The sequence below is a fragment of the Amblyomma americanum genome, chromosome 1, assembly GCF_052857255.1.
Source record: "Amblyomma americanum isolate KBUSLIRL-KWMA chromosome 1, ASM5285725v1, whole genome shotgun sequence".
Taxonomy (NCBI): domain Eukaryota; kingdom Metazoa; phylum Arthropoda; class Arachnida; order Ixodida; family Ixodidae; genus Amblyomma; species Amblyomma americanum.
In genome coordinates this window covers 97,108,063-97,179,063 of record NC_135497.1, presented here as the reverse complement: position 1 = coordinate 97,179,063, position 71,001 = coordinate 97,108,063, and the positions used below count along the sequence as shown (strand labels likewise).

The following is a 71,001-nucleotide window of genomic DNA, read 5'->3' as shown; positions in this document are numbered from 1 at the left end:
CACCCCCTCGCCAAAAATATCCTATATAATGAGAAATTTATTTGTACACAACTGACGTCACCTATAGCAAAAAGCACTTAAATATATTCTGCAAAGCCACTCAGAAGTGCCGCAGAGTGCATTTAGGATCCCTAAACAAATTGATCACAACACAAAGCAAGAGATACATAAGGGTGGGGCGGGTGGAAGATCACCAATTTCCCCGGTCCCAATAACAGACCCTCAACCAGGGTGTACCAAACAACATCAAAAGGGGAACGCAAGGTGACAATTATACACACTAAAAAGGGGAGCTGGCATCTCCAGCCTTCCGTCGCGCACAACAAAGAAACGAGTATGCCAGCGCTGAGGAAACCGCGCTTCTACATCTTGATCTAAACGGCCAGACAGATAAGTCCACAGGTGAGGACGGAGGTTCTGCAGCGCTGGGTACATGGCTCGTGCCGGCTGCCTGCGAACTTCTGCAAGGCAACGACAGCACCACAATACAAAGAAAATGCATTGAATCACAGGGCCCGCAAAAAGGCCCCGCGGTCACCGGATGCCTTGTCCGTAATGCAATGAAAACATCCGGCGCACTAGCCGCCACGTCACGCGCGCAACTGGGCACTCAAACGAAAAGTGCTGTACAGTTTCCGCAGCACCACAGTTTGGGCACCTCTCATTGGGCACTACGCCCCAGGATGCGAACCGCTGACGTGTGGGTAAGACGCCCCAGCGGAGTCCCCATTCAAAGTCCCTGACCGCAGGCGGAAACCGACCCGTGGCCCAGGAGCACCACTTTCTCACTGCTGTGCGCCGTTGGTCGCCTGGGGATAGCCACGCACAGGCAATCAGCTGGCTAACATCAATGGGCGAGGCCTCGCTGATAGCAACATGAGGCAGATCGGCCTCCAACACGCGCTTCAAGCCCGCGGCTGCGCTATAAAACGGGAGCGGTCTTTCCGCCTGCGGTCCTACATGCCTACCCGGGGCGAAACCTCTACGTGCCGTGCTCAGCCAGTAGAGCAAAAGAGGTCGTCCCGGAGACGCGTCATCATCCAAAAGCTGGCATACCAGCTTAGTCATCAAAACGCGGGCCACCGTGGCAATGCACGGCAGTCCGAGTCCTCCTTGGCTGGTCGGGAGTTGTAGGAGGTGGCGCGCGACTGGCGCGGGACTCACCTCCCACAGAAAAACGCCCACGATTGACGCCAGGCGTGTGGCGGTACGGCGCGGTATGCACGCGACTCAGGCTACTTAATTCGTCACGGAGCACGCGCGGTTCTTCGCCGCAGCGATGTTAGCTTCCATGGACAGGTCGAACCGCGCCGCGTCTGCGAATGCGTTGGTCGTCCAATCGACTACATTGGTCCAAGCGCGCGGGGACACGCTACCCTCCTCGAACAGGACTCCCAACACACACACCGCATCCCCGAAAAGGACCGGCGCCGGAAGGGGGTCGCTAAAGTCACCAAAACGAAGCGCACGGCTCTTCTCCGCGTCCAGTCTGGCTTCGGAGAGCGCTACATACCTCTCGAAGGTGGCCAAAAAGGCCGCAAAACTGGCGCTGTCCCGCATGAACAGGGAGATATGTCATCGGCGTAGGCTGCAATACTGATCGTCTCCTGCCTCGTCATTTTGAAACCGCTTATGCGTTGGTTGGAGGCAACGCTCCGCAACAGCGGGAGCAAAGGAAGGGCGAAGAGTGCCGGAGACAGAGGACAACCCTTCCTCATGCCTCTTAAAACGGGGAAGCTTGGAAGAATAGCGCCGTTAAGTACCAGCTCACTCACGAGGCCTGTGTAAAGTGTCGCGATCCGGTCCACAAATTCCGAGGGAAAAGCCGAAACACCGCAGTACCGCAAAGAGGTAGCAGTGTTCTACTCGGTCAAACGCTTTTGCTTGGTCCAACGAGAGAAACGCCCCGCCAAGCCCCTCTGCACGCGCATGCCCAAAAACGCCCCGAGTCATGGTCCGTGACGCGAAGACGGAACAACCCGGCACGGCGCAGGACTGGAAGGGGCTAACGAGGCGTGTCAACAGGGGACGCAAGCGCCGAACGAGGATCGATGCGAACAATATATAGTCGGAGTTTAACAGCGTGATGGGCCTCCATGACTCGGGGTCCGAGGCGGACCTTCCTTCCTTTGGAATGAGGGCTATGCGTCCCGAGTTGAAAGACTGCGCTTTGTGCACGCTCGCAAGGAAAACGTTGTCCAACTGGGTCAGCGCCCCGCCCACAACCTCAAAGAAAGTGCTGTAATACCCGACGGACAGGCCATCTGGTCCCGGCGCGAACGATTGGTTCATTGCGCACAGGACGCTAAAAACCTTCCCGCGCGTGGCCGGAGCGCCGAGCACCGCGTCGGCTGAGCCCGGTGGGCTGGCCAAAGTCCCGCAAAGGTACGCTACGGCGACGTACAAGTCCTCAATCGCACCCGACCGCTGCGACGCAAAGAACGCCCGGAAGTGGCCGCGAAACACTCGTGGGATGTCTGCAGGATCGGCTGAGGTCGTGCCGTCCTCCAGCACCACTTGCTCTATACGACTAGGACGGTCACCTCAGGAGCGGAGGCCACACGGGTGCAACAAGCCTGCCGTGTCCTTTACAGGGAAGTGCACGTCTACCGCGACGCGCGAGGTTCGCGCCGTCTCCTCTAGGATGCGTTGTACCTGACCCGTAGCGTCTCCAAGTACTCGCGCATCGCGAAAGTTCTCCCGCTCCCTGGACAATGCGCATGCGGCGCAGCACGTCATTCAATGCGGCTGTATGGCGCTAATGCTTCTCTTTCCCGGCGCGTATCAGGATGGCGCCCCATTGCATTTTAAGTGCGTCTCATGATTCAGGGCTGAAGGCCACATCCAAAGCTCTAACGCCTATAACGAATTCAGCACATATCTTCATTACTGCGGGGATTGTACAGGAGTGATACGTCCATGCACCACGCGCTGGACACATTGGCGTGACCCGGTTCGACCCGTAAGGTGACCGAGAAAGGAACATGATCACTCAAAGCGCGCACGCCTGTCGGAAGAGGGAGCATCTCGCAGGATACTAAGCGTGGGCACTAGACCGGACGGAAGGTAAACCCGACCTATCCTGCTGGCGCTATGCCTCTCACACGGGTATACCCTCGAATCGATCGCCATGAAGCGCAACCCAAGCATCTGAGAGGGAGAGCTGGCGAATAAGTTTGCCCAATTCCATGTCGTAATTGATGCGCCCTGTCCTGGTCCCCGAATATCACGTGCCGAGTCAAGTACGCAGTTAAAGTCCCCGAGGAAAACGTGGAGCATCGGCTCGAGAAATTGGGAAGCCAGCGAGTGGAAGACGGGTGACCGGCGCGTGAACATTGACAAAACAGATCCGTCGCCCGCTGAGCAGATCAACCACAATCACTCGACCGTCATGCCCGAACGTGCAATGATCTCCTGCGCGAAAAGCAGAGTTCAAGAATGCAACACCCACGCCGCAACACCGCGAGTCCGTCAATGAAAAGAATGCCGCACAACGAAAACGCAAACGAAAAGAAATAACATCAGCAAGGGTGCGGAAATTGCACTCCTGGAGAAACAAAACATCAATGCGGAATGATCGTTCAAGGTGAAGCACCTCCGGTTGCTTATCTGGAGAGCGAAAACCCTGCGAGTTAAAGGAAGCGAAACGAAACACCGCTATCATGTACCGAAAGAGAAAAGCAATGCGACAAACTATAGACAACCAATCACGAGAACAAAACAAAACTGTTCCGTTGAGGGCACAGTCTGTGGGTGCACTGAAACATCGGCGGAGGGGTTGGACACTGGGGAGACGTCCTGGGTCGCCGCTGGCGTCTTGGCTGGCGGCCCCGCGGCGGCGGGACGTTGATGCCACGCTGTGCAAACGGCTGCGCGGTGAAAGGGTCCGGCCGATGCTCGCGGCTGCGGAAGAAACACACAATCACACGTGCACCGACACATTTCCCCGCACAAACACCGTCCATCGTTCATCAGCCGCGCCGACAGAGCCAGCGCGTCGATAAGATAATGGCGCCAGCTGAGCGCCGGAATGGCGGCGGCCAGGCCACCGCCGAGCGAGGGAGGAGGAAAAGGACCGATACGGCCCGAGGTCCTAATCGAAGGTGCCATGATGACGACTAGAAGACCTCTGAGACGTCCATGAGAGCGTTCTCCTCGTCCGACATCTTCAGCTCCTTCTTCGAGGCCGGATCGGCCGATGACGAAGCGCCCCCATCAGGCGACGAGTGCTGGCGCTTGGGCTCGTCCAGGTCCAGGACCTTGCCCATGCCAGCCCGGACCATCTTCGAGGCGCGCGGGGTGTGCGTGGGCAGCGCGATCGGGATGTGCGGGCGCGTCTCGGTCACGCTGTCGCTGCTCTCGCTGCCCGGGGACAAGCGTGTGCAGGGGAGCGTCGGGGAAAGACGTTGCTAGCGACATGGTGCCCGCCTCGGCCTGCTGCTGCTGCGCCGCTGTCGGCGCGTCGAACTCCTGGTTAGGTGGCTCCGCCAGGGGCGACTCGAGGAGCGACGCCTCCGAGTCCGGCGAGGCCAACTTCTCAGTGTCGGAGGCGCCCTCGGACTGCTCCTCCTCGATCTGGAGCGCCGAGGAGTCACTAAGCTCCTCTTCAGCGGAGCTCGCCGCAGCCTCTTCACGCTGAGCAGCAGGCTCGCCGTAGCTCGCAGGTGCCTCGCTTGCCGCCCAGCTGGAACCGGCGGCGGCTGCGGCGGCGTACGAGCGGGGCTGCACGCAGTCAGCGGTCGCGTGCTGTCCCCAGCAGCGCTTAGACGCTGCCTCGCAGGTCTCCGTCTCGTGGGCGTACGCGCCGCAACGACCGCACCGCGTGGCAGTGCAGGCGGCACCCAGGTGACCCTCTCCTCCGCCCCGCGACCACACCCGCTTTAAGCCACGATACTCCAGCATGGCGCGGTGGCCCGCGACGGTGAAGAAGTTCGGCGGCGCTCGCTACATCTCGAGCTTCACAGTGCGGCACCCGTTCCGGATGGAGCCGCGGCTCTCAAAGACGGGCTCCGACACCGCTCGCACCCTACCGTAGGCGTCCAGGCCAGCAGCCAGGGCGTCGTCCGTGACTGTTGGCCGTAGATGGCCGTCACGTACACCACTGGCACGGCCATATCTGCGTTAGCGGCACTTGCTTTCCAGCGACGAGGAAGCTCCCCGCCGCTACCATTTTCGTCGCCTGAGCCATAGAGATGACGGCACAAAGGAAGTTTGTTCCGCCTGGATAGCGTTGATGAAGTCGTCCGCCGGAACAGGCTCCGGCACGGAAAAGTATGAACATTGCGCCTTCGTGGTGCGCGTCGCAGGAGGGCCATGATCATCGAGCCCTGGACACCAAGGCAGCAGGCCTGGAGGAGGGGCAGGGACGGCTGGTCCACCGAGGTCGCTGCGGGGCAGGATCCGGGCGGGGATACGGGGGGGGGGGGGGGGGCGGCCAGCCGGGACCTTGAATGAACAAACTTCTGCGCACAGACGGGCAGAGTCCCTTTACGGGACCGCTGCATATACAAGGTGTCCAGGCTAACTTCAGCCAAAGGTTAAAAAATCAGATATTTGAGGTAAACCAGGGAAACTACTTACATACACCTACCAACCGGCTTGCGCATCGTGGGCAATTTTTGTTTTGCAATTAATTAATTAGCAATTCAGATTCTAAATGCGTAAATATTGACTTTAGACTGCAGATGTGAATAGCAAAGTTGGAGAGCACCTTCAGAAACCCCCATTCCATTTATTTGCGATAAAGAAAGCCTCACGTGTATCCTTTTTTCGAGCTCTAAAGAAAGCCCGGAAAATATAAAAAATCACGTGGCTAGCACAAACGCGTGCCTCGATTGTGCTGCTCTCAATCCTGGCTTGAGTGAACGAAATCACCTGCCGGCAAGGAGCGACGACCCCACTGCTCCGGCCGGCCGATATGTCGGCGGTGGTTGCGACGCCCGCGCAGACTGGCTCGCGCGGGCGTTTGAAAGCTCGACCCAGACGATAGGGAATGATTTTATGCTTCGGGAAATGTTCGGCGGTGTGATAAGACCGCGGCACGTTTTCAAGAAGGTGCAGAAAACTTTTTTGCTGTACGTGTACTTTTTGAAGGTTTTTCTGAGTTGTGGCACCCCAGACCAAGCCACAGTATCTTATTTTTACTTATTTTTCCTATATATATACATATATATATATATATATATATATATATATATATATATATATATATATATATATATATATATTGTTACGAGCATTTCCAAGGAGAACCTCCGGAGAAGAAGGAAGCAACGAAGGCCTCAGACGTTGCTGGAGGAGACGTAAAACTGCAGGCGCTTCTACTTCTACAGTGGCACGTATCACTGCCCCCTCTTTTGCAGCATCGCCACGATGCTGGAAATGTCCGCGAAAACACAGCTGCAGTGAACCGCTGTTCAGTCAGGTAGTCTGTCGTTGTTAGGCTTGGTGCGAACAATCTGCTCGACTTCAGTACGGTGCGTCCGGCGCGATGAGCAAGCCGCTTCGGCGGGAGCAACTGCATACGTCACATCAGTGATGCGGCGCGCTACTTCGTAAGGGCCGAAGTATCTCCGCAGCAAATTTTCAGAAAGGCAGCGGCGACGAACAGGTGTCCAAACCCACGAGAATTGTTGCCAGGCTCGTAACTGACGAAGCGGCGTCCGAGGTTGTACCTAGCGGCGTCAGTCTCCTGTTGACGGTTGATTCCAGGCGTGCCAATTGCCGCGCTTCCTCAGCACGCTGAACGAAGGTGTCTGCGTCGAGGTCAGCGTCAGAGTCGCATTAGGGGTCAACGGGCCACATAGCATAATCGGGTTGTCTCCTGCAGGGCGGTGTTGTACGCAAACGTTACGTACGGTAGAAAAGTGTCACAAGTTCGATGCTCGACGTCAAAATACATAGAAAGCATATCGGCTAGTGTGCGGTTGGGTCGCTCTACCAACCCGTTTGTGTGTGGGTGATAGGCCGTAGCACGTTGATGGCTGGTGTGCGTAAGAGTCATCACGGACTGGGTTAAGCGGGCTGTGAAAGCAGTTCCCCGGTCAGTAACAACAACGGCGGAGGCTCCATGACGCAGGAAAATGTGGACGAAGAACTGCGCCACTTCAGCAGCAGTGCCTTTGGCAAGAGACGTGGTCTCAGCGTACCGTGTCAGGTAGTCGGAGGCACCAACGATCCAACGCTTTCCAGAAAAAGACTTCGGAAATGGGCCAAGGAGGTCCATGCCCACTTGGTGAAAAGGGGTCTTCGGTGGACTGACGGGGTGAAGAAATCCGGTTGGTTTACACGAAGGAGACCTCCTACGTTGGCAATCACGGCATGTTTTTACGTATGCCTGTACCGATGGGAGTGACCTGGGTCAATAATACTTTTGTTTATCCGCGCGAGTGTACGACTTACTCCGAGATGGCCCGCGGAGGGTACATCATGACAGGCACTCAAAATCTCTGACCGCTACTGCGATGGTACGACAAGCAGGAACGCTTCTTTGTTGCTGGCAAAGTTGCGCTTGTAGGGAACACCAGATTTTAAATTGAAGGTGTGGAGCCCACGACGAGAAACACGCGCGATGCGAGCGTCGACGCCTTCGAGGTAACCGATGAGCGGCGCGAACTCCGAGTCCGCCCGCTGAAGCTGCGCCATTTGGGTGGTACTACCAGCGCCCAGGAAAGGAAAATCATCGGCGGGTTCTTCGGGACCGCTTGTGATAGACGCGCACGACAAGCAGTCCGCAATCTGGTGCTTACGGCCCGACTTTAAGACGACTGTTAAGTCGTATTCTTGCAAGCGTAAGCTCCATCCAGCCAAGCGTCCTGAGGGGTCTTTGGGGCTCGCCAGCCAGTATAAGGAGTGGTGGTCGCTTACCACACGGAAGGGCCATCCGTAGAGGTACGGTCTGAACTTGCTGATGGCCAATATCAGTGCAAGGCACTCTTTCTCTGTCGTAGTATAATTGGTCTCGGAGCGCATAAGTGTTCGGCTGGCATAACTGATGACTCGTTCGGCACCGTCTTGCCACTGGATCATTACCGCACTAAGGCCAACATTGCTGTCATCAGCGTGGATGTCCGTAGAAGCGTGTTCATCAAAATGGGCGAGTATCGGAGTACGTTGTAGACGGCTGCGAAGCTCGACAAAATCCGCCTCTTGGTCGCTTCCCCACACGAAGGGTGTGTCATCGCGAGTCAGTGAGTTTAACGGTTCGGCGATTCGCGGGAAATTTTGAACAAATCGCCGGTAATACGAGCACAGAACCAAAAACCGAAGAATGGCCTTTTTGTCAGTTGGGCGTAGAAAACCTGGGACGGCAGCGGTCTTGCCAGCATCCGGGCGAACACCTTGTGCGCTGAAAACGTGACCAAGAAAGCGAAGTTCCTCAAAGCCAAAATGGCATTTCTCGGCTTTAATGGTGAGTTGTGCGGATTTGAGTGCTTGTAGCACAATGCGCAGCCGCTCCAAGTATTGGTCGAACGTGGTCGAAAATATAACGACATCGTCCAGGTACACCAGGCACGACTGCCACTTCAAGCCTAAGAGAACGGTATCCATCATGCGTTGGAACGTGGCCGGTGCTGAGCACAGACCAAATGGGAGCACCTTAAACTCATAGAGGCCGTCGGGCGTCACGAAAGCCGTCTTCTCCCGGTCTCTCTCGTTCACTTCGATTTGCCAGTACCCGCTTTCAAGATCTAATGATAAGTATCGGGCGTCCCGCAATCGGTCGAGCGCGTCGTCTATCCTGGGCAGTGGGTAAACGTCCTTTTTGTGGTCACGTTATTAAGTTTTCTATAGTCAACACAGAAACGCTGACTTTTGTCTTTTTTTTTGACAAGAACCACAGGCGATGCCCATGGGTTGGTGGACAGCTGGTTGACATCGTCCGCAAGTATTTCGGCAACCTGATTCTGAATGGCTTCTCGCTCCATCGGGGAAACACGGTAGGGTCGCCTATTCTCATCAGTGATGATACGACGCTTGGTGAGTTGAGTGCGGCCGACCTTTGAGCAGGTAGTGAAACATTCCACAACGTCTGCCAAGAGGTCCGACAGAAGATCCTTCTGAACCGATGGCAAGGCTGGATTTATTTTGACTGACTGAAGAGCGTGGTGGGGGCGAGCATTGTCTGGAGTGGGTCCTCCCACGGTTCACAAACCAGGGACCTCAGCAACGTAGTGGAGGAAGGCAATAGCCGTGCCTTTGACAAGGTGCTGATATTCGTTCGAAACGTTGGTCAGGAGGACGTGGGTACGGCCGTCACGTAGTCGGACGAGACCTCGGGCAACGACAAAGCCCCGCTCAAGCAGCAGTAGAGTATGGCCGTCCGCCAGGCCCTCGTAGTCGTGAAATAGGTCGTTCCGCACGAGCTCCAGGACACTGCACCGCGGCGGCACCGTGACGACATTCTCGACAATGCGCAGCGCGTTGCTGCAAGGATCTCGGGAGCCAGAGCGGGCCACAGCCTGTTTGGTCGAGAACGCGACACGTGCGTCCTTATTGTCAACCACAGCGGCGTTCGTCTGCAGGAAGCCGGTCTCCAGAATCAAGTCTCTGGAACACTTGGATAGCATGACAAAATACCAACGCACGTTAAACCACGAATTCCAACTCTAGCCGTGCACTTGCCATCAAGAGAAATTAGGTGGCCACCAGCGGTGCGCATGTGGGTCCCCGTCCACGGCGTCAGAACTTTTTAAGGTCCCCAGCAAAGGCACGGCTCATAAAAAATTAATCAGCACCGGTGTCGAGCAGCGCGGTAATCTCGGTGCCATCAATTGTCACCCGCAAATCGGATGCAGCGTATCGGCTACTGTCGCTGCCGCTTTCTGTACAGGTATCATCGGCTCGTTGGTTTCGCGATGCAGCATCTTGACACGTCTCGAAGTCAGCGGCCTTGTCTGCAGAGGTCGCTGGTGCAGAACTCGCTGCAGAGGTCACTGGACTGGGCGAGCGACGGCCAGCAGAGCTACTCTGGCAGCCGGGGCTGGAAGCGCGATAGCGGAGAGGCTCAGCCGAACTGGACTCGCGCCTTCCAGAGTAAACACGGTTCTGGCGACTTCCGAGGACGTGGCTCAGCTGTAGCAAGTGCTGTTGCATAATATGGGGCGGTGCTACTGACGGGAGACGTTGAGGTCATACCGTAGCCAGGTGCGTTTGCGTGACATGTGCCGATACTGCTCATAGCAGGTGTCGGAGTAGCGGGACCGTAGCCAGCCGAGCGACGTACAACGGATGCATATGTGGGTCGGGCATCGAACTGGGGCGGCGCTTCGGAAACAGGAGGTGCCTGCCCAACCTGCCGCACTTCGTCTCTGACGACTTCTGTCAGCGCTGCCAGCGCCGCAGGCGCAACCTGGGGAAGACGGAACCGTTGGAGTTCCTCCCGGACAACTGACCGAATCAGTCCGCGCAAAGTGTCTGCACTGCCGCCGAGGCACGAAGAAAGGTTTCGGCCACAATGCTGTGGATGTGTCGATTGTATTGGCGGGCCCACTGCTGGAGCGTCGTCTCCACGGTGGTCGCCTCGGTAAGAAATTCCGCAACAGTGCGGGGTGGGCTGCGTACAAGGGCTGCGAAGAGCTCCTGCTTAACCCCTCGCATGAGATAGAGAAGCTTCTTCTCCGTCAATGTTGGCGTCGGCACGCTTGAATAGACGGGCCATGTCCTCGATGTACATGCGCACACTTTCGTTCGAGCGCTGATTTCGGGAGTGCAGCGCAGCTTCAGCCTTCTCCGGGAGGACGGCGTTGGGTAATGTAGCCAGGAGATTCCGGCAAAACGTCTCCCAGGTGGGAAGGGTAGTCTCGTGGTTTTCAAACCACGTCCGGAAAAACTCTTCCAGAGCAAAATATACATTGTGGAGCTTGCGCTCGTCGCTCCAGCCGTTGTAGCGGGCGACCCGCTCGACGGTCTCCAGCCAATCCTCAGTGTCTTCGAACACGTCACCGTGGAAGATGGCGGTGTTCGCGGTGGGTGGCAAAGGATCGGCGCCGGGGGCCGAGTGTCAGTGGCCATGGCAGTTGGACTCAACGGCCTAGGCTGGGTCGGCGCCGGGAACCTGGTGTCAGTGGCCATGTCAGTTAGACTCGGTGGCCGAGGCTGCGTCGTTCTTGTTGGCGGGGGAAGGGGCCCAAATTCGGGCAACTCTCCGCGGATACGGCGGCTGGGTCGCTGGTGGGCAGGTGTGAGGTCCGTAGTGCTGCTGTGGTGAGTGCGGTGGTTGGGAAGCGTACCCAGCACTGCTCCACCAAATGTTACGAGTAATTCGAAGGAGATCCTCGGGATAAGAGACGTAAAACTGCGGCGGTCCCTAAGTGGTCCGAGCGCGCGAGCGAGAGAGAACCATCTTTCTCTACGAATGCAGGCGCTTCTACTTCTACATTGGCACGTATCAATATATATATATATATATATATATATATATATATATATATATATATATATATATATATATATATATATATGCAGTGCAGTGCAGGGCAGTGCAGTGTAGCGTGGACCGACGGGAGTATTGACCTCCTCGTGCCTCCTTGCATGGGCGCGTTCCCTGAACCTCTTGCCACACTGGCCGCACTCGTAGGGCTTGTCACGAGTGTGGATTATCATGTGAACCTTGGGATTGTCAGGCCGGAAGAACCTCTTCTGGCACGAATTGCACACGGAGTTTCGCTTGTCAACGTGGGTATGCTCGTGCCTGATGATATCAGCCCTGCGTACATGAGGGTAAGGATAAGCAGAATTACCACACGACTAAGAAAATGCGCTCCGGATGCCTCCGTTAGTAGGCCCCTTTAACATATCATGTATCATGTTATCGTAGCCGGTTTCGTACCGTAGTACCGGGAGCCCGCGCCGCCAACGCACATTCGCACATCACCCTGACGGTGCCAGATGGCACCAGGTACCCGGCAGCTGCGCGTGCGCATGCAGCATCGGGACCAATCAGCGCGCGCTCATCAGCAGTGGGTGGTCTTCCGGTACTTCGGTAACGGTAACGCGGTAGAAGGTAGGCTAAAGGTCTCTAGTTATGTCAGAACATCTCTTTCAAGGTTACAATTTCGCCAATGACGTTCGCAACTTCCACCAATATCACTGCCGCTGGTGTCCGGCGCATCTTTGCCTGCTTCTGACGCAGCTCTTCCACATGAGCCAACGTCTCACGCTTACTCTCTTTCCGCTCCTGTTGACGTTTTCTTCCTATGTCTTCGCTAAGCGAACCTTGGTGGACCCGTACTTCAGTTGTAATGTGAGCGACTCAGCAGTAATGATAATTAGTCTTATTGAGGAGCGTCTGAGGCACCACAGCTCAGTTAAGCTCTGCAAGTACTGAAACACACGCACGCGCAATGTCTAACTCAATTCTATAGATAGATAGATAGATAGATAGATAGATAGATAGATAGATAGATAGATAGATAGATAGATAGATAGATAGATAGATAGATAGATAGATAGATAGATAGATAGATAGATAGATAGATAGATAGATAGATAGATAGATAGATAGATAGATAGATAGATAGATAGATAGATAGATAGATAGATAGATAGATAGATAGATAGATAGATAGATAGGTAGATAGATAGATAGATAGATAGATAGATAGATAGATAGATAGATAGATAGATAGATAGATAGATAGATAGATAGATAGATAGATAGATAGATAGATAGATAGATAGATAGATAGATAGATAGATAGATAGATAGATAGATAGATAGATAGATAGATAGATAGATAGATAGATAGATAGATAGATATTTAGATAGATAGATAGATAGATAGATAAAGAGGAGGAGGGAAAGGTAGGGATGATAACCAGAAAGGGGTTCCGGTTGGATTCTATAGCGTCCAATAAAGGTCAGCGCGTAAGATGGGCTGGGCACGAGGCAACCAGATTTCGCGGGCGGCTCGTACATGTGCGCCAGTCCTAGAGAGAGGCCGCTACCAAGAGCACCAGCCGGGACGGGAGATTCGCTCAATTCTGACACCGCAGCAGTGGCTTCAGACCACCAATTTCTATGCAGGGGAGACAGCAAATAACGGCCGCGGTTATAACGAACACTCGCTTATTACGAATGAAGGTGACGCTGCCGTAAAAATGTTTATAAGAGGAATGGCACCGCGTCTCAGATATAACGAACGACTGCGGCCGTGCAACTCGGTTAGGACGAACAAGGAGGCGCCGTGAACTCGACCCCGCTGTCTAGAAACTCGCGCTTCCTGTGACTGCGGATGGCCAACAGTGCCACCCAGCCCCGGTGGCATCGTTCTGAAGAGAACTTCGAGACCCCAAAAAAGCAACAGAAGGCAGTATTAAAACTACGAAAACTCGCCTTTGAAGCGCGCGCCGACGGGTTAAAGCATACAACGCCCATCACTGCGTAAGGGTGTGCCGGCTGGGCAAGGAATCGAAAGTGCAAATGAGATTAGAGCTGGGTCGGCGATCAACCAATGGTAGCGATTAGAGAAGTTTGAATAGCAGTCACGTGGCATGCCTGGCTTGCCCAGCCGATCACGTGGCAAGCGTCACCAGCCCAGTCTGCTCTCCACATTCTGCGCCGCCACCGTGAGTAGACAACGCCCAGACAGTCTGTGCTGTTCATGCGGTCTGCGCGTATTTGCGCCAGCTTCACGGCCGCATGGACCCAGGCATGGCAGATAACGGTGACGCACGTGGTGTTTGTGGCAACGTGTCGTTCTGCCCAGCTGGCCGGCACGGGTGACTCCGTTAACGCCGCCATCACTGAGCCACGAACTGAGGAAGCATTGTACGCAAAGTACGAGCACTCCCAGACTGCCAGCAACATTATGAAGACCACGACGAGGAGGCGTACCTACTGCCACCTGCCTTGAAGGTTTCAACCGTAATTAGTTGTGTTGCATCCCTAAAGTAGCTTGTTGGCGGCAAGGTTCTCGGCGGGGAGCACATGACCACCGTGGAAAGCTGATAATGCACTTTGATAGGGCTTGCTTTCAAGTATCAGACGCACATAACTTACAAACTAACTTTTTAAAATATATCTCTTGTTGTTCTTATTTTATAATTCGGTGTAATATTAGAAGTTCACTTACTACGAACTTCGGATACAGCGAACGCAATCAGGGCGACCGTCAGGCTCATTCGGACTGTAATTGTTAGCTTATTGGAAAAAAGCGGGCAGTGTTTCTTGATGGAAAATGAACACAAAGCGCGCACAACAAGCGCGAAGGGGCACTTTCAAGTGCGCCACTGCTACTAGTCATGCTGATGACTGCGTTGTGTTGTGTCCGAAAATAGTGGAATTCAAGCATTAATCGTGTATTTGTACGGTGACTTGACGATTTGTGCTTCTTTAAGATATTTTCGGCTTCAAAAAGTTGGCTCGTCATCAGAAAGGACATCTCTCCAGTTTACTAGCCACGATGGCGTGAAGCAAAGAATGGTGCTATAAAACGGTTTGAGGCCTACTTGCGACTGCTCGTGAAGGTGCAGTACGTGCAGTGGCGGATTCCCTGCGTGCTATGCCAGTGTTTCCGCCGGGCATGCATTTCCATCTTGTACTGCGTAGTGAAGAGGTCGCCGCACTTCCCACAGGCGAGAAACAGGCTGTGCCAGGGAACGATACTGACGTCCCCTGAAAAAGAACCGAGCAGAGCGGGAACGAATGAGCACATGTAGAGTGAAGAACTGAATTCAGTGTTTCTTAATGTGCACCGTGGCAGAGAGGAAAAGGCCAGCAGCAGTACTTTTTCACGTCAGTTCCTTAGTATCAATTAGGTGCATGATAGTTTCTTTAAGATAGTAATAGAATAGTAGATTGTATTTAAATATTTGGCTATTTGCGATGCAAAGGTAGCGCAACGGTGCTAACCCGCACAAATCAGTGAATAGGTAATGTAAACAATAAAGAGAAAATGACAGTGCCTTTTCTGGAAGCGCTATCGACCAGCTTCGCATTGGTGCACACGCGTCAAATGAGGAGTTCTTTCACAATGTTGAGGTCGTTTTCATGCACTAAGGATATATACATAAAAAGCAAGCACACATTCTCCATTATCCACAGTTTAATCTTCATGCTTATTAGGCAGTGTGTCACTAATCCTTCAACTGTCGCCCAGATGTCCTTGCACAGAAAGGTCCGCCGTCCTTGCTGACATTCAAAGTGTTCATAATCAGGCATAATCGAATTAGCTTACACTTCAAGGGAGAACGGACCAAGCTAGTGAAGAGGAAGTTCATTAACAAGTTAGCAGTAAGAGGGAAAATAGAGGAATTCAGGATATCGCTGCGGAACAGATGCTCACATTTAACTGATGAAGCCAATCTTAATGTACATACAGTGAACGATAATCTGAAAGCTGTCATTACGGAGTGCGCATTAGAAGTAGGCGGTAGTACAGTTCGACAGGATATCGGGAAGCTATCTCAGGAGACAAAAGATCAGATTAAGAAACGCCAAATCATGCGGGCGCCTTACCCTACCGGCAGAATAGAACTAGCAGAGCTATCGAAGTTAAAAAATGAGCGCAAGGGGGGGGGTAGCCGCCATACGGAAGTTTAATATGGAGAGAATCGAGCATGCTCTCAAAAACGGAGGCAGCCTAAACGCGGTGAAGAGGAAACTAGGCATGTGCAAAAATCAGATGTATGCGTTAAAAGACAAGGAGGGCAATGACATTAGAACATGGATAAGATAGTTAATGTAGCCGAAGAGTCCTGTACAAATCTATACAGTAGCCAATGTAATCACAACGTTAATGATAGAGACAGTAGCCCGCACCAATGAGTCATACCGCCAATAACGAAAGAGAAAGTAAAGAAAGCCTTAGGAAGCAATGCAAAAGGGAAACGAAACTGGTGAGGATCACGTCACTGCAGATCTGCTGAAAGACGGAAGGGAGATTGTGCTAGAAAACCAACCACCCTGTATACGCAATGCCTTATGACCTCGACCGTACCAGAATCTTGGAAGAACGCAAATATTATCTTAATTCATAAGAAAGGACACGCCAAGGACTTGAAAAATTACAGGCCGATCAGCTGACTCTCCGCTGCCTACAAGGTATTTACTAAGGTACTTACCTCAATTTACCAAATGATCAAGCAGGCATTCGGAAATGATACTCCACAATAGATCATATCCACAATACTAATCGTGTGATAGAAAAATGCGCAAAATATAACCTACCAATATATATAGCCTTCATTGATTAGGAGAAAGCGTTTGACTCGGTGTAAATCTCAGCAGTCATACAGGCATTGCGGAATCAGGGTGTAGAAGAGCCTTATATAAAAAAAACTGGAAGCTATATATAGCATCTGCACAGCTACCATAGTCCTCCACAAAGTCAGCGGGAAAATTCCAATAATCAGGGGCGTCATGGAAGGAGACACACCCGCCAATACTATTTACCGCCTGTTTGCAGGAGGTATTGCGAGGCATGAATTGGGAACAGTTGGGGATAAGGGTTCATTGAGAATACCTATATAATATCTAATTCGCTGATGACATTGCCTTGCTGAGTCACCCAGGAGGTGAACTGCAAATCATGATCAATGAGTTAGACAGGCAGAGCAGAACTCTGGGTTTAAAAACTAACATGCAGAAAACGTAAGTAATGCTCAACAGTCTAGCAAGGAAACATCAGTTCACAATTGGCAGCGAGGGGCTGGAAGTGGTAAAGGAATACTTAGGACCGCCAGTGACAGCTGATCCGGATCATGAGAGGGAAATAACTAGGAGGATAAGAATGGGGTGGAGCGCATATGGCAGGTTCTTTCAGATCAGGAATGGCAGTTTACCAATATCCCTCAAGAGGAAAGTGTACAACAGCTGTATCTTCCCGGTACTGACCTACGGGGCAGAAACGCGGAGGCTAACGAAAAGGGTTCAGCTTAATTTAGGGACAATGCAGCGAGCCATGGAAAGAAAAATGGTAGGTGTCACGTTAAGAGACCGCAAGCGGGCAGTATATTTGTGCCTTCATCCTCTTGTGCTGACGCGTTCGTTAAAGGAAACATAGCCTTAAAAAAGTTGGAAGCTTGGACAGACAGTAATCAACTGAATATTAATACAAAAAAAACAAAAGCAGTAATTTTTCACCCTAAGGGTAAGCAGCTATCTACCGATTACGATCTTCTGTTTAGAGGTACAAGGATTGAGGTCGTCGAAATAATAAAGGTATTGGGCGTTTTCTTTTCCAAGACGTTGCAATGGGATGACCACGTAAACCATATTTTGCAGAAATTATGTTTCATAACAGGTATACTCAGTCGAAATCGTTATGTCTTTTCAATGTCTGCAAAACTAGCCATTTATTATGCCTTATTTTCTTCTTACATGAACTATTCTCATTTAGTCTGGGGCACAACGACCGACAAAAACCTTAGTAGTCTTTTAAGGATGCAAAAAAAGGTTTTACGGATCATTAATAATTTGCCTAAGTTTTACTCAAGTAAATTTATCTTCAGAAATCTTAAGGTCATTCCAATAACTAAAATGTATCATTATAAACTCCTACGCGAATATAAACTCAGCATCAAGGAAAATCAAAGGCTGTTTTTGGACATATCGAACTTAGAATTAATAGGCAACGCGGCCTACAATACGAGGACAACAGACCGTTGGAAAGTGCCAAAATGCCGTACGAACTATGGGTTTCAGAGTCTTAGGAATAACCTGCCTCGATTACTAAATGAACATATTAAAGCGGGAACAGATATTTTAGGACTAAATTTCCGGAACCCGAAGGCGTTGTTTTATTAATTTGCATGTCCCTAATACACACCACACATTTCATAAACAAAACACCTTGTACAGATATTTAGCCACTGTTTCATTATGACTGCATGTCTTTATTTCCCGACCGTTCCATGAGCTTGTCGCCATACCTTTCATAAAAATGCCAAGTTATAATTTTGTTTGTCTCTGTATATTTCTGTATATTTTTTTCTGTACATTTGTTTCTGGATTGTGTTGGTTCGTTGCCATCAATGCCAGGGGGGACCAAGATTTTTTTTTTCAAGCCGTAAAGGAACGGCTTTTCTTCTTGGCCCCTTTCACAATGTGTACGTCATGTTGTGAAGAACAAATAAAAATGAATGAACGAATGAATGTTAATGACGTCTTAGTCGAAATCAAGAGGAAGAAAAGGGCTTTGGCAGGGCATGTAATGCGAAGCCAATATAACCGCTGGTGATTAAGGCTAACGGAGTGGATTCCAAGAGAAGGCAAGCCTAGCAGGGGGCTGCCGAAGGTTAGGTGGGCGGATGAGATTAAGAAGTTGGCAGGCATAGAGTGAGCGCAGCTGTAAAGGATATGGTTAATTGGAGAGGCATGGGTGAGGCCTTTCCTCTGGAGTGGGTGTAGTCAGGCTGATGATGATGATGAATCAGGCACGTTCGCAACTTGCATACGCTATCAACCGAATATTATCTAAAAGCTAAGGAGTGCAGGACAATCTTCTCCTCACCTTCTTTCAACGCCCCTCGTCTTGTTGTGTTCCCGAGCAAACTCTTGGTGAACGAGGTTGAATATCAAACAATTGCAGTTCTTCGGGGTCGACGTTCCTTAGTGTGCGGTAGTAGATGTCTCCGTTGACGTGCAAGGCCACGAGGTTTTGTCTGCGCTTGCGGGGCGTGCAGGTCACGTCGTGCATCCAGTGGTTGCGCTCTTGCGGGCGGCCGTCTACCACGAAGAACTGTCCACATCGGCGCACCTGCGGAACGCAGCGGTTCAACAGTATAATTTTTCAAAGATCGTACTAACTTGAAGCAACAGACGAAAAAAAACGCGGCGGAAATATTAAGTGTCCGGGAACGGGCCAGTATTTCGTGTTCTAATCTTATACCTCTGTCACACGGGCATTTAGAAGGCCGTCGAACCGACCAGTCAATCCACTGTAAGGCCACTGAGCACTGTTACACGGATGGTTTCTGTTGCCATCGAGACACCGTTAGCGTACTACTGAAGTACCAGAAGCCCACCCACCGCCTGCGAGCACGCATGATTGGCCCGGATGCTGCCGACACGCGTGTAGCCTGCCTGGTACCTGGCGCCATCTGGCGCCGCCAGAGAGGTTTTGGAAATATGGAACTAAAGAATATACAACTTATTTTGATGATGATGATGACTACGACGATGATTTTAAATTTTTATGGCGCAAGGGCTTCTGATGCCAAAGAGAACCATGGAACAAGGTATTTTGGTCTACTGACAACTTATTTGGCGGTAAAAAAAAAACAGGACAGCCCGGGCTACCAAACACTGGGGTCCGTGTAGTGCCATTGTCAGCGATATAAAACAACCAACATCAGCTTCCTTAAAGGTGCATGAATTCTACTGCATTCAGCTTGTCCGAAATATTGGAGATCATTTCAAGAGTAATTAATATTCTTCTTGAAATGAATAAATTTTAACACCTTTTAGCTTAGCCTTCAGCTTACGCTAAAGCTTCCAGCTTGGCTTGTGAGTGCGACTCTTGTACTGTGAGCGGGACGGTTTAGCGCGCACCAGCTCTGGTAGCCATACCTGAGATTTCGCGAAATTTTTGCAGGAAAATAATAAGGCCCCTAATGGTGGATATGGTGACTCAGCGATGTCCCATGGTTATATCTCTCTTTTTGCGTGCCAACGAAGTTTGGAAAAATGGTGGGGCACTGAAAACCATAGGGGAACATCGTTATGCAGTTTTTCTTCTGTTTTTCCTCTAACATTATAATAACGCAGAATGCCAGTGCCACTGTACAGTAAAATACAATGACGTTTGAAAGTGCGCATGCTCGTTGAACCCTAGATATGCGGTTTGCAACTGTAATCATCCGCTGCAATCTTTACCTGTCACACAACAATGGAACGCATTCCGGCATAATCTGTCCCAAAGAAAAAACTCACCTCGAATGCACTTGCAAGTCCGGGACAGAGTAACAATACGAGTAGCGTAGTCCAATTATAGCCCAGGCGTTTCGCACGTTGTCTATAAGAGCCTTTGCAACCTGTGTCTGAGTGTTCTACGGATTGGCCGGGCAAGCTTACCGGCCAGGTGCAGCCGCCATTTTCGATGCCGTCTAACTTGACTCCGTGATACGGGCCGAAGTGCAGTCCCTTGGGCAGCGCCTTCAACGTGAACACTCCCACCGGGACACCCTTGACTGTGGACTTGCCCGAGGTCAGGAACTCTAGCATGCTCTTACCGACGAGACTGGCGTCTTCCGATTTCACCTGCGTATATTATTCCACCGTGTTCTCCAGCCGCTCGACTGCAAACTGGGGGCTCAGGCATACAGGTTAAATTTTACAGCGCTGGCTGTTAAAGCTAGGATTGAAGTGTTTCCAGCCGTAATCGCTACGTTTTTGAAATATACTTGAGATTTTTTTCAAGACTGATCCGATTTACAGCGTGCATATCCCGAGAAAGCAATCAAAAAACAGTCGAACCTCCTTATAACGAAACTGCTTATAACGAATCAACGGATATAACCAAGTAATGACGATTCCCGTTGGAACTTCGGTCAACACGGGCTATATAGAAACTATGGCTACAACGAAGTAACCGCCGAGCCCGTTAACTTAGCTACAACGAGGTTCAGCTGTATGCCTTAAGAAAAACTCTTCCTACCGTGGGGAAAGGAGGCAGCGGCGGCCGCGACAGCCATCTCCCGATTCTCACCGTTTTAATGGTGCCGAAAGGAAAAATTGTGCTGCGCTTGCTAGTGCGGAATTTCATGCAATCAAGCAGAATGAGGACGCATCCGCAATAGAGCATCATCGAATCCTGCGAGGAGAGCTATATTTGGTATAGGCAAAGACAGTCTTCCGAGTTAGGATAGGGAAAGAATGACACAATAGGGACGCTTAGGCCACCTTTAAAGCTGTAAAGCGAAAGCTTATACTGCAACTTCTTCGCGGGTTTTCGTCAGTTTCTTTGAAATTGTCAGTCCATCAACCGCTGTATTCGGACTGCTTGCTGCGAATAGCTGTGCTCACAACGTGGTGGGCACGTTGCGATAACGTCACAAGGTCGCGTCACCATTCTCAGCCAACCAACGAATTTTTTTACATCTGCCGTGGATTGCACTCTTTACGTAAACAATAATGCTCTCGCATTTAAATTTGGCCGCATATATGCTTCGCTTAACGAATACCGCCAAGCGCCGTATGGTGCCAGTGCTTTACTGCTTGGTTAGTTCGCTCTGGGTCGCGACTGCACCTTTTAGAAATACACAGCACCTGTCAAAACACTCCAAGAAAAGTATTGTAAACGTCCGTGTATGCTTCACTGACCTCCCTCTCCACGTCGGCCAATGCTGTGTCGCTGGTGCAGTCAGCACGCGCAACCACCCCGCTTCCTTCGTAAGCTGGAAGACAGGATTTGAGGCATGTTTTTAGATGGTTAAGGATCGCAAGCCCAGCAGCTTTGTTGCTAAATATCTTATCGTGGCACTAAAAAGGCCAGATTCTAAAAAATACTTTTAAAATCACACTATATTGCATTACTGAAGCGGCGGCAAATAAATATGCACCTCTAAAATCCTAACATTCAATATAGACAGCGAAATTTTAAAGGATGCGGGTCTGAAGACAACAATACATTGGTGAGGGCGCGTGACCTAAACACATGACTGAAGTTGCAGGGAAACGTATATACTGCCGGCCTCAAAAGTTTTCTGCATGCATGCGTGTGCGTGTTCTCGAAAAAAAATTACTGCTGCGCCACCTCAAACCCGCCGCGGTGGCTCAGTGGTTAGGGCGCTCGACTACTGATCCGGAGTTCCCGGGTTCGAACCCGACCGCGGCGGCTGCGTTTTTATGGAGGAAAAACGCTAAGGCGCCCGTGTGCTGTGCGATGTCAGTGCACGTTAAAGATCCCCAGGTGGTCGAAATTAATCCGGAGCTCTCCACTACGGCACCTATTTCTTCCTTTATTCTTTCACTCCCTCCCTTATCCCTTCCCATACGGCGCGGTTCAGGTGTCCAACGATATGAGACAGATACTGCGCCATTTCCTTTCCCCAAAAAAACCAATTATTATTATTGCGCCACCTCACGATCCAGCCACCCAGTATCAGCTAATGACACGTGATCGTTTCCACACACTTTCAGACATTTCACGGGATTAGAGTACGGCGCTAGATCCAAATAAAATTTTCCAGCAGAGCCGCAACCGGTAACCTGCAACCTTTTGTGGCCGATAGTACATGCTCCATCCGCTGATACAAGCCGAATGAGTGACAAGGCATACTATAAAAAGTGTTTTTTTCTTCGAACAGGTGCGTGCCCCCCGTAAGCGTCTGCCGCCGATAGCAAAATGTTCTAGCCACGTACCAGAAACATTCTTCATACTGAAATCAGCCTTCCGTCGCTTTGCAGAGAAAAACGACCATCTGGCCCCCGACCCCGTCCACACCACCAAAGTGTGTTGAGGAACGTCGGTCACGTGATGGGCGGTCGCCGCTACATAGGGAAGGAATTCCCTCCGCGATGTGAGTACGTCACAAGGGACATCCTTCATCACTTCATGAGCAACGGCTTGCGCGAAAAGAATGAATAGTGGTTTCTCATTATGTATCGTAAATTATCGAAGCAAGCAGCTAGAGGCGTTGCATATTCTTTATTCTAAATACTGCGGTATCAATAACTATATGCACTCCTCCACGCAGGGCTCTGTTCCAGTCTCGTGTCAATCCCGAATCGTAAACTTACATTTTTCGTCGTGCTGCTCTTCCCGGGAAGATGGTTCTTCGGGCAGGTCCCGACCGCTGCTCGCAGGAGCCGCCCAGTGGTCTGGAAGCGCACCGCCGGAACTCGAAGGCGGGATTTCTCTGTGAGTCTCCCAATCGGCCTCGAATGCCTACGTTAGGCGCGCATGCAAGAACTAATGTTTGCTTTCAAGAGACCAGGAATGGCGATCGCTGGCAGTTGTAGGCAGTTGTAGTGGTTTCTCATTATGTATCGTAAATTATCGAAGCAAGCAGCTAGAGGCGTTGCATATTCTTTATTCTAAATACTGCGGTATCAATAACTATATGCACTCCTCCACGCAGGGCTCTGTTCCAGTCTCGTGTCAATCCCGAATCGTAAACTTACATTTTTCGTCGTGCTGCTCTTCCCGGGAAGATGGTTCTTCGGGCAGGTCCCGACCGCTGCTTGCAGGAGCCGCCCAGTGGTCTGGAAGCGCACCGCCGGAACTCGAAGGCGGGATTTCTCTGTGAGTCTCCCAATCGGCCTCGAATGCCTACGTTAGGCGCGCATGCAAGAACTAATGTTTGCTTTCAAGAGACCAGGAATGGCGATCGCTGGCAGTTGTAGGTTTAAGGGGCAGCGAGGTTTAAATGTTGCTGTTATACATGATGTTGGCTGGTCGTTTCATAGTGACTGCCAAAAAGAACTCCACGAAAACGATGGGACTAGGAGAGACAGGTGCCCCGTCGTCTTCGCGCAGCTTTTTGGCAAAGTTGCAGCCTCTGCATGAAGGTGAATCAAGTTCCAAGAGGTTAAATGGCTTGCCCTGCTTCAGAAACCACTTCGTTCATGTAGCATGAAACCCTGAGGTTCTAAGGGAGACTTAGAACGGTGATGATTCGGGCTAGTGGGTAATTCACATGCGGTTCCTTAGCGCAAGAAACATGAAGGAGCAAGACACAAGCATTTGTGTCCCCTCCCTTAGTTCTTTTGCGATGTCAGCCATCTCCCAGCCATCTCTCGATTCTCACCGTTTTAAAGGTGCCGAAAGGAAACATTTCGCTGCGCTTGTTAGTGGTGAATTTCATGCACTCAAGCATAGTAAGGACGAATCCGGAATACAGCATCATCGAATTCTGCGAGGAGACCTATATGTAGTAAATGGAAAGACAGTCTTTCCATTTAGAATACGGAAAGGATGAAACTCTGGCGATGCTTAAGCCACCTTTAAAGTGGAATGGGATAGCATTAGATCACATCTGCTGCAGTTTCTGCTGCAACTTTTGTGCGTGTTTGCGTCATTTTCTTTGAAATTGTCGGTGCACCAACCGCCATATTCGGACTGCTAGCTGCAGAAAGCTGTGGTCAAAACTTGGTAGGCACGTTGCGATGACGTCACAAGGTCACGTAACCACTCTCGGCTGATCAGCAAATTTTTGACATCTATGGCGGATTCTACTCCTTACGTAAACACTAATGCCATCGCATTGATATTTGACAGCATATACTCTTTTAATTAATGAATGCCGTCATCCGCCGTGCGGTGCCAGTGCTTTACTGCTTGGTTAGTTCATTCTGGGCCGCGATTGCACCTTTTAGAAATAGAGAGCACCTGCCAAAGCACACCAAGAAAGGTATTGTAAACGTCCGTGTATGCTCGATCGCTTACTTCCCTCTCCCCTTCGGCTAATGCGGTGTCATCACGGGCAACCATTCTGCTTCCATCGGAAGCTAAAAAAAGGATTTTAGGCATATTTTTAGATGGTTAAAGATCAAAAGCGTAGCAGCTTCGTTGGTAAACCACTTAACTAAAAAGGCGAGGTCTCTATGTAAAAATACAGTTCCTCTCTTTTATACTGCGGTATCAATAACTATATGCACTCCTCTACGCAGGCGTGTGTTCCAGTCTCGTGTCAATCGGGAATCGTAAACTTACGTTCTTCGTCACGCCGCTCTTCCCATGAGGCCGGCCCTTCGGGTTGATCCGGCCTTCCGCTTCCAGGAGCCTCCCAGTAGTCCGGAAGCATATATTCGGGCACAGGCGGGCATTCGCTCTGAGTTTCCTTCGGTCGGACGACCTGCGGATACATTGATTCTTATAGTGGTCTTACATTATGTAAAAAAAATGCGATCATAAACGGCTTTTCCCTCAAAAATGCTTTTGTCCAGAATTTCTGTGTATAAATGATTTGTTAAAAAACTGTCTTAGAAAAAAAGGTATCTACGGTGTCTCTGTTTGAACCTGCTGCCAAATATTCGAAAACTACTCGAATACCTAAGAGCGCAGTCGATTCTTTTGGAAGCATTTTGAACATGTACTACTTGATTCGCAAAGCGAAATGAATAAAGGGCATCTGATCAGCTGTCTAAAGATTTCGGATATTCGCCCACCTCTACTGATGAGAAATGTTCGATGCACTGAGACCGCACTAATCAATGCTTATTGTAGCTAACAACTACAGGGTAAACTTAAAAATAATGAGGTAATTTTAGAACATAACGGCAGTTGTTAATTTATCGCGCTCGTTTCATGACGTGCGCCAACGTAGCCGGCATGACCGCTTATTAGCGATAACTGCATCTGACAAAACCGTCTTTTTAAATCGCTTTCTTTACCCGCGAACTACGGGTAGTGAGCTCAGTCTCTTCTCTCGTCCGCAAGGCTGACTGGCACATTGAATTCGTGCACGAGTTTTCCGTTCTGCACAAATACGCAGGCCGGAACTCCGAATAGCCTGAAGGAAGTCGCTGCCACAACAGTCACACTGACTATCGAAAACAGTCTAAAGGCATTGAATATTAGCGTGCAGAATGTGCAGGTGCAGCAGCAAACACTTAGCGATGGGTATGCCGCTGCGACGCATTCGTTACGGTGGCAGAAGGCTGACGAAAGATCCCGGGATTGTGTCATGCCGCGCGTACCGACTTAAAGAAGCTGATGAAGTTCAAAACGCCCATCCACCGAAATTTTGGTGCAACACATTGAAGCCTGACTGTTCAACGTTAATCCAGAAGTTCAAACTGGACGCCATCAGACCTGATATCTGTATGACCCACACAATTTCCTAAGCGCGCCCCGCAATCGCTCTGTGGTTATGGCGCTCAGCTGCTGACCCGAAAGACGCGGGATGGATCCCGGACGCGGATGTTGAATTTCGATGGAGACGAAATTGTAGAGGCCCGTGTACTGTGTGTTAGAAGTGCATGTTAAAGAACCCCAGGCGGCCCAAATTTCTGGAGCCTTTCGCTACGGCGTCCCTCATATAGCCCTAGTCTATTTGGGACGTTAAACCCGAATAGAAACAAAACAAAACAAAATTTATTAAGCATTAAACACCAGCTCAGGCCATCAGGTTTGACTATACAATGCAGATCAGGGCAAAAAGGGCAGTTTGAAGATGGAATGCTGTCCTCACCTCATTGGGCTCGACAACCATAGGTTCCTCTTCTCCAGTGGGAACACCGTGGACGAAATGCATGAGGACATGAATAAGGTGTGGCAAAAACCGCAAGCGCCAATTCTAAATGTGGGATGCTTACACGAAGCCGCTTTGCACAAAACACACTCCGTGCATTTATCATCTATAATGAAAGAATTTGGTCCATCATGTTACACAGGCGTCAAGCGCACCACCAGCTCATATGGGGTCAAGGTCGTTGCAAGTTTACGGAGCCTGATCTGTCATTCCTATGCCGCGGACGTTGCAGCGGGATTAATTAGTTGCCTAAGCGTGCCTTCCTGGTGCAATTTTTAATGCAATAATATTAGAAGCCTAATCGGAAACAAAAATGCTTCGTCGGTCTTAAAATTCGCTGAATGTCTGGAGGAAAGTGATGTCACCGGGCCAGATATTGGCATTGGCTGGAGAGAACTGACGTTACCACACTCGAAAGTACGCCACTGCCAGCAAAGGCATCATTAGCGTCCTTCTAACGCTGTCTCAATACCAGCGCTATGTGATTAGATGTCGTTGTAAATTATTTCTTTACATAATGCTGCAGACATCTTAACCGCGTCCAGGAAGGGAGGGCACCGAACATAAGGAAATTGTTTATATCTGCCTTCACAGCAAGCATTTTATTAACAGTAAAAAGACCTGCTTACACAATGTAAAGGAGAAGGCGACGTTAAGACACGCACAAAAAATGAAACAAATATTTCCTTGATGGTATTCTGAAGAATCCTCTCATCCCTCAACTTTCAGAACGAAAATATTCCACTCCCTAAGCCTTCATGAAAAATAGCAAAATGAATGATTTTATTGGGCAAAATATGAAGCTATGCTGTAATTGACAGTAAAGCAGCTGAATGGGCTAGTTGGTTTTGCATCTTGGTGAAAAAAACAGCGCACAAGCAGACACAGACAGAAAGAAGGGGACAAGCGCTGTCTTTCTGTCTGTGTCTGCTTGTGCGCTGTTTTTTTCACCAAGCTGTAATTGAGCTGATGGCAAGCGCTGTGCGTTAGTAAAGACTCAATTAAGTGAGCGGGGGACCTTTGTAGTTTACCATTTATGAGCTGATAGCAGGCCAGCTTTACGTAAATCACTAATAGGTTTGAGTTTTTGACATTCATAAATTTTGGGAGCGAGCAAGTTTGTTACTATAAACCTTACATCTCTCGCTCGCTTACATCTCTTTCGCGCCATCTCTCGCTCGCAGCAAGCAAGCCGTGGGTCACGTGATTAGAGCTCTAACCAGGTTGAGCAGTAGTTAAAGGGACTACGCAATAAATTAATTGAGATTACGTAAATCAAACGAGAGATAGGCATTTCATCACTCGTCCCCCAACGCAAGAATTTTTAAGCTACCATCAATAACACCGAAGATATAGACGTTTTAAAATTACGCTCCTCATCTCCCCCCTCAACTCGTACACGCGGGCACCAGACAAAAATAAAGAAAACGGCTGTGGGACTGGGCCCGCCCATGAATACGTCATCCGCTGACGTTCCTTTTGCAACTTCCGGTTGTCGCTCCTAGCACCCCAGCAGCAGCGTCGGCGGCGTGATTGCGGCGTGCATCGGGTTTCTTTGCTTGTCGTCTGTTGTAGTTAGCAGTAATGAACCCAGACCTCGAGGCGCGACTGCTCGCTCTTACGGCCGCGATGGGCATCGAGCCCTATGCGCTCACGCCGTACCGGCTGAACGCCAGCGACGACAGTAGCGACTCAGCGAGCCACTGCGAGTGGCCCCGGAACTCCCGACAGAAGGAGGCGGCAGAGGAAAATTGAAACCATATGCGCGAAGGCAATGCCTTGGCTCCCGCTTGTCCGAGAGGGCCGCGCCGCGGCACGAGCAGACGATTTTCACGGCTACCGGAAGTGTGCCGGTGACGTCGTGGCTGCCGTGGCTGCAGCTAATGAGAGCATGTGGTGGCCTGGCGACGTCATGGGTGCAGTGACGCCTTTTTTCACGATTTTAGTTTCAAAATCGGTCACTACGAGCACACCATTCGGCCCGAGAATTAAAACAAAAAATGGTTTTTAAAAATTGATAATAAATTAACGGCTCAGTTCCGAAGACTGAAACTTGGTGTGAATGCTTCTTAGCATCATTTCTAAGCATCGAAAACAGAATTTTCCTGCAGCCTCCCCACAAATATTTCTACACAAAATATGCGGACGTGTTTTCCTAGGTTCGCACCGCTCAATTGAGCCAAACATTCCTGGCGACTATGCGCTTCTCTTTGCTACACAGAACGCTCATAAGTGCACTAATATTATAAAGAAATGCAGCACTTTTTGCTCTACTTCGTGAACGCTTGAGCGTAAGTTGCGAGAAGAATCTCTGTATTTCACAAGCTTCTTTTATCTTCAAATTAATATTTGCATATAATTGACCTTTATCGGAAAACAGCCAACATTGCAAGGAGAGCTTACAGAATCCCATTCCTACGTCGTAATTGAGAGAGCAGCCGCGGTGGCTCAGTGGTTAGGGCACTCGACTACTGATCCGGAGTTGCCGGGTTCGAACCCGACCGCGGCGGCTGCGTTTTTATGGAGGAAAAACGTTAAGGCGCCCGTGTGCTGTGCGATGTCAGTGCACGTTAAAGATCCCCAGGTGGTCGAAATTATTCCGGAGCCCTCCACTACGGCACCTCTCTCTTCCTTTCTTCTTTCACTCCCTCCTTTACCCTTCCCTTACGGCGCGGTTCAGGTGTCCAACGATATATGAGACAGATACTGCGCCATTTCCTCCCCCCCCAAACCAATTAAGTTATGTTATGAGAGCAGCCGCTCATTACTAAAGCATAATAATACAAATAATTGGTTTTTGGGGAAAGGAAATGGCGCAGTATCTGTTTCGTTCGACACCTGAACCGCGCCGTAAGGGAAGGGATAAGGGAGGGAGTGAAAGAAGAAAGGAAGAGAGAGGTGCCGCAGGGGAGGGTTCTGGAATAATTTCGACCACCTGGGGATCTTTAACGTGCACTGACAACGCACAGCACATGGGCGCCTTAGCGTTTTGCCTCTAAAGCAGGAAAATAGTAAATATTTGTGAAAAAAAGTTACGTGGATTAGCTCAGCTAATCCAGGATATACAAAGCGAAAGATGTCGGCGTTCACTGTGTCCATTGCCGTTGGCGTTGACAGTGTTCTAGAAGGCGATGGATTTGAGCAAAGGAAGGGCGCATAACTGGCTCCCTGATTATGCGGACGCCTCATTCGTGCTTTGATACATGTTGCGGTGGTTAGAGAGATGTGGCCTCAATTCATTGGCGCTGACAGCGTTGTGGCTGACATGCGGCACTGCAGCTGTAGCTAGGCCGCAGCGTTCATTTGGTGATCAATCTCTCGCGATCAACCATTAACTGCATGCCACCACAACGGGTGGCAGGGAGGGCGCGCTGCCTATCCAGTGTGCGGAACGCAATCAAAGCAGGCTTTTGCAGTTGGACACGAACGCCACGTACATGAAAGCGAAATTGAGGTCTCCGCTTATGCCCCGCCGCGGTGGCTCATTGGTTAGGGCGCTCGACTACTGATCCGGAGTTCCCGGGTTCGAACCCGACCGCGGCGGCTGCGTTTTTATGGAGGAAAAACGCTAAGGCGCCCGTGTGCTGTGCGATGTCAGTGCACGTTAAAGATCCCCAGGTGGTCGAAATTATGCCGGAGCCCTCCACTACAGCACCTATTCTTCCTTTCTTCTTTCACTCCCTCCTTTATCCCTTCCCTTACGGCGCGGTTCAGGTGTCCAAAGATATATGAGACAGATACTGCGCCATTTCCTTTCCCCAAAAAACCAATTAATATTATTACTCCACTTACCCGCGGAGCCGATTGTGCGCCTTTCCTTTCGTGAAAATGAACTGCCTTTGCAAAGTTGTCAACGCCAATGAACTCTATGAACGCCGTTGGCTCACTTGTTTTGTTCGGTTTTTGAGGAAATGAAATCGCACGGTAACCGTCTCACATATCTCGGTGGACGCCCGAACCACGCCGTAAATTAAGAGACAAAGGAGGGAGGGAAAGAAGAAAGAGCAAACTGATAATTGAAAGTATGATTTTTAGAAAAGGTGCTGCGCTGCGCAGCGGCGGTACACCTGTGGCTCGGTGCTACTAGTGGCGCATGCGCAGTAGTAACTAGGGAGCGAGAGAGAGACAGGCAGACAAAGAACTGTATTGATGGTCCTGAGGAACCGCGTTAGGGTACCTCCCTTTTCAGGGAGTCCCCGTAGCCGTCGCAGGCCGCACCCACGTGGTCCTCCGCCCTGTCGATTGTGGTCCTCCGCCCTGTCGCAGGCCCTCTGGACAGCCCGTAGTTGCTCTGTGAGGTCGCCGCTCTTAAGGGCTGCCTCCCAGTAGGATAGAGTGGTAAGCGATGAACTGCGTAACGCAGGGCATTGCCAGAGCATATGAGGTAAAGAGCAGTACGCCTCCCCACAGTCTGGACAGTGGGTTTCTACATTAGGTGCGAAGTGACTGAATCGGCCCCTGGAGGGGAACGACCCCGTTTGGAGCATGCGAAAGGCCGACGATTGTGGTCTAGTAAGTGCGGGATGCGGTAGCGGATAGGCCTGCCGAGCAAGTTGATAATGTTCCAAGATTTAATGGAACGTGAGAAGCAAATCCCTGTACAGTCCTAAGTGTCCGCCCGTGAGTCCACCGGAACCGCCGCGGTGTGTAAGACCTAGCACACAGTCATGGGCCAACTCATTGGCGTAAACCACTTCAGTGTGCACATTGATTCCCATATGGGCCGGGAACCATTTGATGATATGAAAACCAGCAGCCCCCTCGCTGCCGAGGATGGCCGCCACCTCCTTGAAAATCGAGCCGGAAGCGAACACTCGGACTGTAAACCTAGAGTCTGTAAAGATATTGGGGACGTAGAGGGTCCTCCAGTGCTAGAGCTATAGCAACCTGCTCGGCTACTGTTGCAGAAACCTTCCGCACGGATGCGGAGTTAATAAGAGCCATTGCAGTCAACTGCAACTACTGCACAGTGATCAGAGCGCCCGTACTGGGCGGCATCAAGGAAACATTCAAGATTCGGGGTGGCCCCAGTCATTTTTAACAGGGAACGAGCCCGGGCTACCCGGCGCCCTACACTGTATTGAGGGTGGACGTTACGTGGCAGGGGATCTACATGGAATGTATCTCGGACCATGGGTGATAGGGTCGCATTGCACTCCATGATTTCCTGGTGACCACATCCAACGGATTCGAGGATGTGTCTCCCCGCTCGCGAAGATGAGAGTCGTATTATTTGGGCCACTCGTTGGGCCTCGGTCACCTCTGACAGGGTGTTGTGCATGCCTAGTTGCATGAGACGCGCCGCGGTACTGGTAGTGAGGGGTAAACCCAGCACGCGCTTGATGCTTTTGCGCATGAGGGCGTCGATTTTGGCCTCATCCCGTTTAGACCAGCGCAACGCGGAGGCTACATAGTTAACGTGGCTCATAAGAAACGCGTGGTAGAGTCTGAGGAGATTGCTCTCACTTACGCTCCCCCCCCCCCCCCTCCTTGCGGTTCGAGACCCGGAGGATAAGCCGAAGCATATTCTCGGTCTTGGAGGTAATGTGGGCTATAGTCTGTGAGTTGCCCCCGCGAGATTCTAAAGCAAGAGTCCGAGGACCCTGATGGTATCCACTCTGGATTTGTTGTCCGTCCCTCGCATAGAGGGCTATGGGAATTTGATCTAAGGGTGTGGAATACCGAACCCACCGTCGGGTGGGCCTATAAAATAGTAGTTCGGACTTGGTTGTTGACAGACACAGGCCCGTGTCTAGCCGGAAGTGTTCTGTGACGTCGAGCGCACTCTCAACTGCAGCGTCTGGCCCTCCCATGCACCACATGGTAATATCATCCGCGTAGAGGGCGTGGCCCGTTCCTCTTACGGTGGCCAGTCTGTCCGAGAGGCACTTCATGGCGATGTTAAACAGTAGGGGAGAGAGGACCGCCCCTTGCGGAGTGCCTCTCGCTCCCTATGTAAATTCCTGGGATTTTACTTGGCCTATTTTGACAGTACCCTTGCGATCCCCGAGAGAAGAGCTAACGTACGCATGAAATCGTGGCCAAGGACCAGGTCCGAGATGGCGTCTAGCACGAACCGGTGCGAGATGTTATCAAACGCCTTGGCCGAGTCTAGGGCGAGGATGCCCCGAGTATCCCTAATATCGTCATCGATTATCTGTCTATAAGTAGCATGACGTCCTGTGTGGAGAGTGCCGGCTGAAAGCCAACCTTGTTGTGAGGGAATAGCTCATTGCTTTCTATGTGCCTAGATATGTGGTTGTGAATGGCACGTTCGGCCATCTTGCCCACGCAGGACGTGAGCGAGATGGGCCACATGTTCTCCGGTGCAAGAGGTTTGCCTGGCTTCGGGATGAGCACCACTGAGGCTGTCTTCCGGGAGTCGGGGACAAGGCCCGTTTCCCAGATTTTATTGACTTCCTCGGTGAGCAGCGCAGCCGAGTGTGCATCCAAGTTGCGGAGGAGCTTATTGGAGATGCCATCCGGGCCTGGAGCAGAGCGACCGTTGAGCGTCTGGAGCACCTCCCAGATTTCGGATACCGTGAAGGGGACGTCGAGCTCCCCCACCGCTCCTCCCACCCCACCCTCCCCCGGTAAGCAGGATAATACCCGTCAATAGAGGGGCCCAACGGGAGATACTTTTCGGCCAACTCTTGCAGGACAGGAGGACGTGTTCAGATACGCCCGCCACCTTTTGATTATGAACTATGCGATCAATGGCTAGACTCTGATTGCTTTTGCTTTGCGAATCGTCGAGTAAGTGTTTGAGCAGGTTCCATTTGCCCCCCACTCTCATCTGCCCATCAACCGAGGAACATACTTCGTTCCATTGCTGTTTGGACAGTTCAATGGAATGAGTTTCTATTGCACGATTGAGCTCTGCAATTTTCTTTCCGAGTCGACGGTGGAATCTGTGCGTTCTCCAGCCGCTCAAGATAGAGTTTTTGGCTTCTAGGAGGTGCGCCAGGCGCGCGTCCATTCGATCTACATTTAGGTCGGTTTTAACCACCTTGGTCACAGCTTGTACGTCCTGCTGTAGTCTTGTGAACAGACTATCGAGATTATCGTAGTCGGTCTGTATGGACTGTGTTCCGCATTTCCCGGAAGGCATCCCAGTCCGTCACTTTAAATTCCCTGGTAGGGGCTGTGCTAATTGTTAGGGTAATCTCTACAATGAAGTGGTCGCTACCCAGGTTCTCTTGCAAATTTCGCCATCCTGCTCCGGGGGCGTTCTTGACGAACTCCAGGTCCGGAGTGGTGTCTCGGACTACCAACGTGCCGGTTCGCTTGGGGTATTGAGTATACGTAATCAAATCCAGTGAGCAGTCAGAAACTGCCTGGAGATCGAGATTGCCCTTGGTGGACTGGCGGGGGTATCCCCAGGCGTTGTGGTGTGCATTGAAGTCACCCGCTATGACTATAGGGGCCCCCTTGGTCAGGGCCACCGCCTTTGTCATGATCGTAGCGAATGCGTACCATTGATCCTACGGCGAGCTGTACAAGTTTAAAAGGAAGACGCTGCTCTTAAGCCAACTGTTAGGAATAATTTCGACCATAGTGATCTCCGCCTTGGTTTTACCAAGTGGTAATTTGTGTACTTGAAAGGAGCACTTCCGTGCGACCAAGGTTGCTAAACGTCGCTTTCCCATCCTCCCGTATCGATACGACCCGGTATCCCGGGAAGGTGGGCGCGTCATCGAGAGTTTCTTGTAACAGAATTATGTGCGGTTTGACCGCCTGTGCCGGAATGAATTGCTGCAGCGGAGCTTTGCGCCGTTGGAAACTGGCACAGCTCCACTGCCAAACAACCAACTTATTGGGATTGACTGCCATGGCCCTATTGAAAAATCTCATATATATGTGTCTCATATATACGCAATTATTGGACATGTGTCCACATATAAGCCATACGTGCTCGTATGTCATGCGTGCTCGTATGTCATGCGTGCTCGTATGTTACTCTGTCCCTCGTATGCCAAAACACATATATACGGGACTCATATATACGCATTTGGTGGATATGTGTCAAATGTGTCACATATCCCATACGTGTCCCACGTACATACGTGGGCCTCCTATTCCACGTATAACATACGAGGGACTGGTCGTGGGGTTACGGTGGCTTTGGAGCTCATGCACTGGAAAGCAATTAAAGAGGAATGTCCAGCTAACAGCTGTGAACATGCAGGCTACATAAATGAACTTGCAACCCTTAGCAGAGCAAATGCTGCATCCCAGAAATAAATGGATGCTTGCATACGCCTGGTTGCAGGGAATGAAATACGACTCTTTTCTTTCACTGCCTTTATTTTTATATTGCAGGGACAGGTAAAGACTACTTAATGTCTCTCAACATATCTGCCAGGAAACGATTCATCTTCCCCCGCCGCGCTTTTTGATCCTCGGCAGTTGGATTGGCAATAATATAAGCATCAAATGCATCTGAAAGAGTAATATATTCATGACATAATTGGAAGACACACAGGTGCTGAAGAATAATGGGATTCAAATCATGTACATTTAAATAAAATGAACACTCAGGAAATTTAAACATAATGAGACTTACTGCCCACTGCTGCCAGCTTTTCTGGGGTCAGCCCAGGTTTCTGTGTGGCACCAGCTTTCAGAAATCGCCGGCATGCAGCGCCGGTGACACTTTTTCCCCGAAGATTTGAGACTCCCCACAAAAGTTTTGCAGTGTCCTTGCAAAACAGGGAGTCCCGACCTCGGGAAAGGAGCCAGCGCCACCGCTCCGCACTCACATACATCCCATTCCCGAGATGTACCTGAAGTAAATGAAGTAAAACAGCATGTTTTTATACTGTACAGTAACAAACTGAGAAGAGACATTATTTGCTACATTAAAACTACTAAAATCCCATTCTTAAGGGTTGCTATATGCAATATTACGAAAATATCAATTCTCCTTGCATATCCTAGTAATGACAAAACATAACACTCGGCCCTCTACTTTAGAGTTAGCAGCACATTGGGCCTCCTATAGTCACCTCTGTCCATAATTATATAAACCTACGTTAGACAACACAGGTCGGCTTCTCTTTGGATTCCTACAGGCTCCACTGCATGTTGGCAACACTACTGTTAATTGCCAGGCATTCAGAGGCACAGAACAGATAAAAGTTGAGGTATATTTAAAATGTAGCAACTAAAACGTAGCATCAGAGGCTGCACTATTAGAACATGAAACTTGGAGGTTGTGTTGATGGTTGCTATAAGCCATTGTTAAACAAAGCTACTCTGGTTTGGTTTATGGCGGTTTAACATCCAAAAGTAACTCAGGCTATGAGGGACGCTGTAGTGAAGGGCACCGGAAATTTCGACCACCTGGGGTTTTTTAACACGCACTGACATTGCACAATACAGAAACCTCTTGAATTGCGCCTCCATCAAAATTCTACCGCCGCAGCTGAAATCAAACCTGCGTCTTTCGCGTCAGCAGCAGAGCGCCATATCCACTGATCCACCGCGGCGGCTTCAAAGCTACTCTGAGCTGTCACTGCTGTGCAGGCAAAATTTTTTTTTCTGCTCCATATACCATGCATTCAGAAGGAAAATGTCACGCTTTCAAGAGGTGTGCACTGCTGTTCAGGCCCACACTTGCCAGTTTCTAGATTGCTTGTCTGCAACTACCAATTGGTATTAATTGAAGCTAAAAGCATTTCAAACTTTCAAAAACAGTTCTAAACATGAGAAGCCACAGTACCTGGCCACTGACTTCCACAAGAGCACCCGGATGATCCTGCAGTGGAGCAGGAGCCATGCTAGTGGAAGCCTGCAAAGTGAGAAAACCTCATTTGCCACAAAATAGTAATCTACATGGCACATAAAAGGGCAACCGCGGAGGATTTTTAACTTTGAGTTTACTATTGCATTACACTACTTCTTCAGAATAAAGAGAAATTGATTAATGAAAGGTCAACAAGTAAAAAACTGAAAACCAAAACTGTAATTTGACCAATAGATCAAAATAAGGTATTTTTAAAGGTTATGTCATAGAACCTCTTAATGGGGTTTGATTGGCAAAAGTTTGCCTGCAGTTACATGTAACATAACCTCTTATAATGGCATCATTGGGAGATGTTTGCCTGTAGTTAGCAAGAATGGAAGCAAAAAGCATTTCAAGCTCACAAAAATAGTTCTGAACATGAGAAGCCACCGTACCTGGCCACTGACACCAAGAACACCACCTGGGTGGTTCTGCAGAGGACCAGGAGCCATGCTAGTGGAAGCCTGCAAAGTGAGAAAACCTCATTTGCCACAAAATAGTAATCTACATGGCACATAAAAGGGCAACCGCGGAGGATTTTTAACTTTGAGTTTACTATTGCATTACACTACTTCTTCAGAATAAAGAGAAATTGATTAATGAAAGGTCAACAAGTAAAAAACTGAAAACCAAAACTGTAATTTGACCAATAGATCAAAATAAGGTATTTTTAAAGGTTATGTCATAGAACCTCTTAATGGGGTTTGATTGGCAAAAGTTTGCCTGCAGTTACCAAGAATGAGAATTAAAAGCATTTCAAATCACAGAAATAGTTCTAAATAAGAGAAGCCATCGCACCTGTCTACTGACTCCAGAAAGAATGCCCAGGTTCTGCGATGGAGCCAAAGCCATGCTACTGGAAGCCTGCAAAGTGTGAAAACTTCTCATTTAAAAAGAGTAATGTACAGTGGTCGTCAAAAGTTCGCAGGCCGCTCTGACCGAGCCAGGAGCGGCTGCTCTCCGCGCTCGCGGCGCTGCTATCGCTAGCGCGGCTCGGCGCGCGCCGGCTGCGAGGGTATGCGCTGAGAGGGTGTGCATTCCCCTCCCTTTGACTCTCGTTGATAACAAAGCCTGAAAAATGGTAGTGCGCCGCTCGCCTTCACTGTTCGCTCTTCACATTCCGCTGCGGCGCTTCGCGTGGCATTGCAGAGGAGAGTTTTCCACCAAGTGACGCGCCATACTAGCTGCCATATTCGGTTAGACTGTGTGTGCTTCCCATACTTTTCGGCGTCCTGCCGTACGAAATAACGCGTTTACCCACACATGAGCTGTGTTCCGGCTCTCTCAGCCATTTGCGTGATTTCCCACGTTGCATTTCGGCGCGGAGCCCTCATAAGTTCCGCGACACCCATCAAGAAACTTCTCCAATCCTGTTTGTGCCGCTATATGCCATGTCGTGTTTAAAAAAAGCTTAACACGTAGCAAGTAATCTTTAAAATCGACCCGGCCAAGCCCGAATCGACGGTGTGAAATACGTTGGCGACCTCCAATTTGGCATTTCTTCTTTCACACCCTCCTTCATCCCTTCCCTTACAGCATGGTTCGGGTGTCCGCCGATATATGCGAAACAGATAGTGTGCCATTTCCCTTCCTAGAAACCAATTTACTCACCTCCAATTTGGCACGGTTCACTTCCCAAAAAGTGGCCCGGGCCACCCCGAAAATTCACCTTTGCCAATTTTCACCGAAATCGATGTCCAAGCATAACTGAGTGCCCCAGACGTGATGGTAACCTCGAAATTTGGCACGGGTCATTTCGAAAAAAGTGGTCCGGGCCAACCTCGAAATTGACCTCTGCCAAATTGCATAAAAATCGATGTCCAAGCATAACTGAGTGCGCCAGACGTGATGGTAACCTCGAAATTTGGCACGGGTCATTTCCAAAAAGGGATCCGGGCCAACTCCGAAATTTGGCCTTTGCCGATTTGCACCAAAATCGATGTCCAAGCAATACTGAGTGTGCCAGACGTGATGGTAACATCGAAATTTGGCACTGGTCATTTGTCAAAAAGTGGCCCGGGCCACCCCAAAGTTTGACCTTGCCAATTTTCACGAAAATCGACGTATACAACTATAATTCACCATGCGCGGCATGGTGGCGACCTCCAAATTCGGCACAAGCCATTTCAAAAATTTGGTCCGGGCCACTCCCACAATTCTACCTCTGTCAATCCGTTCCAAAGCCGACGTCTATCTATAATCGATCGACAGAGGATTGACAGAGGCAGAATTGTAGGAGTGGCCCGGACCAAATTTTTGAAATGGCTTGTGCCGAATTTGGAGGTCGCCACCATGCCGCGCAAGGTGAATTATAGCTGTATACGTCGATTTTCGTGAAAATTGGCAAGGTCAAACTTTGGGGTGGCCCGGGCCACTTTTTGACAAATGACCAGTGCCAAATTTCGATGTTATCATCACGTCTGGCACACTCAGTATTGCTTGGACATCGATTTTGGTGCAAATCGGCAAAGGCCAAATTTCGGAGTTGGCCCGGATCCCTTTTTGGAAATGACCCGTGCCAAATTTCGAGGTTACCATCACGTCTGGCGCACTAAGTTATGCTTGGACATCGATTTTTATGCAATTTGGCAGAGGTCAATTTCGAGGTTGGCCCGGACCACTTTTTTCGAAATGACCCGTGCCAAATTTCGAGGTTACCATCACGTCTGGGGCACTCAGTTATGCTTGGACATCGATTTTTATGCAATTTGGCAGAGGTCAATTTCGAGGTTGGCCCGGACCACTTTTTTCGAAATGACCCGTGCCAAATTTCGAGGTTACCTTCACGTCTGGGGCACTCAGTTATGCTTGGACATCGATTTCGGTGAAAATTGGCAAAGGTGAATTTTCGGGGTGGCCCGGGCCACATTTTGGGAAGTGAACCGTGCCAAATTGGAGGTGAGTAAATTGGTTTCTCGGAAGGGAAATGGCGCACTATCTGTTTCGCATATATCGGCAGACACCCGAACCATGCTGTAAGGGAAGGGATGAAGGAGGGTGTGAAAGAAGAAATGCCAAATTGGAGGTCGCCAACGTATTTGACACCGTCGATTCGGGCTTGGCCGGGTCGATTTTAAAGATTACTTGCTACGTGTTAAGCTTTTTTTAAACACGACATGGCATATATCGGCACAAACAGGATTGGAGAAGTTTCTTGATGGGTGTCGCGGAACTTATGAGGGCTCCACGCCGAAATGCAACGTGGGAAATCACGCAAATGGCTGAGAGAGCCGGAACACATCTCATGTGTGGGTAAACGCGTTATTTCGTACGGCAGGACGCTGAAAAGTATGGGAAGCACACACAGTCTAACCGAATATGGCAGCTAGTATGGCGCGTCACTTGGTGGAAAACTCTCCTCTGCAATGCCACGCGAAGCGCCGCAGCGGAATGTGAAGAGCGAACAGTGAAGGCGAGCGGCGCACCACCATTTTTCAGGCTTTGTTATCAACGAGAGTCAAAGGGAGGGGAATGCACACCCTCTCAGCGCATACCCTCGCAGCCGGCGCGCGCCGAGCCGCGCTAGCGATAGCAGCGCCGCGAGAGGGGAGAGCAGCCGCTCCTGGCTCGGTCAGAGCGGCCTGCGAACTTTTGACGACCACTGTACATGGCATACTCAAGGGCAACCTCAGGGGATTTTCGAATATTTTCAGTTTGCTACCTCATAATAATTCTTCTAAATAATGAGAAATTAAATAATTAAATGTCAACAACTAGAACGCTGAAACCAAACTGGATTTCAACCAATAAATCAATATATATTTTTAAACATAATGTCACAGAACCTCTTAGCGGTTTGATTGGGAGAAATCGTTTGCCTGCAGTTACCAAGAATAAGAGCTAAAAGCACTCAAGCTCACAAAAATAGTTTTAAATGTGAGATCTGATCATTCGGACAGCCCATCCCGTCCCGTCAACCACAAATACTTTTCTATGGCATAAAACTCCCGTTAATTTGGACAAATTTGGCTACCCTTCGGTTAATTCAGACAGGCGGCAGAGCTTGCATGTGTACAAGGAGGCCATGAGTGCACCGGAGCTGAGATGATGAGGATAGAGGAAGCGGCGCTGGTGTTAAACCAAAGTATAAAGGCGCCACTGCATTGGTGTAAACATCAGCCAAGATGACAGAGGATGGGTTTTCTTGTTTTTTTTTTGTTGCCCTGCTGTGCCACATTTTTTTTTCCTTTGCGTATGCACCGTGGAGCAAGGTGTGCGCGTGCTGGGGTGGTGTGTGGACAGCGTTCTCAGCAACAATCCCGATAACGCTGCAATCTTCGACTCCTGCGATGGCTACCAAGGCCCTAATGAAGCAGCCGAATTATGTGGCGAAGGGCTTAATTAGCTCAGAAAGTAGAAATACTGAAGGCTGCCTAGGGAGCAGTTCCGCAACAGGCCATCATGACAAGATATAACGTGAAGAGGAACACGCTGACCTCGTACATTAAAAATGAAGCTCATATTTTGCAAGCTTACGATGGGCAACAGCTCTCCGACAAGCGGAAGACTCTGAACGGCAGCATATTCAAAGCAGAAAGAAGCACTGCTTCGATGGATTGCGAATGCGCAAAATTCACAGCTGCCCTTGAGCGGACCTCTCATCTGCGCACTAGCAGAAAAATACGCCCTAATGATGAACATCGGAGGTTTGAGTGCATCAGAAAGGTAGTCTGGCCGCTTCAAGAAGGGGCATAATTTGGTCTCTGAGTGCCTGCGGCGAGCAAGGTGCTGTGGATGCAAGCGTGGAGAAATGTGCTTCCGAGGCGCCCTGCTGTTATGAGCCCTGCAATGTATTTGTATTTAATGCCAATGAGATGGCACTTTTCTACAAGGCCCTGCCAGATAAGACCCTCGCTTTTAAAGGAGACCCTTGCTTCGGCGGCAAGCGAGGTAAGGACAGAGTGACAGTTTTGATTGCTGCGAATATGACCGGCATGAAGCGGCTGCCGCTGCTGGTTGTTGGAAAATCGCAGAAACTGCTGTGCTTCAAAAATATAAAACAGCCACCCGTAGACTGATCCAACAAAAGGCTTGGATGACATCCGAAATAAGCGTGTTCCGCAATTAAACGCGCACTTAGACTGCACCTCAGAGCTAAACTGGTAAATTGTTAGAGCTCAAATTTCGCACAGAAATGGAATTTGGCTGGCAGAATTGTTTTATACCACACTTTTTTGGGGTACTTGCCTGCATCAACAAGAAAGTTGGATAGTATTCGCATCGTCTGCAGCAACGATGAAACAAATTGGAGCGCTTTTTCAACGACTGCACCAGTGGTATCATCTTGTTTGTCAGCTGTGATGATTTGACAAAGGAGGTGGGGAAGTGTTTTGTGGGAGGTTTGAGGATGCTGTACCATGAAGTCTTCATACTTAGTGCAGCTTTGGCCATACAAAGCTTTTGTGATCATCGATAAAGCAGTTGCTAAAGAGTCTTCACACTTCGAACATCTCACACAAGGTTCTTGTAAACCAGCGCAACGGCTCAAAGCCAAACAATGAAGCGGCCAAACACAGCGCTGAACTAACAACAGAACGATTTTATTCAGGACACCAGGGCTTAAATACGTGCTGGTATCACAGAAAAACAGAAACATACAGAGAAAACATCAAGTTCTACAGGCTAATCATTGTGAGCAAGCGAAAGCTTTCGATGCACGTAATCTAGGACATCAAAAATTCGTGCTCTTTCTTCGAGATAGCAACAGAAGGGGTGCTTATGCATTCCATACCTATCCTCAATCTCTGATGCCTCAATTATCTCCCTGGTGAGCTGGCCTTTCCTTTTTGCTACAATTTTACTTTTCTCAAATATTGGTCAGCATGAACAATCACGGCAATGAATTCTGATACAGGAGCATTTTTCACATTATTCTTATGCTCCTTAAGTCTTTAGTTAAACAACGACCAGTTTGGCCAATGTACGATCCACCACATGACAAAGGAATGGAATACACCAAGTTGTCTCGGCACTGAACATATTTCTTCTCATGCGTCATGCACACAGGAACATCGTGACATGTTATTTCAGGCCGATTTACACGTGCGCATAAAGTTTTGGTTTTATGGGGGTTTAACGTCCCAAAGCAACTGAGGCTATGAGGGACGCTGTAGTGAAGGGCACCGGAAATTTCGACCACCTGGGGTTTTTTAACACGCACTGACATTGCACAATACAGAAACCTCTTGAATTACGCCTCCATCAAAATTCTACCGCCGCAGCTGAAATCAAACCTGCGTCTTTCGCGTCAGCAGCAGAGCGCCATATCCACTGATCCACCGCGGCGGCTTCAAAGCTACTCTGAGCTGTCACTGCTGTGCAGGCAAAATTTTTTTTTCTGCTCCATATACCATGCATTCAGAAGGAAAATGTCACGCTTTCAAGAGGTGTGCACTGCTGTTCAGGCCCACACTTGCCAGTTTCTAGATTGCTTGTCTGCAACTACCAATTGGTATTAATTGAAGCTAAAAGCATTTCAAACTTTCAAAAATAGTTCTGAACATGAGAAGCCACCGTACCTGGCCACTGACACCAAGAACACCACCTGGGTGGTTCTGCAGAGGACCAGGAGCCATGCTAGTGGAAGCCTGCAAAGTGAGAAAACCTCATTTGCCACAAAATAGTAATCTACATGGCACATAAAAGGGCAACCGCGGAGGATTTTTAACTTTGAGTTTACTATTGCATTACACTACTTCTTCAGAATAAAGAGAAATTGATTAATGAAAGGTCAACAAGTAAAAAACTGAAAACCAAAACTGTAATTTGACCAATAGATCAAAATAAGGTATTTTTAAAGGTTATGTCATAGAACCTCTTAATGGGGTTTGATTGACAAAAGTTTGCCTGCAGTTACATGTAACATAACCTCTTATAATGGCATCATTGGGAGATGTTTGCCTGTAGTTAGCAAGAATGGAAGCAAAAAGCATTTCGAGCTCACAAAAATAGTTCTGAACATGAGAAGCCACCGTACCTGGCCACTGACACCAAGAACACCACCTGGGTGGTTCTGCAGAGGACCAGGAGCCATGCTAGTGGAAGCCTGCAAAGTGAGAAAACCTCATTTGCCACAAAATAGTAATCTACATGGCACATAAAAGGGCAACCGCGGAGGATTTTTAACTTTGAGTTTACTATTGCATTACACTACTTCTTCAGAATAAAGAGAAATTGATTAATGAAAGGTCAACAAGTAAAAAACTGAAAACCAAAACTGTAATTTGACCAATAGATCAAAATAAGGTATTTTTAAAGGTTATGTCATAGAACCTCTTAATGGGGTTTGATTGGCAAAAGTTTGCCTGCAGTTACATGTAACATAACCTCTTATAATGGCATCATTGGGAGATGTTTGCCTGTAGTTAGCAAGAATGGAAGCAAAAAGCATTTCGAGCTCACAAAAATAGTTCTGAACATGAGAAGCCACCGTACCTGGCCACTGACACCAAGAACACCACCTGGGTGGTTCTGCAGAGGACCAGGAGCCATGCTAGTGGAAGCCTGCAAAGTGAGAAAACCTCATTTGCCACAAAATAGTAATCTACATGGCACATAAAAGGGCAACCGCGGAGGATTTTTAACTTTGAGTTTACTATTGCATTACACTACTTCTTCAGAATAAAGAGAAATTGATTAATGAAAGGTCAACAAGTAAAAAACTGAAAACCAAAACTGTAATTTGACCAATAGATCAAAATAAGGTATTTTTAAAGGTTATGTCATAGAACCTCTTAATGGGGTTTGATTGGCAAAAGTTTGCCTGCAGTTACATGTAACATAACCTCTTATAATGGCATCATTGGGAGATGTTTGCCTGTAGTTAGCAAGAATGGAAGCAAAAAGCATTTCAAGCTCACAAAAATAGTTCTGAACATGAGAAGCCACCGTACCTGGCCACTGACACCAAGAACACCACCTGGGTGGTTCTGCAGAGGACCAGGAGCCATGCTAGTGGAAGCCTGCAAAGTGAGAAAACCTCATTTGCCACAAAATAGTAATCTACATGGCACATAAAAGGGCAACCGCGGAGGATTTTTAACTTTGAGTTTACTATTGCATTACACTACTTCTTCAGAATAAAGAGAAATTGATTAATGAAAGGTCAACAAGTAAAAAACTGAAAACCAAAACTGTAATTTGACCAATAGATCAAAATAAGGTATTTTTAAAGGTTATGTCATAGAACCTCTTAATGGGGTTTGATTGGCAAAAGTTTGCCTGCAGTTACATGTAACATAACCTCTTATAATGGCATCATTGGGAGATGTTTGCCTGTAGTTAGCAAGAATGGAAGCAAAAAGCATTTCAAGCTCACAAAAATAGTTCTGAACATGAGAAGCCACCGTACCTGGCCACTGACACCAAGAACACCACCTGGGTGGTTCTGCAGAGGACCAGGAGCCATGCTAGTGGAAGCCTGCAAAGTTAGAAAACTTCTCATTTTCCACAAAGAGTAATGTATGTGGTACATTAAAGGGTAACTCCAGGAAATTTTCATACGTTTTGAGTTTACTATCACATTACACTTCTTGAACGTCTTTGTCTCAGTTCCAAAAAATATAGTTCTCCAAAATAATCATTAATTAAATAATGAACTGTCAACTACAAAACTGAAACCAAAACTGGAACTTGACCAATAGATCAAAATATGAGATTTCTAAAGATTATGTCACAGAACCTCTTATAGCGGTTTGATTGGCCGAGTTTGTTTGCCTGCAGTTACCACGAATGGGAGCTGAAATCATTTCAAGTTTACACACTGCTTCGAAAAAAAGAGGGCAATTAAATCACTGTACCTGACCACTACTCTCGGCAAGAGCACCCAAGTTTTGCGGCATAACCAGCCCGGTACTTTTGGAAGCCTGCAAATTGTGAAAAATGTTGACATTTGCCACAAAATGTTACTGCACTTCTCCACTTGGAATTTTACCAAAAATACTGGTACGCCATCTTAATATCAGCTGGCTGCATGGAATTGAGCCAAAATATTTTGTGAATCAAAACTGTGCAATTGTAATATGAAATGAGAATCTCTGCTTGCGAGGCGGCGACAAGATCAAGATACGATCACACACATGCATGTAAAACAAACAGCGAGAACTACCATAACAGGTGCCACTGCAGGCAACAATAATACATGCAATGAATACATGCGATGAAATTGATAAACTCAAGGTATAGCTCAATACCTCCATGTTTTTGAAATCCCCTAGTGGAGATGGCTGCAGAGTGGTAGCTGCTGCCAACGGAGCAGTGAGTTCACTATAAGGTAAACATTCTCGTACTTGCTGCAGTGGTGAGGCTCCGGAACGCTCTGTGCGGCAAGTACAACTGGAATGTTCCTGCATAGCATAGAGAACATTGCAAAAATATTAAGCATCATTAAATAGGCATAATTCTATACAGTAGGATTAACAAAGTACACTGAGGGGGCCAGTTCATCAGAAGAACGTAGTACAAAGACAGCACATAGAAAAGGTACTCAGTAGCCATTACCAGCAATGGCCCATTAGGTCTGTTCAATTTGGCTGCACTGGATGCACCAATTAAAAGAGTGCAGCACTTCCGTATTCATTTTTCAAAAGTGCCCACCTAGTGCAGCATGAATTTTTGACTGGCTTGTGCTGTCTGCGGTGTAAGTGTAGCTGTAGTGCAGAAAAATGGTGGCACCTAGCTGTGTAGGTTGGAAAAGATATGACCGCCATCCTAATGAAATGAAGGCAGTTTCTTCTTGAAAGGAAGAGACGGACAGCATTCGTGGTATAAGAATTGTAAACCTCAGCCCCCCAAAAAAAGAATTGTGAACTAGACAGACAGCATCTCAGCAGATAGGGATTCCTAAATCATATGTGTAATACCCATGAAACAAATTTGTCTGCAAAAAACAATTTCCTGGGTCTAGTTGATAGTGACATTTCATTACAATTAAATTGAAAATTCTTCATTGTTTGCGATGTTAGTGGGCGTTGATGCTAACACGTGCAGCTGGCAGCAACTCTGTGCTGACACCGAGGCAAGCAGATGCCCATGCCTGATGCCCCACACAAACTCACTAATCCGGCACTGCAGATATGTGACACAGCTACTTAAATTTTACAGAACTAATGCAATGAGTGCAGCCAAATCAAACTGACCTATTGAGCAGTGGGCTCGCTATAAGGTGAACATCTTGCTACTTGCTCCAGTGGTGAGAGCAACATAGTTTAACGCCACCCACAAACTTGACATGAATGCCTGAGCACATGGCTTGGACTGATAATAACACCAAGCAGTGTTGGCTGCTGAATGTGAGACCACATTAGGTGGCTGCACAGGACCTGCTATCAGCTTCTGCAAACACATCACGCAGCATGGTCTCCAACCCAGAAGGCAATGCTCCACAGCATTAAGGCAATCCTAGAAAACCAGTGGGTACTCATGCTAAGTTTGCAGATAGTGTTACAGCACATGATCACTAACGATGCCACCAACCGGTACCCTTAGTTTTTATTGTACTTTGATATAGGAAATCAACAAAACTGGCAGGGTGTCCTGAGGTGTAATGTGATGAGATTGTGAGCCAAATGTGAACCTCAAAATACAAAATGCACAGCCTTGACCTTAGCTCCTAGCAAGATACCTTATAGTCAGGTCAGTCCAAGCCCACAGAGATGGGATTTGAATGCGCAGGCTCCTTTGCCAAGCCATGTACCCTAGCAAGCCGAGCACCAGGCTGGGTCATAGCTCGTACCCATTTAGAGGAAACCGGTGGGTAAACGGCCGGCAGTGGGATTCGAACCCACCCACCTCCCGAAGCCGAGGCGGGTGCTCTACTACAAGGCCATGGCTGTGGTTTAAAGGACCACAAATGGGCTTCTACCGCACGAGGCAGATTTAACGTTGTTGACGGCGGAACTTATCGCTGATCTGTCAGAGCAACTGTGGTCAAGACCCTTTCCCAAGCATCTCACCCAGAAGAGCCGAGCACCAGGCCAGGGGAAATCTTGTACCCATTAAAAACCGATGGGTACCCGGTGGCACTGGGAATCGAACACAGCACCTCCCGAATGCGAGGTGGATGCTCTACCACAATGACATTCCTGATCTTTAGATCAGTTCAAAGTCTGCTGAAATCTCTAACTGAACTTGCCAAAATTGAAACCGCTGATACTTTTCAATTAACCTGCTTTCTTTAGCCCCGGCCCACCATCTCTTTGCTAATCTACATGCCAATCTACTTCACACTGTTGGAAGATCATCAGACCTTAGCTGGTTCAGATTTTGTCCTCTTCTCTAAAATTCACAGGCCTGGAAATGTGCAAATTGCAACATCTAGTCCTCACTCTGCACAAAAAGCAACTTTCTCAGTAAAACACCTTGTTTTATACACACCTTCAGGCAAAGATGGCAGCGTGCTGCGAGCCAGGATTCTAAATATGAAACACAACAGACACAACATTAGAAAAACACCTGGCTGGGTATTTCAGACTTCTTTCAACTGCTTTTTTTACGCCACCAGTAAGAAAAACAAAAGCATGTAAACCAAGCTACTAGGTTTGGTGACCTGAGCTGTTAATTTCAATAATGTGCTTAGCAATTATGCAGAAATTCACTTTGCTTAACACTTTCATTCTGCTTTTGAGTCAAAATTCTTAGCTGCTGCTGGCAGACACCGTTTAAAGGGTCCCGAATGCCTTCTGGCCAAAAATGTCCTCTACCCAGACGGTTGTGAGGCATTGTCCCCAAAACACATGGCCGCAAATAATCCTTTGACTCATTAAAGGGGCACTGCGATGTTTTCCTCGGTGCCATTCAATCTGATTAAAGGGATTCACCATGCACTCCAGAGACCAGTGCAAAAAAAAAGAATTTTCAAAATCTGAGCGTGTGTAGGTGCAAGTTATTCCATTTCAAAAATTCAAAATAAAAAGATCATATGAAAATGTATTTCACTCACCCAGTACTGAGACTGGCACTACCAATAAGAACTGCACCTAGGGCACTCATAGCGGAAGCTTGCATGCAATTTTTACCTTGCCCGCACTGCTCTTACCTTGCACTGGTAAGAATTTAACTTAATTGCTTAGATTTCATTTCCTTAAAATACAATTTAAAATTAGCCTTCAAATAGCATATATCAACACCAGACGCACCCAATCACACAATTGGTTGCACACTGTAATCAGCACAAGTTACCCACTTTTGAGACAGGCATACTGCTTATCACTCACCAAATTTGTTGAGGAAAATATCCTCAATTCGGTCATGGCGGGCCTGCAGTTCCGCCTTTTCTTTGCGCACTTGTTTCAGTCTCCGGAGGAGAGTCGCATTTTTTCGGCGCTCTTCCAACAGCTTCTTAGGAAGAACGTCATCGTCTGAGCTTGATCCATCCATTAATTCTTGCAGCTTCTGCCGCTTCGCTGTTTTGACATTGTTTGCTGCATCTTTTGCTGATACAGCCTGCAGTAAAATGCCCCATCCATGTGCTTACGATACAAGTTACAGCACGAAAACAGAGCCAAACATAAAAAACTGATTCTAGGGCAAGCTTGATGCCCGGAATTTTCTAACTAAACAATAATATGCATAGCTGTAAAGGAAGACTGAAAGATGATATTATTCGTCATGCATTTACTTCAAATTACTTAAAAATATCAGGCCATTTTCAATGCAATTTGCACAAGCCTTGATACTTTTACATCAAGAAAAGCATTTTCAAATAGGCCATTCGCACTTCCCTTGCTCTTGGGAAAGCTTGGAGCATTGCTGACATTACAGTGTCGGTCCAGATTGAAAGGCTAGACAAACCTAGTTCTTGATAAAGATTACACTGCTACCGTGGTAACTGTTCCCTTGCCACGCCTTAGGGCATTGGTCATATATGACCAACGTTAATAACCTGCTGCCGAAAATTCATGTCAGCGCTCCTGGACAGGCTGCACCGTATAGTTGGCTTCTATAACACTATCTCTTTGGTTTCATTCTAAAGCTAAAGCTTTACTACTGCCTTCTGCAGCTTGTTTGGCGTGTGTTTCATACGGCCTCGAACTAAGGAGAACCACGTGACGTCGCGGAGCAGCAGTTGTGCCGAAACAGATAAAGAGCGGGAGCTTCGAAAGCAAAGAAAAGGTGCATATAATTGGCCCCCTGGGACAGTGGAGTGAACGTCTCAGTCACGCTATAAGCTACATTGTAGTGACAGATGTGCACTGCATGCGTTGGCATTGACAACGTTGTGGCAGAACCACAGCACTGAAGCTACAGGCCATCAGCGTCCATTGGCATTGGCGTTGCCAACATTCTAGACTCCGATGATTGAGGAAAGGGAGGGCACATAACTGGCTCCCTGAGTCAGTGGACTCCTCAATCGCACTTTGAGGTACAACCTCTCATGATTAAGTATTAATTTATCATCCACCTCCCAGGGTGCCACGTCTAGTTGCCCAATACACCACATCTTTCACTCTAAAACCAGGTTCAGCAGTAGTTAAACAGCAGGTATTTTTTTTTTGTTCTTCATTTTCTGACGCAAGGAGGCAACATGAAAAATGAAATTTTGACCTGACACCAAGAACAACATATGAGAGAATGAAATCAGCACGATGCTCCTGCCCTCGTGTCCTTCGCAATCTTTCGCATAAGCAACATGTACTGCCAAGCTCAGTGCCAGTCTATACTGCAATTCAAGAATCCGCTGCAGAACTCTGTTGACGAAGGCTGCCTGGCTGCTTCCAGCAACAATAAATATTTGACATACAGAGAGAGACACCTGCCTGACTCTTCTCTTAGTACATACATTTTCCTGCGAAACTGTGGCTACTGGCTCGGACTCCTCGAAGTCGAAGTCCGGCACCGGAATTTTACGCCTGGCTAGGCGGCGTATGAGGTCTGCCTTTGTTACTGGAACAGAATACATGAGACAAAATAATAAAAGCGTCAGCAAACACAAGACAAGCTACAAAAATTTATGTTTTATGTAACTAGCAGATCTGAAAACAGCGGGCTTCTCCCTGCCTCGTGCAAATAGTTCAATTTAAGAAAGAAAAAAACACTTTAAAATAGCGTTCGCCGGACTAGCTGCTATGTGCACGGGGCGCACACACTGTTTAACAAAGTGGTAACGTATGCGTTCTGCACGCGTTCGCAACAGTAAATAAAGCACGTCTAAGGCTTCATGTAAACAATAGGGCGCTTTTTCATCCCGATAATCCATGACCACATACCTCATTTAAACGCCACCAAGCTTCGTTAAAACCGTATAGGTTGTAAATACATCACGTCAGTGTAAGCGTCACACTTCTGGCAGGCTTCTCAAATCTAAATGACCACGTGGTGAAGTAAATGCAAAACTCACCTCCAAGTTCCATTACTTGGGCGGAATAAAATCCCTCCTCCTCTTCTTTGCCGCCGCCCCAGTAAACGTCTTTTTTCTTTGCCAGGTCGCTTAGAGATGATGGCGTATACTCGCGTATTAAAGATAAATGAACTATAGCTTTTGCGCCGTCGAAATATTTTACATATGCGTAGCTAGGCGCACCTGAGGAACTCATCGTCGAACGACAATGCGGGGACAAAACACGCGTGTGACTACCGCTCACTTGCAACCTGCATGCAGCAACACAGAAAGGCGGAAAGGCTTACAAGGCTAACCAACTCGGATTGGCTTGGCGCCGCACAAGCCGCAAGCGCAAGGTACGGAAGCCGCTGATTACGATGATGATGATCGACTTACCAGCATTACCTTCTAGCCTTAATGAATACGTTTTATTCAGTCTGTTTTGTCTGTATAATTTCAGTGCCGGAACTTAGTCTTCGACGATGAACTCTATCCCCCTCCATGTCGGAGCATCATTGTGCAGCGCATGAGGCCATCCAGTTGACTGCATGTAGTAGCAGACGACGCGGAGCTTCTTATATTTGTCTTCAATAGTTCACATCATGAATTGCTTGAAATGTTACAAATATTGAGCTACATATATTGATTTAAGTATTGCTTTAAGGGGGAAATAGGGAATGAGAAAACAAAAAAGGAATATATGTGATTTAAGCAGCAAGTTTTGTGTGGCTTACGACAAGAAACATTACCTGAAACGTTCCAGTGTGCAGCACACACCTAAAAAATCTGGGCCCAGTTCTTGGACGGCGCTGAAACATTTTCGGGTCTGGTTTGAAGATATAAAGGTTCTGTTCCACGGCTCTTGATTTTGGTCTTTTGTCTGTGCTCTAAATAGCAACTTCTGGCAATCTGCAAAAATAAAACTTATTTTGGAACGTTCTTAAGTGCAGCAAGTGCTTGAAGAATCTAGAACTGTTGCAAAATAAGTATCTTCTGGCAAGGTGCGTGGTATCATATAGTATTGTCACTGACCAGCAGAGGAGGAAATACACATTGTTAAAGAATGCAGTGCGAAAAGACAAGGACAAACCAAGAAGTGTACAGGATTGCAGCGCCAGCCCTCTCCAGTTCTTCGTTTGTCCTTGTCTTTTCGCACTGCATTCTTTAACTATGATCACTGACTAACAAGCCCAAACAGCCACTTTATTTCATCCGAGGAAATATATAGATTGCTGGACATGTAAATATATGCACTGAAAGAATGTATGCTATAAAAACAAAAGAATGAAAGGTGCGAGCAGGAAGGGCTTGACTCTGAAAAAAAAAATGCAAATGTGCGGTACAACACGGAATGGCGCAAAATATGCAGAACCACGCCCTCGATCGAGGTGCTTTGAAGAGTTTTGTATAGTTTCGCATAATTGTTCTCTACCGCACCGATATATCGTGTCGAGGGTCATATCGGAAACGGGTAAGGGTTCGGGTCCTGCTCGAGACAATATAAAAGTAGCCGACATCAACTTTGATAGGCAGCCGGCCTGTGGGTAAACACCCCGCATACCATGGTCGGCCCGCACTGGAGAAGTTATCTCGCATATTATATATCTTTGTAACGCCCGAGGCGTTGTGAGAGATTTTCGATCGGGCGATCGAGTCACTCGGGCGGCGGAAGAATCTTTGAGGGCTGCCCATGGCGTATAGCATTGTTTTTCACGACTAGCTTTCGCTGAACTAGGAACTTTTTGGATTTCTTTCTTTGGCATATATGTGAGATAAAATCTTCATTTCTCCGAGGAAAAAAACACATGCATAGTGAATAATTAAGGTTTATGGTGTAGGGGGTTTAACGTCTCAAAGCGATCGCTCAGGCTACTGGGAACGTCGTAGTGAAGGCCTCCGGAAATTTCGACCACCTGGGGTTCCTTAACATGCACTGGCATCGCACATGCAGACTCTATAGCGTTTCGCCTCCGTCGGAATACCACCGTCGCGGGATCAAACTTGTACTTTCGGATAAGCAGTCGAGTACTATCCACTGAGTCGATCACCGCGGCAGCTTACAGTGAACAAGGCTCATGAAAACCCTCGCAGGCTCGACAGACAATTAGGTTCAGGGAATTAGGTTTAGGGAGATTTAACGTCCCAAAGCAACCGATGCTATGAGGGAGGCCGTAGTGAAGGACTCCGGAAATTTCGACCACCTGCAGGGGTTCTTTAACGTGCACTGACATCGGACAGTTCACCGTGTCTACAGAATTTCGCCTCCATCGAAATTGGATCGTCGCGGACGGGATCGAACCCGCGTCTTTGAGGTCAGCAGCTGAGCGCCATACTGGGCCACCGTGGTGGGCGACAGATTATTAAACTTTAAAAATGACGAAATCCCTCAATGAACGCGGCATATGAAACAACCACCGAATGAGAGGCACATATATGCGCGCGACAAGCGAATATAAGAAGTGGACTCGAAGGCACAGACATCGTATGTGAACACATTAAAGAAAAAAAAAAAGACTGCATTCGCAGATGGGATGCAGCCGGCGGAAAATTTGTATCACTGCAGCTCCAAGAAATTTCGCGCGAGCTACGTACGTTTCTTCTATATACTGAATACACAGCTGCGTTCATTTCCGTCTGTGTGGTTTGCTTGCAGTGCTTTCAAGAAAGTTTGTAAATTATCAGAAGGAGTGGTTCTAGCGCCAAGGCGTACAGTCGGTAAGAAAAGACTCTGGCCGGTCCACGCGTGTTCCTCAAACGAAGCCGATATCTCGACTATTAGCCGCGCCGGCTGGAGACCGCACTCATAGAGATGAAAGAACAAAATTCTAGCTTTCACCTCCACAAGTTTGGGCTCCAGCTGCCGGCTAACAGCAGAACTACCACCGCCTTCGTTTGAGGAACACGTGGTCCACAGACTACTGTACCCGACTGTACACACACAATAAAACTGAAGACAACACGGGGGCAGAAGCGCCATTCTTTCCTGTGTTCGTACGGCGCTAAAATCCTTTTATTATGTCTGACAAATCAACTATAGCTGACCAGCTAACTCTTTAAAAAAAAAAAAGTCCTTTCGCCCCTTTATCCTTGTTCTCAAAGGCCCGGACAAGGGAACGGTATATATTGACACATGTGTAGGAAGCATGCATGCACTACTTCTGAATAAGCTTGCTGTCTTGGAACACGATGCCACAAACTTCTCAAACACATGAATTGCGCTTGGCGGCTCCGGTGTCAGAAAAACAAAAACAAAACCTTGAAACCCTGTTTCTAGAGCTGCAGCCCGCCGAGATTACGTGAATGTAAGGACCGGCTTCTTGTTACGCTGACTTGAAATGAAGAATCGGAGCGTTGCAGCAGAGCATTTTCGCTTTCTAATCGTGACAAGTGCGATCCTCGATACGTCACAGATAACAGGCTTTCGCTAAACAAACCAAGGTAACGAACTCGAAAACAGTTCTCAGCGAGGCCTACTTTTGTTGCGACGACAGGCACAAAAATATTGTGTGTCGTCTGCTTGTGTGTCGTCCGTCTCAAAACAGAACCACCAAAACGCTGCCGCACGGCGGATGACGCTAGGTGATGTGAGCCGCCGTCCAATTTCAAGGGTTCAGTTATATTCTTCTATCTTATCCATCCATCATTTTTTTTACTCCACGTTTATTATCCTCCTGTGAATCGAGAGCGGCGACTTTTCTACAGGCAATATCCTACGAAATCGCTTTGCATCACGCCGCCATGAGCCAGGACAGCCAGCCTGCGACTCCAAAACGTCGCAAGCTATATCTGGAAAATGAAAGCCGCCCGTTTGTTGTGCCGCGCTCAACAGCGTGGTTCAATAAGAAGCGGTCACTCACGTCGCCTGCAACGTCTGTTAACGGGAACCCGACTTATGTCTCCGACTCCGCTAGCGTAGAATCTGGAGCCAGCTCTAGTGCCGCTGGGCCAAGCCAACCAAGCAGTGAATCCCACTTCGGGGCCGCAGCCGAAACTGGCAGCAGCGATAAATGCTGTCAGTTGGACGACAACAGCGGGGCCGACAATAGTTCTCTGTCGCACACTGACGAAATAGAACCGCGAATGGATGCCACAAGCGAGGGTGACTGCAGCAGCAGCAGCAGCAGCAGCGAGTACGGTGACCCGGATGACGGCGAAGACGACGGTGCCGCTGTGCCGCACGGTAGTACTGTGCCACAATTTGACAGCGCAGAGCTTCTTTCTGAATGTATGCAGGAATTCGGGCGCAAAACACTGCCTGGCTCGTCGACGACATTGGCTGAGGCAGTTGTTCTCATAATGGCCTTTGTTGTGGCTAACGGGCTGACTTGGTCAGCGCTTGACGACTTGCTGAAGTTGGTAGATGCCTTGTTCGGGTATCAACGGTCGGGCCTACCGCACTCAAAATACCTGTTCAGAAAGTTGTGGGCAGGGAAATGTGCAAGTCTCGTTCAGCGCCACTTCTACTGCGAAGTGTGCATGTCACTCCTCCAGGCCTGCAGTGACAGTCAGATGCTTTCTTGCAAAGTGTGCAAAACACAAGTAGAATGGCGCACTGTCAAGAAAAGAGGCTGTTTTTTTGCTCTCTTGAACCTTAAAGAACAGCTTCACCTTGTCACAGACAAAGTTGGAAGTTTACTGTTTGCAAATATGTCAAAATTGGCTGAGGCAGCTAGTTCTGGAAGTAAAATAATAACCGACATTGGCAATGCGGCAGTGTGCAAAGGAATGCGTCAACAGGGACTCCTAAAGTGGAGTGATTTCACATTGACAGTGAACACTGATGGCAGCCCACTCTTCAAGTCCAATAATTCATCAGTCTGGCCTATTCAGGTGTGTGTCAATGAACTACCACAGCCTCATCGCATGGAGAATTCTTTTCTTGCTGGCTTGTGGTTTGGACGGAAACACCCTGACATGATGCTGTTTGTGGGAGAATTTGTGAAGGCAGTGCAGGCTGTTGGTGAGGTTGTCTGGCAACATGGGGCTGCAGCTGTGGCTTCGAAAGTGTACATTGCGTGTGTGTGTGTGGATGCCCCTGCAAGAGCATCTGTTGGCAACCACACGCAGTTTAATGGTCTTTTCGGTTGCCCCTGGTGCCTAGCATGTGGGAAACTGGAAGAAGGTAAGAACGCCACTCCACTAATATTTATTATTAGTGCCTTCGAGCCATCCTGTTGCTGGTAGTTTAGTGATTGCTCAACAAAACTAATTTTGCATATTTAAAGCCACTGCCACTGCTCATCAATGTAATCCGGTTTGCTTGTGCTGGTATTGCAAAATTGGACTACTATCTGTGTACCTTGCTCGAAGAGAGTTGAATGATACCTCTGCAAGTACTGTCCTCAGCTTTTGTCACCTTTGGGAGCCGAGAGGAGCGCTAATAAATGCCATAACTCCATTTTTAGACCATATACTTGTTAACATTCATGATGGCCCTTCGATCTATGTAGAACTTCAGACGCATGGCCAGTTTGCAGCAAAGTTCTGTACTGCGATCTGTTCAAGAGCTAGTGGTGTTGTTGATGCCAATTGCTACACTTGCCTACCTGCTTGAGCTGCATGCAGAGTCACCATATATGCTGTTTTAGATGATTTTTCTCAACAAGCAGGCACTGTTTGAGGGCGGTGTAATGTCCAATCAGCAGTTTGTCTTAGAGCCAGGCCATGGCCTGTTGGCCACCTTGTCAGCAAAGAAGTTGCAGTCACATCATAGCACCTGTTGTTTATGATAGATTTCTTTGCAGTGGTCTGCAGCACCATTAACATTGTGCACTGGTTTGTTATGTCATTAAAGAGGTGGCATATACCAGCTTCCTTTCGGCAGCTAAAGGCAACCAAAACAAGAGATGGCACTTGTGCTGTTAGTACACGACTCTCTCTTAGTAAGCTTCAGTTGGTTACAATTCAGAAACAAAGTGGATTTTCGCTGTCAAAGGACCCTCTTCCAAGCAGTGGCATCGGGCAGTTATCATGAGCTTGCTAGCGTGACAATGCAGGGAGTAGCAGATGAAAGGGGATAGTCCCCCCCTTGCATATTCACACTAACAGGTTCATGAGAATCAGCGGACGCCATGGCCGGAAGGGGGTCGTTTGACGGGGAAAAGCTGCTCATTCTTCAGTTGTATTCGACTGCAATTAGTAGTCCAAAGGTAGTGAACAGCTGGGTAAGAGTTTATGGGTTACATCAGCACTTAACCTACGCCTGTTGCTGAAAGAGTGTAGTTAAAGAAGAGTACTAGGCTGTCTTTTTGTTTCAACATGAGAGGCACCCATTCTTTACGTAAGATCTTTCGCATTCTTGTATACTGTAGTAAGAGTCCTTCAAAAGATGTTTAACCTACAGCCATGACTATTTTTCACTGTGCTGATGACCTTAAAGCTTTCTTGCTTACATTGATTCCTTTTCTTTATTTGCAAACAATTCACTGAGCAGCAGTGTTGAAGTGAACCAACTGAAAACCACCAGAAGTTCATTACACATCATAAACTATTAGTGCAGAGTGTGTGGCGTGGCGTCAAACATTTTAAAAGATGGCTTGGAATAAAGAAAACAATTTGGGTTTAAATTATGGAACATCCACTTTTGAAACGTCCAGCAGATATATAGGCAAGGTCTTGCCAGCAGCACTAGTATTTGACTTTGGAGTATCAGGTGCATTGCCATTTTTATCGTAGAAAAGTTTGGCAGTACTACAGAAATTGTGCATTTTGTAGTAGAATCTCTTTGGGAACCTTACTGGACAGTAAACATGTTATGCTTTGTTGTAGCCTTTTGGTGGATTTCGTTTTTTTCAATGTTTTCTTTGTACAATTGTGGCCTTAATCTCAGGTGATCATTATGGCAGTTTAGGAAGGGTACTCGACTACTGAGTCGGAGTTCCCAGGTTGGCACCCGGCTGCCGTGGCCACGTTTCAATGGAGGCGAAATGCAAAAAGGCGTCTATATGTTGTGCGATGTCAGTGCATGTGAAGATCCCCAGGTGGTTGAAATTATTCTGGAGACCTCCACTACGGCACCTCTTTTTCTCCTTCTTTCGCTCCCACCTTCCTTCCTTCTCTTAAGCAGTGGTTTCGGTGTTGGCCTAGATGTGAGACAATTACTACAACTTTCCCTTCCTTGAAAACCAATTTTCCAATTTTTTTTCAGGACGGCGCCTTTATACCAGCACTGAGCCACCAGCAGAGGAGAGGACATCAAAGGGTGTCCGAAAGAATATGAAGCTTGCCATGCTGCAGAAGACATCGGTCAATGGCCTAAAAGGACCATCACCTTTGTGGTCCTTGAAGTACCTTGACCTTGTGTCGTGCTATACGGTTGAATATATGCACTGTGTGCTGCTTGGTGTGACAAGGCAGTTCACAGAGTACTGGTTTGATCCATCCAGGTGCCGTGAGAAGTACTACATAGGTGAGTATTTGTTCATGACCTGGGTTTTCGTGTTTTCTAGCTGACATAAGGCTGTGTAGGGAACTATGCTTTGTTGCTCTTTCAAGAATTGCACCTAACATAACATGCATACTAAGCAGTTCTTGTAGCTAGGCTTATTGGTACATATTCAGAAAAGGTACAGGAGTGCAAAGTATGGACACTGATGAAGTGACAGTACAAAACGAGCATAGTACTGTAACAAGGTTTAGTTGACATGCATGCATATTTACCCATGTGCCGAGAAACAGACTGCATACATTCAAGCATTTATGGACAGCACTTATAGACGGATACAACTTAAGAACGCAGCGGCTTTTGTCTGTCAAAGGGGCCCTTCCAGCCAGTGGAGTCGGCCAATTCTCATGACCCTGCTGATGTGACCAAGCAGGGAGTGGCAGACGAAAGGGGGTAATCCCTTCCCACTGTGTCCAGGGATAGACTCCTCTTTTCATTGTGGCGCTGCTCCCTGCATTGCCACGCTAGCAAGGTTATGAGAATCAGGTGACGCCGTTGGCTGGAAGGGGGTCCTTTGATGGGTAAAAGCCGCTGTCTTCTTGAATTGTCTATAGGAAAAAACTTGACTATAGGAAAAAACTGTGCACTCTCGCATAGCACTACTGATGGGTCACTTATAATGATTGCATTTGCAGGACGGCCAAGTACCGTGAATGCCCTCAACAAACGTCTCACCAGCATTCGACCACCACATCACGTCACCCGTCTGCCTCGCACAATCCAGGAGAGGCACTTCTGGAAAGCACACGAGTGGCGAAACTGGCTGCTTTTTTACTGTGTGCCGTGTTGCCTGAACACCCTCCCTGCTCAATTTTTGAGGCACTTTGCTCTTCTCTGCGAGGCAATTTTTATACTTCTACAAGAGCAACTTTCATCTGCTGCCATCAGTTATGCAGGTGAGGCCAAATATTCTGTCTGGAGCATAGTTATTTCATTCTGCATTCCAACCTTAAGATTTTATATGCACTCTGGATTAATCCTCTAATAGATATTTATTCTACAGTGGTACCGGAATGGTCCTTTGGTACCTTTGCTTCCATCTTGTGGCAACCAAAAAGATACTTTGGACGAGCCCTACTTTCCATAAAGCAGACACAGATTGCCAGAAAATGCACAAGCTGGACTCTTAATACCCAGAAATGACAGTCTGCTTATGACAAGCCTGGCTCGTCCCAAGTCTGCTAGCTGGTTAAAGCAGCATATACACCAAGTTCTGATGGCATGATTTTTCTTTTTAATTATGTGTAAGGCATTACATAGATCAGCACGTGACATCTGCCAACTATGACTGATGAATAGTTCATGATTGCATTTCTTGTGTCATGCTGTTGCTGTTTCAACACCAGAACGATGGCTGTCACCTAAAAAGTTAGTATAGGCTACATGAGGCTTGAAAACTGTAGTATTATCTCTGCTGCTTCATTCATTGTCATTCCGGTTCTTGAAACAGGCTTGCTTTGGTGTTGTACTGAATTCAAATGACGAAGTAGTCATTATATTGCAGTTTTTTCATGCCTCATGTGACGTATACTGACCTTTGACATTGCAGCCATTGTTGTTAAAACAAAAACAGCATGAGAAGAAATTTAGTTGTAAAGTACAGAGGAATTGTTTGTGAGTACCAAAAGGTGATTCATGTATACTAATGTCTCATGCATCATTACAAAGAAACATGCAACAAAAAAAAATTGTTGCCCATATTTATTAAAGTGCCTGGCTTTCTTTTCATTCTCCAAAAAATTATTCTAACAATGAAAGGTACAGGGTGTTAACTGTGTTCTTAGCAAAAATATAATCTTTCCTAGGCCTGCGGTTTCTCAGTTCACACAATCCAGAGTGTAGTGTCGCTACAGCATAGAAAAGCATGCAATGCTACTAACAGGCTAGATGGCACTGAACATAATGTCTCAAAGTGACGTACGGGCCGCCGCGGTGGCTGAGTTGTTATGGCGCTCGGCTGCCGGCCCGAAAGACGGTTCGATCCCGGCCGCGGCGGTCGAATTTCGATGGAGGTGAAATTCTAGAGGCCCGTGTACTGTGCGATGTCAGTGCACGTTAAAGAACCCCAGGTGGTCGAAATTTCCGAAGCCCTTCACTACGGCGTCTCTCATAGCCTGAGTTGCTTTGGGACGTTAAACCCCTACAAACCAAACCAAAGTGACCGTACCTTGTAGTAGTGTGTGTGTGTGTGTTTGTGTGCATGCGCACTGTCTACAAAATCGCAAGAAAAATGAATCATTTAGGAAACAAAAATGAAGCAGTAGGATGCATTTATGATAAGGCCTCCGCTGTAATTTACTGCATGAGCAGTGCCCAGTTGTAAGTATATGGCACCAAAACAGCAGCATTTCGTTCATTTTCATTTCTTACATTAGTAATACCAATAATGTTTTTCTTACAGGAGCACATGCTAACTGTATGCAGCGGTGTTCTGCATGCCAATGAAACATTAATGGTCATTTTGGGCAAAGCTAGCCAGCGAATGAAAGGGACCTGCCAGTGACCTCTATTTCACACAGCAAGCATCTCACTTGTAGGATGCCACTATGCCCACTTGTAGCAAACTTCAAACCAGAATTAATTTGGGAGCCTGTTTGCATGTAGAACACAGAGGGGTTTATGAAAAAGGCAGATATCACAAACTTGCTGTCTTCATCATCCTCTTTGTTTAAACAAGAGTCAAGTGCTTGTTTTTCTGTTTCTTATTCTTACAGCAATAAACTCATAAATATATCCACTTAGTGAATCGTGGCTTACCAGCAAGAAAGCCGAGCAGTACAAAAGGGCTATGATGTTTTCAGCTGTGACAAACCCTTTTTCAGTGTGAAATGAGAAAGGGCTGAATCGGGAAGATTTTGAGTGTTTAATTTCAAGTGAATTTTTGAGAGGATTGCTTCTGAATTTTTTTTGTTACAGCATATGATTTTAACAGCCAGAGCACTTACCATGCGACTTACTGCTTTCTCTGTACTGGCCTGAACATTTGTTCGATGACTGAACATGCCAGCTTGCTTGCCACATAGCGCTAAACAGACACGGATGCAGGGAGACAAACAGGACGGGCGCTTGTTGGCTCTGTTTCTTTTCTTTATCACGGAAAACATTAAATGAGGCATAGGCAATATTCCGGCATAAATGGCACATTATTAAAAGACCACTCTTATGTATTGTCAAAGGTTGATGTTTGACAAATTATCTGGAATTATTCCACGTTTCTACACCTTTGTTGCTGCACACTTTCTCGTTGCATCATGTAGTAACAACTGCTCTGTGCTAGCTGTTGTGAGGAATTGTCGTTTTTCAAGAAAACAAGGAATCCAGGATACTCTGTTAGGTGCAGCAGTCACAGCCCATAGTGCTGATCTGATGGAAGCCATCTGCCCTACGAAGCCGGCATATATGTGGGCTTCTTGGGTGTACACAATGCCAACATGGTCACCACCGGGGGTACCACAACTCCCAAAGCTCATTGCCTCAGTGGTGGTGTAGCGCAACTTCTTGTCAAAGTGGTTTGTTAACAGTACTGAATTATCTTAGTTTTAGAGTAGTGGGCTAATGTTCACATAGCTGCATAATTAAATATATTGAAAGACTATGCCACAGGTAAAATAGCTTTCTTTTTTTTTTCAGATCGCCTCCTGCAACGCTTCGTGTGCCGAGCTGCAGCACTATACGGGGAGCGGTGCATGAGCTTCAATGTGCACCAGCTGACGCATCTAACCCAAGCCGCCCGTAACTTCGGACCCTTGTGGGCCCATTCTGCCTTTGGATTCGAGAGTGGGAACAGCCACATCGTTAAACTGGTGACGGCAGCAAATGGAGTGCCTGATCAAATCTTGGAGCGGGCAATCATGAGTCAGGAACTGCACCTTGTTCTTTCTTTGAACGCAATTCCACTGAGGAGCCAGCAATTGTGCAGTGAATTTCTTCATTACCCTAACGTGAGTAAGGCTCACTATGTGCAGGGTGCCTGCATGTTTGGAGTGCCGAAGGAAGTGCCTCTGCTTCTGCCAGCAGAAAGGGCTGCTCTGGAGTTAATGCTCAACAACATTCCTCGAGTGCAAGAATATTTCAGATTTTTTTATAGAGGAACTGTGATGCATAGCCAGCAGTACCAAAGGGGCACCAAAAGTGACAGTAGTGTCATTGAATCTCAAGATGGCGAATTTTTCGTTATTAAGAGAATTTTCGAGGTAGTTGATGAGGGGTCCCCAAGCAATGGTGAAGTTGTTTTGCTCTGCAGGAAAATTGTTTGTGAAGACTGCGATTTGTACTTGCCAGGTCACATAATGCAGTGTTTTTTTTCTCTAGAATTCCCACTGGTTGCGCTGAATCTCAGTGGAGTAGCCAAGCCTTGCATTTTTGTCACATTCAGCAATGAAGAAAATTATGTTTGCAAAATTCCAAACCTCATTGAACGAGACTAGGAGGCAGTGTTAAAGGTCCACTGAAGAGATATTTGAACTCGTCTTTTTACCGCGAGAACTCTTTCTACACACTCCGGGCATTCTTAGAAACTTCGAATTATTGTCCTGTGCACCCATTTTCCGTAATTTAAATCAAATGTCTTGGCTCCCGCCTTTTTTTGAACTCAATGCTGTAGGTAGGAGGAGTCAACCAACGCGTGGAGCCAGCCCCGTGGCGGCTTGCCGCTCTGTCATTGGCGGAGTGATACGTAAATCAAAAGAGTCCACATGTATTTTTATTTCCATGGGCCTAATTTATGGCTATGTTGTCTACGACTGAAACTATTTATTCACAAAAATTTCCTAAAAACTAAATAAAAGCGAATGCAAAGCCGCCACTATAGACTGTCTGAAAGGCACTCCACGCGTTGGTTGACTCCTCCTACCTACAGCGTTGAGTTCAAAAAAGGGCGGGAGCTGGGAGGTTTAATCCGATTTAAATTAGGGAAATGGCCCGCACAGGACAATAATTCGAAGTGTCTAATAGTGCCCGGTACGTGTAGATAGAGTCGCCGCGGTAAAAAGACCAGTTGAGATTCCTCTTTAGTGCACCTTTAAGCCTTTGTCATTTCACTAGCGCTTGTTTACCCATCAAATTGTTAATAAAATATTAATTTGAAAAATACTGTATAGTAGGGCCATAATCATCAGCTTAACTACACTCGCTGCAGGGCAAAGGTCTCTCCCATATCTCTGCAATTAACCATGTCCTGTGCAAGCTATGGCCACCTTATCCCCACAGACTTCCAAACCTCATCCACTCACCTGACTCTTGCAATCCCCGCTACACTTGCCTTCTCTTGGAATTCACTCCGTTACCTTAAAGGGTCCCTGAAAAGGGTGTTTGAGGTTGTCTATAAAATGCCTGCATTATGTAGAGTACAGGCCAACGAGCGTTCATGCCGCATACAAGACCTCAGAAGCGAGCCGATAATTTACAACACAATATTTAAAACTCCAGCTTCTGTGCCTAGCGGTGACCTAGCGGTGACCTGCGGTGCTGTGCTTTTGCCCGAATCCGTGCTTGTTGCGTCATGTAGTGCTCATTACATCAGCAGCAGACTGCTAGCGTTGGTTCGTGTGCGTCAGCAGGCGGCAGAGGGGGCGAGTCTGAAGTGCCGGCAGAGGAGCACCAACATTTCAGCGTTTAAAAAGTGACGACAGGAGAAGGAAAGGTGCAAAGACGGAAATTCAAATGTTGACTACAGATAACTCAGCTTCCACAAATAGCATATAAAAATTCTTACTGGAGGTTATTTGGGAAGCAGCATCCTTTAGCATCCTGGGCACATCGGATGTTTGCCGAGACCCCCTTTCACAGCCCCTTTAAGTCATAAGTCATCTTGCCTTTGCATACATGCCCTGCTCTTGCGCATTTCTACTTAATGGCAGCAATGGTGGAGAGAAGGCAGGCAGATGGTGTCTTGAGGGGCACAAAGTGAAAAGAGAGGGGAAAGCCTCAAGGTGCTTGCCAATGTTTAAACTAGAGGTTAGGACAAATCCTCTTGTTGAAACATTGGCACGCACCCTGCCATTCTCCCCTTCCTCGTTCACTTTATCAATGGCAGCTAGGATATCATTAACTGGTGTTCATTCTATGATCTGGCCACTTTGCTCCTTTCCTGGCTCATAATGTTGCAGTTACCATTTTCCATATCTTGCTGTGCTGTCTGCAGTTTAAGTTGAGCAGTTTTTGTTAGCTTTCACATTTTTGCTCCATAGGTAAGGGTAAGATACAACCGTTATAATTATTCTCTTGAGGGATATTGGCAATCTGCTATTCACGACGTAAGTGTGCCTGTCCAATGCACTGTGCCCCATTCTGACTGCTATCATTGTTCCACACTCATGGACTGGATCTGTGGTCACTGCCTGCACTAAGCAGCTGTGTTTAACCTATTAGGCCCTCGGGCCAGTAGCTTTGTATATATGTGACTAGTTCTTAGCGTGGTGTATTTTAACATGCTAATTCATAAGTTTACCACTTACAATAGTTTGCTACCTATCACGAACTGTTATTGCTTTCACGACGGTTTTGACCATTATCATAGATTTCTGGATAATTTTTAGACCCACCATTGTGCTTTGCTTGTCTTGGTCCTCGATCATGGCATGTGGGGATTAATGTTCCGAAGCTGCACATGGGTTATGAGAGATGCTGTAATGGGGAGCTCCGGATGAAATTTGACCACCTGGAGTTCTTTAATGTGCGCTGATATCGTACAGGACGTGTTTTTTTTTTCCTGCACTACAGTGCAGTTGCACTGGAAGAAGTTGAATCCTGTGACCTTGTGCCATACAGCCAAATGCCATAGCCACAAAACCATGACTTTGGGGGCACCTTCTGTACTGTGTGAAGTCAAAATTGGAGATTCCTCGTGTTATTAAGGTGCGCAGTAATCGCTGGTCAGTCTGGCGATACTGAAGTGTTAAGCTCCTTGGAAGATGCTACAGCTTTCTACAGTGTGCCACAGGTGTGTAACACATTCATTAACTAATAAAAAGGAAAGATATTACAATGAAAAGAAAGTTTGATGTTTTCATTTTGCACATGGCCCCACTGATGTTGCAATAGTCACAAGGAAACTGTTGGTCTGCATCAGTGCACGGTCACAAAAGTGTGCTGAAACCGTATTTTGGATGGCAGAAGGTGTTCCTGTTATCAATATCCATTGTCGAATGAGTCCTCTTTATGGCAGGGTGTGATGTTTCCAGTTAGAAGGTGGGTAGGGACTGTACACATGCAAGATCCAGCTTTGTCAAGTATGGAACAAGAATCGCAGTGGAAGCTTGGTGCTTGCATTTCACACATGAGCTCATGGCACTTGCGGATGATTTTATTTGTGATGGTTGTCACATTAAGGAGATGGCTACTGCGGGCATTCTTGAATTTGAGTATGCTGAAGGAATTGCGTGCACTTTTGCTTAAATTTAAGTTTGTCCTAAAAAAATACGATTTAACATGACAACGCTTGGAATGACAAATCGGGTGACGAAACTACCGCGTTGAACAAGCTGCAGTTTCAGGATGCACTGCCTCACCCACCTATAGTTCTGAACTAGCGCCATGAGGCTTCTTGCTATTCCTGTAACTGAAAGAACATATAAAGACCATGCAAGTCCCAACTGGAGCCATCGGCCTCATTCTTCTCTGACAGCAAGTAAACAGTAGTGCATCGATGGCGTAAGAGCATCAGCGTCAGTGGGGGACTATATCAAAAAATTAATTACACCTCCAAAAAGACATCCCAGTTAAGCTTTATTTTGACTTTGACATCTTTCATTCTTGCTAACACGTTACAGACAAGGAGGCAAATTATTCAGCACACCTCTCAAGCTTAGGATATATCTATCAAATTTTTGTGTCTGTATATTCAGTTCCTTGCTATTGGAGGCTACTTCAGTAATAAGGGATGATTAATTCAATTGATTCATTTATCCTATGGACTAATGTATTGTGGCCTCATTTTCTGTTATCTTTTAGGTCGTGTCCTTAGCCTAATTATAGTTCTTTATTTCCTGATAGTTCTCTAAATAAACTTTTTTGAAATGTATGCACTTGAGCTGATGTGTAGCTTTGAAAGCACAGTACCAGAATGCCATATGCTTGTTCACACATGTTGTGCTAGCTGGTACAACTTGGATTGGTGCGATGAGTGGGATTTAACATCCCAGAGCTGCACATTGCCTATAAGAGACACCACAGTAGAGGAACTGATTTTGACCACCCGGGGTCAAATTAATTATGAGCTCAGTTGCGATCCACATGACAGACAAGATGAAATATGTAATGCATTTAAGTTCATATGAGCCATATAAAAGACACATATGAGCTGAAATATAATTGAGAGACACATATTGGCCCATAACAAAGACACATTGTCCCAATTGAGTGACTGAGACACATCCGAGTGATACAAGAGACACATATTGGCCCATACGGGTGACTGGGAGACACGTATCAACCCATACGAGTGACTGAAAGACACATATCAACACATACAAGTGATACGGGAGACACATATTGGCCCATAAGGGTGACTGGAGACACGTATCAACCCATACGAGTGACTGAAAGACACATATCAACACATACAAGTGATACGGGAGACACATATTGGCCCATACGAGTGACACAAGAGACACGTATCTGCCATACTAGTGATACGATAGACACATATGGGCCATACGTGTGATATGGGTAAACACGTATTACTGTATACGTGACACATATTACATTATATGTGGCACATATTCAACACATATCATCTCGTATTACCACATATCGCACACATATAAATTCATACTAGGCACATATCCATCCATACGAGATTTTTCGATAGGGGGTGATTGCCTTGGATTGGCCATTCGACCGTCGTGTTGACGGGGACGGCGCTTGAAGGTAAAGCTGCCCGAAGGGGCTTCTGCGAAATCTGTCTAGCCGTAGCTAACGCGGCCTGTGCACTTTCCAGGGACGCCATCATTTTAAGGAGGGCAGTCACGCTTTCAGCGAGCTGCCGAATTGCCTGCTGCATGCTTTCTAAGCCTTTGTTATTGGACCAGGTCTCTATAGAGTCTGTGTCCTCCTTTGGGGGCGCGGCCCTACGTTTACCCGAGCGCGGCTGTGGTTCCCCTGACGGAGGCACCTGTTGCTTCTCGGCTTGCGAGGGGCAAAACTTACGGAGCGACTCAGTCAGCCCTTATCTACTGCATTTCTGCTTTAAGTCGAGCGTTATCTTGAATGAGCTGAGCGACTCTGGGATCTACATTATGCTCCGGCAATGCTACCTGCGTTACCTTTGAAGCCGGCGTCGTCTGCATCGGTTGGCACGATCGGCCCAGGTTGGCATTTCCTGGATCCGGACCCGGGAGGTAGAGCGCCCTCGGGAACGAGAGCGCCCTCTGGAGAGGCTGCGTTGCTGACCTCTGGAGAAGCTGCGTTGTCGACCAGCTGGCGTGACGGAACGCTCCCTCCTGGGGGCTCCCGCCGCGCTGTAGTCACCGGTCCGGTTCTCCTTGGCCAGTGGTTGCTGCTGGTGCTTGTTCTTGGCGCGCTTATGACGCCGTCGGCGTCTGCGTACGACGTATGGTACTTGAAAGCGCTGCTTACACGTTTTGTCCACCATAAGATGTGGTCCGCCGCAGACTGCGCACTTCGGCGAACACTGGTGGTCATCAGGTGGTGAGGTTAGTCCGCAGCCCCGGCAATCCTTATTCGGAGGGTTGCGGCACACGTCCGCACGATGGCCCAAACCGCCACACGTGTAGCACACCTCAGTTTGGCGTTTGTAGAGCGTGCAGTGCAGCATGCTGACGCCGCACAAGATATAGTTAGGCGCTCTCATTTCGTCGGAGAGGTCGACCACTGTGGTGGTGTTCTTAATTCGTTTGGTTTCCAGAGCCGTCGGGTTACGATGGTTGACGATCACGCGCTGGAGTTGAGCCTCGCTGATGTCTGCGTCGACCCCTCGTATGACCCCTTTGCAGGTGTTGTCTGGGCGACGGAGTCAGTGGCGGCCACCTTCGCCGTGCGTGACGTCACTCGTGCTCTGACATACGCCGGCTCGCGCGAAGCGCGGTGTTGACTAGCGTAGGGAAGCTTTTCGCTTCAAAACAACAGATTATACGCGTACAGCGCCCACACCGTGGGCCCCGAAGCGACTGCGACGACTGAATGCACGCCGGGTACCCGACCTCTCCTCACAGTAATGTCGTGCATAGAGCATGTATCGATGCACAAGTTGTACACACGACGCACAGAAATCCTGGCCTCATATCCGCAATGATTGCTTACGATATCAGTTGAGTTTGCCGACAACAAATGCGGTGCTTCGCGACCTAGTTCCCGTGCCTTCCGTCATCTCTTGAGGAAGATGCCTCTGCAGTGACTAAAACGAGCCCACAGCTGTTTCGCCAGGACATCGTGCGTATCACTTGGGGCGTCCTTTGATTTTTTGCAACTGCACCCTCAATTTTTATTAATTGGCAAAGCTTGAAACTCGGCGTGGCTATACAGAGAGAGAGTGGTTTTAGCGGACAAACTCAGTGTATACGTTGTCTCCCTTTTTTTTCTGCCGGCAGAGTAGTATTATGCTCATTCCAAAAAATCGCGCTGTCGGAGTGTGAGAGCAAAGGGCTTCACTCCCATCTCCAGAAGTGCCGCCCACCCACCACCTCTATATTCCAGAAGCCTCCACCCACCAGAACTCCACGCAGCGGAAGGCCGAAAAAGTGTCGACGAAATAAAAGACGATGTGGGAAGGGGACTGACGTAATGCGAAATGTGAAAACCTCCTGCTGTCGCAGCCTCGCCGCATCAGTCCCTGTCATCGTCCGCCAATTCCTATTTTTTTTTGACGATATGTGCGTTACATTGGGAGCTTCAGTCATTTTACGGGACCAATCCCTACGCATAGAAACCCATCTATTACGACGCCTGCTCGCTATGTTTTAAAGTAGCATTAACTAATTATCCAGCGTATATAATGAAATGATACATAGTACTGCCCCGGGATGCAATGAAAAAGGCTCGTACTCTATTTAATTAACGCATCTGCTATAGAACGTCGCCTAACGATGTTGACTTTGAAAGCACGAAAGTGGGGTCACGGAATCAGCTTAAAGAAAACAGGGGATGGGAGGGGTTTTAATATTAAATTCGGGGAGGATATATCGGTTGTTCCAACGAGAAACGCGTGCATGCTGAAATTTCTACACGGCGGAGATTCCCAATTTCGGCAGACTTCAAGAACGGCTCGTGACCCTGCGTCTCAAGTTGCCCGGTTGAAGAGAGCAGGATGAGGCAGGATAGCCTTGGAAAATCTGAGCGAATATCGAGCGCGGCAGTTCATTTGAGCCGACAAGATGAGAGTGTATACACGTCACCGACATACTTTTGTGCCGTGACGCAAGGTGTATGTTTAAAAGCTGCGTCGCAAAGTACATTTTAGCGCACGAAGATCTCTTTCCGCTGCTTTACCTGAAGGGAATAATTTTCTGAATAGTTTTGCTTTAGTAAAGAACGGTGACCTTAAGATGGAGGATACTGAGCATATACTGTATACCTCATATAGGAGCGACAGCATGGTTTATAATAATAAAATACAAATTTGTTTTGGGGGAAAGGAAATTGCGCAGTATCTGTCTCGTATATCGCTGGACACCTGAACCGCGCCGTAAGGGAAGGTATAAAGGAGGGAGTGAAAGAAGGAAGAGAAAGGTGCCGTAGTGGAGGGCTCCGGAATAATTTCGACCGCCTCGGGATCTTTAACGTGGACTGACATCGTACAGCACACAGGCGCCTTAGCGTTTTTCCTCCATAAAAACGCAGCCGCCGCGGTCGGGTTCGAGCCCGGGTTTCAAGAAATGGATCTGTGCGTGCGTGTCTCTGCGCCCTAAAACGCATTCTTGTCAACTGGGAGAAGCGCCTCCAGATCACGTCGTGCCTGAATGATTTTTCCCTTAGGCTGAGAATGTGCAGGGGATTTCAATGTGCAACATTGTTCTCACTCCGCTTCCTTCGCCGATGCCGTATCATCGAAGGTCACGACGAGTTGCTGCAAGTTTGACGTCCTTCTCCCCGGTGGTAGCTGTTCAAGAGACGTCCGAAGCAATGGACGACGTTTTATCGGTGCCCTACAAAATGACATTATGGCGTTTCTGCAATCTCTCCCTCATTCTCTCGCCTCGCGCTCTTACCGACGCCGATGAATAATCGCTTTGGTAAACCATGGCAATGCCACGCAGTCCCAGTCAGGACTGCGGGTGTACAGTGACAACAGGCTCTTGAACGTAAAAGACAACAGCAGCAAGACATATGTAGAAGTATGCACGAGAAACAACAAAGATCGAGAGAAAACATTTTAGTGAGGAACCCTGGGTTAGCCTCCAAGGACGGAACGTGCTTGTTCCAGCAGCGTGGATTCAAAATGATTATAAAAATGAAAATAAAAATAAATCTCAGTTTTTAGTAAAGAAAAAGGTGCAGTTACTTTCTCCCTCCTCGGTGGACACCTCAACTGCGCTGTGAGGGAAGGAAGGAAACAGTGGAAGAAGGAAGAGATAAACAAGTACCAGAGTCGAGGACTCTGGATTAATTTCGACCGCATGGAGTTATTTATTGAGCGCTGACATCGCACAGCACACGGGCGCCATTTGCGTTTCGCCTTCATCGAAACGCGGCCGCCGCGGCCGGTGTTGAACCGAAAAATGTTTTAGGGTAAAACTCAGAGCGGCCATGATTAAAACAAATCCGACTCTTGCTCTGATATATATTAACGGTGTTCCAAATGCATAGACTTTTACAAGGCTCTTGTACTGAGAATCCTTCACCTGCTCTGGCTTGCCAAACACCACACCCGCGCCATATATACACGCGTCACAGGCCCAGTTAGCCTCGTTCTGTTCTCACATAAGGCGAAGAGAACCTACAGTGGAGTTTAGCGCTAACAGAGGGCGCCATAACACGTAGACTTGCGAGCTGAGAGAGCAGCTTTGAGGAGGACGCACACAAGCTTTGCGACGTCACCTGCGCAGAGCTCGAGGCATGGGAGTGAGCGGGTCATGTTGGGCGCACCCTAAAAAATTGGCTGTGGTTTAGGTCCGGTTAAACCTGGAGTGACGCGAGAGCTACATCTGCCTGCCCACGCTTAGATTCGGCTTGAAAGTGAAGACTATCGGCGGCTAGGCGCGCCTTCCTAGCAGCCTCGTTCTTACGCCGCTTATCGAGGCGTATCGCACGCTGTTCATTCCGTGTCCTCGGCTCGCCGCCTCCTCTTGGTTTCGCTCCAAAGCGAACCCTGGCTTCTTTCAGAGCCGCCGAGCCCAGCTCGTCCTCCCCTCCGCTCTC

At 48.0% G+C, this 71,001-nt stretch overlaps 3 protein-coding genes across 3 annotated transcripts; 1 reads left to right on the top strand and 2 right to left on the bottom strand.

The window, feature by feature from the left end:
• Positions 1 to 34,080: 34,080 nt before the first annotated feature.
• On the bottom strand, positions 34,081 to 43,426 carry LOC144134118 (uncharacterized). The gene is made up of 8 exons (XM_077667098.1): positions 43,361 to 43,426; positions 42,903 to 42,971; positions 42,445 to 42,513; positions 36,725 to 36,790; positions 36,322 to 36,390; positions 35,864 to 35,932; positions 34,706 to 34,925; positions 34,081 to 34,581 (listed from the first exon to the last, which is right to left on the bottom strand). Exons 1-8 carry the CDS (start codon positions 43,415 to 43,417, stop codon positions 34,475 to 34,477), a joined length of 726 nt encoding a protein of 241 aa, XP_077523224.1. The 5' UTR covers positions 43,418 to 43,426; the 3' UTR covers positions 34,081 to 34,474.
• Positions 43,427 to 43,724: 298 nt separating this feature from the next.
• On the bottom strand, positions 43,725 to 50,542 carry LOC144112735 (uncharacterized). Its single transcript, XM_077645562.1, has 9 exons — positions 50,262 to 50,542; positions 49,704 to 49,807; positions 48,139 to 48,367; positions 47,300 to 47,337; positions 45,118 to 45,270; positions 44,725 to 44,790; positions 44,277 to 44,345; positions 43,819 to 43,887; positions 43,725 to 43,742 (listed from the first exon to the last, which is right to left on the bottom strand). Exons 1-9 carry the CDS (start codon positions 50,455 to 50,457, stop codon positions 43,725 to 43,727), a joined length of 942 nt encoding a protein of 313 aa, XP_077501688.1. The 5' UTR covers positions 50,458 to 50,542.
• Positions 50,543 to 52,732: 2,190 nt separating this feature from the next.
• Positions 52,733 to 63,319, top strand: LOC144113305 (uncharacterized). Its single transcript, XM_077646294.1, has 4 exons — positions 52,733 to 55,365; positions 57,391 to 57,651; positions 58,323 to 58,583; positions 61,318 to 63,319. Exons 1-4 carry the CDS (start codon positions 53,982 to 53,984, stop codon positions 62,112 to 62,114), a joined length of 2,703 nt encoding a protein of 900 aa, XP_077502420.1. The 5' UTR covers positions 52,733 to 53,981; the 3' UTR covers positions 62,115 to 63,319.
• The last annotated feature ends 7,682 nt before the right edge of the window (positions 63,320 to 71,001 follow it).

What these genes read in the sequence shown, in the direction of transcription:
- LOC144134118 (XM_077667098.1), bottom strand. Translation starts at nt 43,417, where the DNA reads ATGGCTCCTGGTCCTCTGCAGAACCACCCAGGTGGTGTTCTTGGTGTC. An exon ending in TTCTTGGTGTCAGTGGCCAG is followed by an intron (nt 42,514 to 42,902) that starts GTACGGTGGCTT and finishes CTCACTTTGCAG; the next exon opens with GCTTCCACTAGCATGGCTCC. An exon ending in TTTCTGGAGTCAGTAGACAG is followed by an intron (nt 36,391 to 36,724) that starts GTGCGATGGCTT and finishes CTCACTTTGCAG; the next exon opens with GCTTCCACTAGCATGGCTCC.
- LOC144112735 (XM_077645562.1), bottom strand. Translation starts at nt 50,457, where the DNA reads ATGAGTTCCTCAGGTGCGCCTAGCTACGCATATGTAAAATATTTCGAC. An exon ending in CCAAGTAATGGAACTTGGAG is followed by an intron (nt 49,808 to 50,261) that starts GTGAGTTTTGCA and finishes ATTCTGTTCCAG; the next exon opens with TAACAAAGGCAGACCTCATA. An exon ending in CCACAGTTTCGCAGGAAAAT is followed by an intron (nt 48,368 to 49,703) that starts GTATGTACTAAG and finishes ATTTTACTGCAG; the next exon opens with GCTGTATCAGCAAAAGATGC.
- LOC144113305 (XM_077646294.1), top strand. Translation starts at nt 53,982, where the DNA reads ATGAGCCAGGACAGCCAGCCTGCGACTCCAAAACGTCGCAAGCTATAT. An exon ending in ATGTGGGAAACTGGAAGAAG is followed by an intron (nt 55,366 to 57,390) that starts GTAAGAACGCCA and finishes ATTTTTTTTCAG; the next exon opens with GACGGCGCCTTTATACCAGC. An exon ending in TGCTGCCATCAGTTATGCAG is followed by an intron (nt 58,584 to 61,317) that starts GTGAGGCCAAAT and finishes TTTTTTTTTCAG; the next exon opens with ATCGCCTCCTGCAACGCTTC.